We start from the raw sequence: 71,897 nt of genomic DNA on the forward strand, positions 1-71,897 counted from the left end.
GAAAATGAGTCAGCCCGTTCTGGAGAAGTCCTGAGCATAGGAATCACTGAAGGTGGGGAAGTCAGCTGGGGCAGGTGCTGCCAGTGTTCAACCCAAATCCCTTCTCTCATCCTTCTTACCAAGGGATCTTGGTTTAATCCAGGGCCCCATGCATCCAGCTAAAATTAAAACTCTGCCCCATACACACACACACCCTCTTGCCACTAGGTACAGCCATGTAACCTGGTTCTGGCTATGGTAGGATTTCCAGGAAGCTGGAGAGCTCTCCTGAGCTACAGGGGGAAAACTGAGCCAGTGTGAGCCTTTTTCTTTTGTCCTTTTCTTGCCCCAAAAGTGACCAGAGTGTCCTGACCATGAAAGCCACCTGCCAAGAGTGACAGACGAGAAAAATAGAAAGAGATGGGGCTTAGTTCACCGTGCAGCCACAGAACCCGCCTGAGTGGCTCCCACCAGGTCTCTGTTGTCTCTGGTGCTTTTTTAAAAAATCAACAGTTGGCCAGTGCTGAAACGAACTTGCTCAGTCCTGGGGGGCAAATCTGGCACTGAGTCCATTTGGAACCGGGATCCTCAGAAAGATGGACAAGGGCTTAGGTTGCAGTTCTGCAGCCACTTATCTACAGCGATTTTTTTCCCTTTTATGAAATAAACTCCTTTAAGTTCCTGTTCACGGCACTAAAAGTGGAGATTTCTCTCTGGGAAAAAAAATCTGAAATAATTATTGACATGGACAACTGCCTTCTGTGAAATTGACAAAGTTTTAATTTCCATCACCAGTATTTATACCCTATACCCCGTGTAAGCACCAAAGGACAATAGTGAGGCATTAAGTGTAAACAAGATAAGATTCATCTGGGGCTAGGTGATTGAAGTCAGCCCCTTTGGCCTTTGTCATTGGAATCAAGTTTCTGGCCTCACAGGTGAGCCCTAGGGGGCAAGGTCCTGGAAAGGCATCCGGGACAGGCAGGTGTCAGTAAAGGCGGGGGTCACACCCAAAGTCCGTTTTGGGGAAATTCAGTCTTCTAGGATCTCCTTTGATCCTTCCAGAGTCTTTTTGTCTCTAGGGCTTAGTCCAGGCCCTCCTTTATCAAGATCCATGGGCTGCGTTGCAGATTTGTCCGGTCCTGTCTGCTCCGCCATCCCCTATGAGGCAATACTTATATCACAGTTATTAAAACAGGGCAAAAACATTACAACACAGGTGATTGGATTTCTATAATTGTTCTTTTGTCGCGTCCCTAAGGCTCTGTCCTGCAGAGCCCCAGGAAAGAACACACAAACGCCGAGTCTGTTGATGATGCTTCCTCTTTAATGCTTCCTCCTCAATGCACACAGCAGGCAAATATATATCAGTCTCATAACCCCTCCCTCATCACTCCACAAACCCCAAGCTTCCCACAGCTAGGGCATGCGCATTTCTAACCCTCTCATAGGCGGGCTGGTGGTAGCACGAGGCACTGCATCACTGATCATCCGTAGGGCGCCTGATAGGGCTCACTGCGCAGGCTCAGGGCGCCGCCAGCCTCGTGAGCCTCGTGACTTGGCAACATGCCTAGGCGCCATCTTGAGCCACCGCCCCATCACGGTCTAGCCGAGCAGGCCCCGACATTCTTTAATGCATGATTTTGGGGCAGACTTTTGAATTTTTTACTGTCCTGCTGCTGAGTCCTAAAGATAGGCTTGTTAGGTCCAGATAAGAGCTTATTAGCATCTCTTAAGAGGAAAAACAAATGGCCCAGGTTCCAGAGACAGTTTTACATCTCTTTGGGAAATGGGGCAAGAGGTGGGTTTGCAGCTTCCCCTGCTGGCAGAGAGGTACTGGGAGATCAAAGGATTTGCCTGCCAGGGAAAAAAACGAAAGGAATTTTGCCGCCCCTGAATTCTGGCTGCCCTTTACTAGAAAATTTATCTTTCATGGACTCAATTTCTTCCACAGTTCTAATTCTTGGGATCCTGTTTTAGATCATCGGAGCTTATTAGTGTAGAAATCTAAGAGCAGGGAGTATTTCTGCCAGAGATGACACCTCCTTCCTCGGGGCGTGGCCTCCTTGGACCTTGCCGATTGATACAAGCGTTTGTCATGGTCATATGTGCCGAGGGGGGCCGTGACAGGTCAGGCAGGGCAGTGCACACCTGTAACCTCAGTTACTTGGGAGGCTGAGACAGGAGGGTTGCAGTTTTGAGGCTGGCCTCAGCAACTTACCAAAAGCCTGTTTAAAAAAAACAAACAAACAGGGCTGAGAGTGTAGCTCAAAGGTAGAATATTCTTGGGTTCAATCCCCGATACCCCCCAAAAAATATATATCAACAGTTTTTGAAAGAGACTCCCTTTAAAACTAAGGGCAACTTCCTGATAACAGTTTTCTTTCTTTCTTTCTTTCTTTTTTTTTTTTTTTTTTTTTGTGGTACTAGGGGTGGAACCCATGGGCTTTTCTACCTCTGGACTATACTCCCAGACCTATTTTATACTTTATTTGGAAACAGGGTCTCGCTAAATTGCTGAGAGCCTCGCTAAGTAGCTGAGGCTGGTTTTTGAACCTGTGTGATCCTCCTGTCTCCTCCTGTCTGTCTTCCAAGCGCTGGGATTACAAGCGTGTGCCACCACACCTGCTGGTAACAGTTTTCTACATACTGTATTTCCTTACTCCAAGAGCAAAAGCTGAAGGGTTTAGTTTAGGTTTAGAAAAAAGGATTAGAGCATAGCATATGTATCTAAAATTGCACTCTGATTTAATCAAGTGTGTGTGTGTGTGTGTGTGTGTGTGTGTGTGTGTGTGTTTAAGTGTTATTAGGGATTGAGTCCAGGGCATTCTACCACCAAGCTGCACTCCCAGCTCTATTTTATTTTTATTTTAAAACAGGGTCTTGCTAGGTTGATGAGGGTCTCACTAGTTGCTGAGGCTGTCCTTGAACCCGCGATCTTCCTGTCTCAGCCTCCCAAGTACTGGGATTACAAGCGTGCGCTACCACATCCTGCTATAAATCGATTTTTTTTTTTTTGGTGGTACTGAGGTTTCTGGAAGCCCTTCTACCTCCAGGCTACACTCCCAGACCTATTTTATATATATATATATATATATATATATATATATATATATATATATATATATATTTTTTTTTTTTTTTTTTTTTTTTGAAACAGGGTCTCTTAAGCCAGCGCTGCTGGCTTCAAACCAGTGTGATCCTCCTGTCTCCATCTCCCAAGCATGGGGATTAGAAGCGTGCGCCACCACACCCGGCCTATAAATCAATTATTTTAAATAACAGTCTTATTAAAAGTTTTTGGTCTTGTCTGTCTTGTAATCAATTGATTATCCAAAATTTGCTGGTCTAAATATTTGAGATATAAAATTCCTACCTGGCCTCAAACTTGGAAATGCAAATTTAAGACTTAAAAACTGCTTACAGTTATATCAGTAACAGTCCAATTTATAAAATTGGAAAATGATAAATCTAAGCTTTGCAATTTTCCTATGTGATCCTATATGGTGATATATTGTTTACATAGTATGCATTGGTTTATAAATAAGTAAACATATAACTTAAAATGTATTGTTAACCCAGGTGTCTTTTGATTCACCTGATTTTCAAAAATTTATGACAAATTAATTTGAACCTATTGATAATAAAGATGTCTTTGAATTTTTTTCTTTTGTGGTACTGAGGATGGAACCCAGGGGCATTCTACTTCCAATCTATACCTCCAGCCCTATTTTTTATTCTTTGTTTTGAAACAAGGTCTCACTAAATTTCAGAGGGTTTTACTAAGTAGCTGAGGCTGTCCACGAACTGCGATCTTCCTATCTCAGCCTCCCAAGTACTGGGATCACAAGTGTGAACCACCATGCCCAACTGAGATATCTTTGGAATTTGTTCACATTTTTTTTCTGGCCTGCTAACCAATTGGGATATTTTTCTCTAAATGCTTAAATATGATTGTACCAGTGTTGGGAATGGCTTAGGAAAATTTAAGAAAGCTCTGATTATTAATAGATATATTTCAGAAATAATTGTGTCAAAATGGCAGACCTGGAGAGAGAAAGGCATGGCTTCGGTCAGGAAGCAAACAGCTATTGGAACTTAGATTGACTTAGCTAAAAGTAATTAGCAAGTCAACAGGAGAGGGGAACTAGGACTTTCTCTGTCTAAAGACAGATCTACATGATTAGATAAGCTAGCTAGGATAGGAAGAGGGGGTCGACCTGACCTTTGATCATGACCTTCATGAAAAGAGACCTAGGTGGAAAGGACCCCTGGGCTCCACCTTAGCAGGGAAATAAGAGGACTACGTCAGAATTACGTGAACAAGATGGAGGTCATGTGTATAAAAAAAGGCCGGGTCCACGTGTGGTCTCTTTGGTGAATTTGCTTGAATCCTCCCCCACCCCCCCCGTTCCATTTATGAATGGCATGGGGCTTTAACTGTCTTCTATGTTTCTGTCTTTTTAATAAACTTCTTTAAATCTTCAGCAAGAGTCCGGGCTAATGTGTATTGACCCTTAGCTCAGGACAAGAACCCGTGGTTTTTCTGTTTTGGGTTTTTTTGTGTGTTCTGAGGGGAATTGTGTCCAGAACCCTAACAGGAGTCCTCAGGGACAGTTTCACCAAAACCATATCATCTCATACCGTAACAATGATGTTAAATACTTTCTATGTATGACAATACCATTTAGGGTTTTGGCAAAGAAAATTATGAAAATGTTAACTTGATCTCCATGAGTAATCTAAAGATAGTTATTAAAATGAGTAAGTCAGCTGGGCATGGTAACACATACTTGTAATCCCAGTTTTTGGGAGGCCAAGACAGGAGGATCACAGGTTCAAGGACAGCCTCAGCAAGTAGTGAGACTCTTATCAATCTAACAAGACCCTGTCTCAAAATATGTTTTTTTTTAAATAGGGCTGGAGTGTAGGTCAGAGGTAGAATGTCTATGGGTTCAATACCCAGTACCAAAGTTAATAAATAGGTAAGTAAGTTAGCCATGCATGGTGACACACAACTGTAATCCTAGAATTTGGGAGGCTGAGACAAGAGGAATGCAAGTTAAAAGCCAACCTCAGAGACTTAAGGAGGTCACTCAGGAATATAGCGAGACTCTGTTCTAAAATAGAAAATAAGCCGGGCGTGGTGGCACACGCTTGTATCCCTGTGCTTGGGAGGCAGAGACAGGAGGATCACGCAGGTTTGAAGCCAGCCATGTGCACTGGCTTAGGAGACCCTGTTTCCAAATAAAAATGTAAAAATAGGTCTGGGAGTGTAGCCCGGAGGTAGAAGGGCTTCCAGGAACCCCAGTACCACCAAAAAAAAAAAAAAAAAAAAGAAAATAAAATAGGGCTGGGTGTGTAGCTTGGAGTTAGAATGCCTCTGGGTTCAACCTTCAGTACAAAAAAAAAAAACAGTTAAGTTTAAAAAAAAGACAGGAGCTTATAAATGTTCAATCCGTTTTTAGAAAAATATTCTTTGGTCTACTAAAAAAGCCCATTAATAAAGGCTTTTCCAAGTAGAATTTATGGCTACCAAATATGTTTATTTATGTGGCCTAATACCAACATTTTGTAATAAAAACTGGAAAAGCTTACCTACTGTTTTATAACAGATGAGCTACTGCTATCTAATCTTTGCTTAGATTGGATTCCTGGAAATGAAACTTTTTCAATCTTTTTATTTACATAGAAACTTTTTTTTTTTTTGGTGGAAACCCTTCTACCTTCGGGCTACACTCCCAGACCTATTTTATATTTTTATTTGGAAACAGGGTCTCTTAAACCAGTGCAGCTGGCTTCAAACCTGCATGATCCTCCTGTCTCCGCCTCCCAAGCGCGGGGATTACAAGCGTGTGCCACCACGCCCGGCTATTTACATAGAAACTTTGATTGAGAGCTAGAAATGTTGGGCTTTTCACACCTCAAATACATTGCATGTGAGTGTTTCTATCTATGCTTATATCTACATATGACATTCAAGGTTATCTAAAATATTATTCATTCAATAAACTTGAAAATTTTACAAGTTAGCCAATGTCTCAACTGGGTTTGGACTGCATCCTAAAAGGCTTTATAATTAAATGTTATCTAAAACATATTGGTAAAATTCTTTTTTGTGTGTGTGGAACTGGGGAGTTGAGCCCAGGGGCACTTTATCTCTGAGCCACACCTCCAGCCCTATTTTTTATTCTTAATTTTGAAACAGGGTCTCACCAAATTGCAGAGGGCCTCACTAAGTAACTGAGACTGGCTGGCCACAAACCTGCGATCATCCCGTCTCAGCCTCCCGAGTACTAAGGTTACAAGTGTGCAACACCACGCCCGGCTAGAATTCTTAAACTCAAGGAATTTTATTTTAAGTGGTATTTTTTGTTTCAAGCCTGAGATAAGCCATAGGAAATAACAAGTGTTTTTAAATACTAATAGCCTATTATGGTTTCTGTGTCCGATTTTTTGTGCTTTCATTAGTGCTTTATAGTTTCACAGGTAAATCACGTTGATAATGATATACATGCGCACACTCTTGGCACCTCCCCATTTCCCTCCCTCCCAATACAGAGTGCCCAGGTTGACGTTGGTATATATTCACATTTATACACATGGCCTACTGTAGTATTTTTATTAATGAACCTAAGTCTTCCTCCACCCCTACCCTTTCATCTCCTCCCTGGCTCCCCTGAGGTTTCTCCTCATCATTTGGAATTTCTCTTGTATCCCAATTACTCCCTATCCTGCATATATATGCAGTACTAGGGATGAAACCCACAGTCATTCTACCTCCGAGCTACACCCCCAGCCCTATTTTTTACCTATTTTTTTATTCTTTATTTTGAAACAGGGTCTCACTGTGTTGCAAGGGGCCTCACTAAGTAGCTGAAGCTGTCCGTGAACCATGATCCTTCTGTTTCAGCCTCCCAAATGCTGGGGATTACAAGCGTGTGCCACCACGCCTAGCTCTATCCTACCTATATCAAAGAAGACATATGACCTTTCACTCCCTATGATTGGCTAATTTCACCTAATATAGTATTCTCCAGGTCCTTCTATTTTCTTGCAAATGATGTACTTTTAGTTTTCTTTATTGCTGAGTAGAATTCCATCGTGTGTAATTTCCATAATTTTGTAATTCATTCATCTATTGGTGGACAGCTAGGTTGGTTCCACAATTTGGCTATTGTGACATGGACATGGTTATGTCATGTCACAATATGTGCTGCTATGAACATGGGTATGCATATTTTACTGTACTTCTTTGGTTTTAATCCCTTTGGAAGATACCCAGTAGTGGTATGGCCTGATCATATGGTAGATCCATTTCCAGTTTTCTAAGGCTTCTCCACACTGGTCTCCAAAGGGGCTGGACTAGTTTGCAATCCCATCAACAGTATAGAGAGTACCTATTTCCCCACAGCCTCTCTAACATTTATTGTTATTTGACTTCTTTATTATTGCCATTCTGATTGGGGCTAGATGGAATCTAAGTGTAGTTTTGCTGTACCAAGGGAACTGTCAAGGTTCTTGTTCAGAGAATATTCATGGCTGAGCATATAAGACAGATGAGCCCACCAACAGCTGTGACTGAAAAGAGAAATTTTCTTGGGAAAGATTTAAGTCATGCTATGGCCAGAAAGAAGCTTTGTTGGGGTATATGGTGGCAAAGAAAACACAGCTCAGCAGCAGGGAACAGGCTTTATTTAGTTAAAAATAAAAAAAGTGTTAGGTTTTTAGGCACAATAAAAAGGCGAGAGAGACCGGTGCACCGAAAAGAATTTTAATGCAGTCTTCTCTCAGGGATAGGGGCTAGACAGCTCCTGGAGACCTCCGAGCTCCTCCCTCGCTGGAAAGAAAATGCCCTTCCTTTTAAGGTGGGGCTATACGTGGAAACGCCACCCCTCTCGTGATATCGCCTGTGTTGCGATATCGCCCGTCTTGCGATATCACCCAGCAGAGTCTCCTCCTTTTCTAAGGTCCCGCCCCTGCAGGGAGGGACCCAACCTGTCATCCTGGCCTTTTGGTGATAATAGGCAGAGATTTGAATCTTAAACTACTTCCTGCTGTCAAGGGGCATTGTAAGGGGGCCCCTCAGCTGAGAGAGGTCGGGTCCTCCAGAAGTGGGCAGGTGGGAGTATGGCTGCGGCGTGAGTCAGAGGTTTCCCTGGACAGCTTGGTGATGTGTGCTCAAGGAGACTTTAACAGACGAGGAGTTATGACAGTATGGCATCCGAAGAGGGAGAGCACCATAGTATGTGAACAAGTGGACCTGCTAAAATAAAACATCAAAGAGAATTATGCCGAGAAAAATGAAGCTTAGTAGGCCCCAACACTGTGCAAGAGAATTTGTCATGGGACTGTTGTAACGGAGCCCTTTTTAGCCGGGTAAGATGACGCCAGTTGGGGTCCCCCAGAAGTTTGGCTGTGGTAGGTGTGGTGAGGATCACTGTGAAGGGCCCAGTCCACCATGGTTGGATTTGTTTTGGTTGAAGTGACTTGAGGAGGACTTGATCCCCTGGCTTAAGGGCCTTGACTGCAGGGAGTGGTGCTGCTTTTTCAGTCCCGGGTTGGGGAAGATACCAGTCAGCATGTTCCCTAAGAAGGTGCCTGAGAAACGACAAGTAGGGAAGATAGGAAGCCAAAGGAGGGGGGTCCAAAGGGAGAGCGTGATTAAGCAGGAAAGGGCGACCATATAGCAATTCAAAGGGGCTCATAAAGGTGGGGCTTCGAGGTGTGGCCCTTACACAGGCCAGAGCTAGTGGCAGGAGTGCAGGCCATGATACTCGCAGCTCTTGGATCTGGTCAGCAGAGGTGGGTGGCTTCGAGCCTCGTAAGGCCTTGACCTGGTTAACAGTCCTCAGATGTTTGAGGTGAGATGTAGGCCTAGATACAGCACCTCAGGCACTGATAACTGTGCTTTATGTGGGGCCACCGTAGGTAGAAGGGCTTCTAGGAACCCCAATACCACCAAAAATAAAAAATAAAAAAATTAAGTAATTATCCCAGGTTTTGGCACCAAATGTTAGGTTTTTAGGCACAATAAAAAGGCAAGAGAGACTGGTGCACCTAAAAGAATTTTAATGCGGTCTTCTCTCGGGGATAGGGGCTGGACCGCTCCTGGAGACCTCCGAGCTCCTCTCTCGATGGAAAGGAAATGCCCTTCCTTTTAAGGTTTACGTCTTGTGGGTGGGGCTATGCAGAGAAACGCCATCCCTCTTGTGATATCGCCTGTCTCACAATATCGCCCATCTTGTGATATCGCCCAGCAGAGTCTCCTCCTTTTCTAAGGTCCCACCCCTGCGGGGAGGGACCCAACCTGTCAAGATGGAAGGAGGCTTCTGACCAAGGAGAGAGCCCATGAGAGTCATAAAGCCCACCTCCTCACAGGGCTTTTTATGGGATAAGAAAGGGGGTGGTACAAGAATAAGCCAATTGTTGGGTGCTAGTGGCCAGGTCACCTCGGGACAGAACGATGATCAGAAGGCGGTTCTCTTTCTTTGTTCCTTTGTTCTAAGTCCTCCTCTGCATCACCTCCTGGCCAGACCTTACAGTCAGACCTCCCGGTGCCCTAGTTGGTAGATACCTTTAGGAACAGCTGCCTCTTCCTTAAGAACTTCCACTGATGCTTCAAAATTACTTCTGGGGTTAAGTTATAATCATTCGTAACCTACTTCAACTCCTCCCAGCCTGCCCAAGCGCTCTGACAGCACTTAAGAAACAAAAGAAGCTATTCATCATTCATTAGGCATGTGAATGAAAAGAGAAAAACTGAAAACGGCCAAATTTCCCGACCTCCTATTGGCCTACTCTGAATTCCATGAAGAGGACTGTTGTCAACCTCAGACTGAGTGCATTCACAAAGACCTGCTGAATAAAAAATGCTCAGAGTAGGACCTAGCACTCTGTATTTTCCCTCCAGGAGGTTTTGATACTAAAGTCTGCGACATGATAACTCGGACCATATCTTCATTGCAGGGGTCTCTCCTTTCTCCGAGGAAACATAGGGGTCTGGGAATTAGAGGCACCATCCTCCAAGCCCAATCTAATATTGACTATGGTTAAATTTTTGAGACCAACAAGTCTCTGAAATAAAAGGGTTGATTTGGCTGTTACAGATGTTAGCCAAAAATAAAAGGACTGGTCCTGGGACAAATTCCCTAAGTCATCAGCAGCATGACCAGAGAGCACAGAGAAAATGTCCAATAAGTTCAGCATGGTGGCTCAAGCTTGTAATCCCAGTATTTAGAAGGCTGAGACAGGTTCAAAGCCAGACTCAGCTACTTAATTGCTCTCAGCTACTAAGCCTCAGCTACTAAGTTGCTCTCAGCAACTTAGTGAGACCCTGTTTCCAAATAAAAATATAAAATGGGTCTAGTAATGTACCCCAGAGAGTACCACACACAAAAAAAAAAAAGAAAGAAAGAAAGAAAAATGTCTGGTGGATCTGAGAACTCGGGATATTTTATAATGAAAATTTGAGGAAAAGAAGGTATAAAACTGTTGACAAAAATTCACTATAAAATAATTTGAAACCAAAAAAAGGAGGCTTTATTCCAACAAGCAATTTGCAAGCCAGGGAGATGCAGTGCCCTAGAAGAGGAAATTGGGCTCAAAGGAACAAAGAGAAGGGCCGGCTTGTGGTGCAGAGGAAGTTGTTTCTGGCCTTCTATGCAAATGAGGAGTGCAGTGCTAGTGTTTGGGAAGAACTGGGACTTGATTTGTTGGTATTTAAATTTGACTAAAGATCACAGCTCATTGGTCAGGCCCAGGTGGTGAAATGGGACTTCCCAGAGGCTGTTTATTCTGGCAATTGAAACAAGAACAGATCTGGAAAGAACCTCCAAGTTCAGTTTGTTCTTCCAGGAACACAGAGTACAAATGTAACCTCTAGTCGGCAAATGGCTTCCAGATGTTGTTTTGAGTTCAGGTCCTCAACCCAGGCCCACAGAGAGAGTGCCTAAGCCATACCTGTCAGCCATTGGTCAAGAGGCCTAAGCCACACCTGCCAGCTATTGGTTCAAGAGGTATAAAAGCAGCGTACTGTGGTCAGTTTTTCAGACTTCACCCTCTCATGAACAACCCCACGCCTGTGTAAATTGAGTAAAGACTATATGCCTGTCTCTTGTTCATCAGCACTTATATGAATTGGATTCCTAGACCCTACCAAAACACCCACATGAGAACTACGGGAGGTAGAAAACAGGTGCAGTGACTCACCCTTGTAATCCCAGTTCTTGGGAGGCTGAGACAGGAGGATTGCAGGTTCAAGTCTAGACTCAGCAACTTAGCGAGACCCTGTTTCATGGCAGCAGGAGGCAGCGGGAGGGAGAGCGCAGAGACTGTGATCCTCGCATCATGGAGGCCGGAAGCCAGAGAGCACACAGGGGAGAAGGAACCAAACATAATCCCCAAGGTGACACCCCAGGGATCCCCCAGCCACACCCTGCTAGCCCAGGCCACCACCCAGGTAAATCCATCCCAGTGGATTTATCCATTGCTGGGATTACAAACCTCAAAGCTCAGTTACGTCAACTCCAAACCTCAATAAATGAGCTCTTTAGGGGACATTTTATATGTAACCATAAGAGGGGGAAAGAAAGGCTTTACTCAGTGGCCAAAGGATGAAGAGGGGCCTCTGCTCACAAATCAGCTTCTCGGCCGGCCCGAGAGGTTACGGGTACAGGATGAGAACAGTAAGGAGGGAGAGCGGCCACGGAAGGGGAGGGATAGCCCCGTGCTTTCTGGGACTCAGCGGAGATCTTCCAGGAACTCGGTTTTGCCACCTTTTTTACTTCTTTCATGACCTGGTGTTTCCAGTCACTGAGCTGGTAAATGTCTTTAGCCTTAAAAGGGGGTCGGGGGACAGCTGACTTGGCAAGTTGAGATCAAGTTAACTCTATCGTATAGTTTGGGACAAAATATTTCTCAAGTGTTCAACGTATCTACAGGCAGCTCTGCACAGAATCTGATCCAAAAATTAAGGCCAAAAAGGAGGCAGACACAATATGAATATGGAGGTACCAAGCCTTGCCATCCCATTTCAGTCTCTCATGGAATATCTCTAAGCCCAAGTGAAGAAGAGTCAGTGTTTTCAGAAAAAGCAGTTGAAGCAGTCCTATCCCTGAAGATATCTAGGCCCTGCACAGTAGCCTGCACCTGTAATCCCAGTACCTGGGAGGCTAAGACAGGAGGACTGCTGGTTCAAGTGCAGCCCCAGCAACCTAATGAGACCCTGTTTCAAGGTATAATAATAATAATATTTAATATATAATTATATAATAATAAAAATATATAATATATATTTATTATTATTATTAAAATCATTATTATTATTATTATTATTATTATTAAAAAATAAGGGCTGAGGGTGGAGGAGGTCTGAGGTAGAATGCTCCTGGGTTCACTCCCCAGTACTACAAAATAATAGTAAATATATAAAAATTTTAAAAGGCTGCAGGTAGAGGTAGAATGGCCCTGGGTTCAAAAACAAAAGTGGGGAGGAGAGCTATCTAAGTAATGATGTAACCACATCATCACCTGTTGGTCAGAGGTCAGAGGTGTTAACGGGGGTTTCTTTTGATCCCCCAAGATGAAAAACGGGGGTGTTCTTGAGAAGAAACCCAGTGTTTCATCAAAGATGAAACGGAGTTTCTTGAGAAGAAACTCAGTGTTTCCTTACCGGATTCTTGTCTGCGGTGAGCGAAGAATGATACCCGCAGACTGCAGAACGGGGAGTAAAAAGGTTTATTGGAAGCAGCAGGGAATAGGGAAAAGTGGCCGAACACCCTGAAGGGGCTGTTGGAACTCTGGAGTCCAGCAGCTGCCTTCAGGCAGGACAATACTTGAGAGTAGCCCAAGCCGAATGCCTTCAGTTGCAAACTGCTTTCTCCCAGAGTCCACATGATCTGCCAAAAATGGTCGGCCCTGGTCAACCTTGATGTCCAGCAGAGGCCTTCAGGTCACTACCCAAGTGTAGCCCAGGCCACATGTCTTTAATTGCACTTCGCCTTCTCTCAAGGCTAATGCAACCTGCGAGAGAGGGGAAAGCTCCCCAAAGGGGAGGGGTTCCTCGAGAGGGTAAAAACCGTCTTGGTGACTGTGCTAGGGGTTTTATAGATGTCTGCATGTCCTCTGTTGGTTGTGGTGAGTTTGGGATTCTGGGAATTCTGGGAAGCAGCTCTCAGAATTTGCATGTCCTTTGAAGAGTCTCCTTTCAGTAGGAGTGTCAGACTTGCTCCAATGATGTCTCCTGGGTTTATTGATTAGTAACCAGATGGTTTTGTGAAGCTTTGGTCCTTCTTATCTCTGAACCTTGGAAGAGCTGATATTCCTCGCCCCTCAGGAAATTAAATTTTTTCTACCGAGGCCTCTTCCCTATCTGCCTATTTCCTTTCTACCTCCTCAATCCCCCCTTCCGAATAGGGAACCCTAAATGCCGTTAGGGAAATAAGGCGAGGACCGTTCTTAGCGACTTCCTGCTGTAAGGGGGCGTCGTGGGGCAGCGGCAGTTAGGACCCCATCGGAGGTGGGCAATCTAGATGGCCATGGTAGACTGGGGCTTGGAAATTCATGCGAGGCTCCATTTGAAGGACCATTTGTAGCTTAAATTTTTCTAAACAAGAAGAGATGAACTTGGTTAGCATGTTAAGAAGACATGGACAAAAGATGAGAATGACGATTAACATGATTAAAGGGCTCAGAAGGGGCAGCAGCCATGAGGTAATGGATGGAAACATATTTGGATTTGTTCCCATATTTGTGGTGACAGAGATTTCGCAGCTCGTTCTTGTAGCTACTTATCTTGTCTTAGAATGTCTTCAGCTCTAGTTTTTACTGAGGAGAGCTATCTAAGTAATGATGTAACCGCATCATCACCTGTTGGTCAGAGGTCAGAGGTGTTATTTACAATAAAATTAGTGGGAGATTAATCATGTATTGCCGTGCTTTCAATTATTAATTATTAATTAGATTAATAATGTATTGCAGTGTAGACTCCAAAATTAGTGATTTTTAAGACAGTTAAGAGCAAGTAAAACTAGAGGGCTTATGGTTTATTTGAATACTTCCTCCCTACCGCAAGGAGGGTATAAACTGCAGATTTTCAGACTGAGCACACACCATGAACAGAACCAGACCATTTATTAATTACTGACGTTTTTGCCGTTTTCTCTCTCTGTTCTTTACAACAGACTTAGGGGCCAGACCAGGAAAGGGAAGAGATTTTAATTTAAAACAATAACCAACAGCCAGGCGTGGTGGCGCACACTCCAAATCCCAGCATTTGGGAGGCTGAGACAGGAGGATCACGCAGGTTCGAAGCCAGCCTCAGCTACTTAGTAGGGCTCTCAGCAATTTAGTGAGACCCTGTTTTCAAATAAAAAATAGAAAATGGGTCTGGGAGTATAGCCCGGAGGTAGAAAGCCTCTGGGTTCCACCCCCAGTACCACCAAAATAAATAAATAAATAAATAAATAAATATTTTTAAAAGGGCTGGGGCAGCCGGGCGTGGTGGCGCACGCGTGTAATCCCCGTGCTTGGGAGGCAGAGACAGGAGGATCGCGCAGGTTCGAAGCCAGCCCCGCGCGCTGGTTTAGGAGACCCTGTTTCCAAATAAAAATGTAAAAATAGGTCCGGGAGTGTAGCCCGGAGGTAGAAGGGCTTCCAGGAACCCCAGTACCACACACACACAAAAAGGGGGGGCTGGGGCATAGCTCAGAGGTAGAATTCCCCTGGGTTCCAACCCCAGTACTGCCCAAAAAAAATTTAATTATAAAAATAAAACAATAACCCGCACGCCTTGGTGCTCACCGTGCTGCTTTTCCAGAAGCAATTAACAAACCTTGGCACCCCCCACCCTGCCCTTCTGGTCACCACCCCGCCCGCAGCCTGTCAGAAGTCACTAGAGGGTGGAGGGCCAGCTCCGCCGGGGAGCTGGGAAGCGCTGACCAGGAGACAGCCACGCTGCGGCCCCGCAGGTGCAGCGCCGTCCCTGGGGCGCGTGTCGTCGGAGCTTTACGGTACCGGCGGGCGGGCGCGGCCCCGCCCTCGTGCGCAGGCGCGGAGCCGTTGCGGGCCGGGCGGTTTGCAGCCGAGCGGTTTGCAGAGCGGCTGGAGGTCCAGCTGCCCGCGACCTCGGGCTGCTGCTCAGCCCGGCCAGCGCCACAGCCCCGCGTCCGCCTCGCCGGCGCCCTCTGCAGGTGCCGCGGATCGAGGTGCGGGGTGGAGAACGAGGTGGGCAAAAATGCACCTTTTACCCTAGGGAGAAAGCATCCTGCTGAGGCAGGGGTCCAAGCGGGATCCCGGCACGCACCCGGGGAAACTGAGGCCGGGCCTGGAGCGCGGACGGAGGACTCGAGCTCCGGCTCAGGGCGCCTTCCCCCCAGCACGGAATCGGGCCTGGGGCTCTCCGGGGAAACTGAGGCAGCCCGCGCGGAGGAAGTGTGGGCTCTGGGTCCCGGGTGCCCCCTCCAGGCCTTCCGAGGGGCGGGGAGCACTGCCCGGGGGCCAGGGATGGCCTGGGGCTGTTCGTGCAAAGTTCAAACCGAGCCACCCTTTCCTGCCTCTCTCCAAAAATGTGAAGTTGTGAAGACCGCCTTCCGAAGTAGGAACTGGATGGTGTCTCTCGGGTTTCACCTGAGATTATAATACCTGTGCGGTTTTGGTTTTTTGTTTTTACTGGATCATGTCTCTCTGGATTCACCTGAGATTATAATACCCATGCAATTGTTTTTTAACCTGTGTAGAATGACGTTTGTTCCTCCCTGATGCCTCCCTAGGCTCGGTCGACATGAATCCCGTCGTCGTGGTCCACGGTGGCGGAGCCAGCAGCATCTCCAAGGACCGGAAAGAGCGGATGCGCCAGGGCATCGTGAGAGCCGCCACCGTGGGCTACTGCATCCTCAAGGGCGGAGGGAGCGCCGTGGACGCCGTGGAAGGGGCCGTGGCCGAGCTGGAGAACGACCCCGAGTTCAACGCGGGTGAGTTGCCGTCAGCTGGTGAAGAGTGCCAGATCAAGTCAAGCTCCCACCCCAAAAGAAGTAGTCGTGACTCTAGTCTCCCACCTGTCGATCGAGTTGTTTTGTGGTTTTTTGTTTGTTTTCTTGGGTTTTTTGTTTGGTTTGGTTTGGTTTGGTGGTACTGGGGTTCCTGGAAACCCTTCTACCTCCGGGCTACACTCCCAGACCTATTTTTATATTTTTATTTGGAAACAGGGTCTCTTAAGCCACAGAGACTGGCTTCAAACCTGTGCTATCCTCCCAAGCGCGGGGATGATCAAGTTGTTTTAAGAATACTTTGGAGCTGGGCGTGGTGACCTACCTTGTAGTCTCAGTACTTGGGAGGCTGAGACAGGAGGATTACAGGTTCCAAGCCACCCTCCGCAACATAGCAAAACTCAGCAACCTAGAGAGTCTTCTGTTGTTTTGTAGTTGTTGGGGGATATTTTTTTTTTACCCTATTTAAAAAAAAAAAAATACAAAAAAATACAAAGATGTGGCTCAGAGGTAGAATGCCCCAGAATTCAATCCCTATTGTCAAAAAAAAAAAAAAAAAAAAAAAAGTCCCTGAACTGCAGGGTTGGGAGGAGGACTTCCAAGTTGATAAACACACCCATGTGCCAGAAGGGCGGTGAACTCCACCCCTACAGTGACAGAATCCCCTGGGCCCAGGCCCCTTCCAGACTTTATAATTTCTGCTACTGGAATTTTAGAATGGGGTCTCCAGCTCCAAGGGTCCCAGTAGGTTCTTCCACCTGACCCAAAATATGCCAGTCTAAGAGATGAACAATGGTATGGGCAGAAAAGGAACTTTAATCAGCTGTACTGGGAAGACAAGACCAGTGGCTTTAACCCTGCCTTCAGGGATGCTGACATGACCTTTAGGTTTATATAAAGGAAGAGCTGGGGCAGGGGGCACAGGTGTATGCCTAAGTAAGCAGTCTTGGTCAAACTGCAGTCTGGTTGATCATTACTTCAGTTCTGGTTCTTGGTGGCTCCAGAGAAGTTATCCCCTGAAGGGACGATCCAGTTCCCATGAGATGATCACCCCTGCTTAGAGGGGCAGCCTCTTATTCTCAATGTGGGGTCATCTGTCTGCGCATCTCCATTGTTTTGGGATTCGAGGTGACTCCAGGGAGAGGGTACTGACTGGAGATGTCTGGGTGCCACTCCAGGGAGTCTGGAACAGGACCTAAAGGCCCAGGGGCATTCTAACTCTAAGCTACACGAGCCCTATTTTTTATTCTTTATTTTGAAGTAGGGTCTCACTAAGTTCTGGAGGGCCTCACTAAGTATCTGTGCCCAGACACAAACCTGCGATCCTCCTGTCTCAGCCTCCCAAGTACTGAGATTTTAAGCGTGCACCGCCACGCCCGGCTCCTGCAAATCTTGAAAATACCTTAGTTGCTCTGATCTTGAATCTCAGGTTTGAAGGGGAATAAGAGAGGTTGGGTAAATTTAAGAGAAGCCAGACTTTGATTACCAGTTTTAGACAGTATTCCTGCAATGATTAACATGCCTACATGCAGAGTTGAGCAAGAATCTTACCCAAGTTCACAGTAATAAAGGAGACTGTTATAAAACGAAGGCAGTGGTGACAGGGTTTATCCTGCTCTGAGTTAACCAGTAGCCATCTAGGGGCCCAAACAAAAAGTCAGTGCTTTTGGCAAAAGCAGCCTCTCAAGCTCCTTTACAGTCCTTCACCTGGCTGTTCATCTGTACCCTTTTTCCTATAGTTATCCTATGCCAGTATATAATAAACTGATCAACATAGGTGTTTCCCTGAACCCTGCAACCTGTCTAGGAAGTTAATCAAACTAGAGAAGGGGATTGTGGGAACCTATCAAACCCTTTGATTTAGAGCCAGGTTGGGCAGAAGTCATGGGTAACCTCTGCTTGCAGTTGGCATCTGAAGTGGAGGACAATCTCGTGGGCCTGAGCCCTTAACCTGTGGGATCAGACCCAAGCCCAAGGTGGGTAATGGCCGGAGAGACTTGAGGTATCAGTTGTGGGAGGATATGTGGGGCGGGGGCACACACCTGGTGTCAGTGAAGCATTGACACTTAAGGAGCCCCCAAAAGAAGCTCCTTCGTGCCACTTTACAGCTTCTCCCCCCTTCACCCCCAACACAAGGCATCCACCCGTCTACGTCTGTCACTGAAGATTAGCTTGTGTTCTCCAGAATTTCATATAGAGTATATTCTTTTGTGTGTTCGACTTTTAGTGTGTGTGTGTGTGTGTGTGTGTGTGTGTGTGTGTGTGTGTGTGTTACTCAGGGGCATTCTACCTCCAGGCTACACCCACAACCCTGTTTGTTTGTTTGTGTGTTTGTGTGTTTTTAAATAGGGTCTCCCTAGGTCACTGTGAATCTCACTACATTGCACTCCTCTTGTCTCAGCCTCCCAAACACGGGGATTGCATGGACACAGGCATGGGCCACCCCACGTGGCTCGATCTGCCCATATTTTTAGACTAATAATCATCATAGCTAATGCAAATGCCCACTATCTACCAAGGAAAGGTCTAAGACACTTGCACTATTTAACTCAGTCTACACTGTTGACCTGTGAATTACATATAATGGTTATGCTCATTTCTCAGATGAAAACAACCTAAGACACAAAGAAAGACCAACTTCCTGGAAGATATTTATTTCCTCTTTATTTTCAAGTAGAACACTTAAAAAGATCTCAAAATTAAGATGCTTCTTGGAATTACACCACCCACCCAACATCTGTCGGAAAAGAATTTCAAGATATCTTAACCACACTTGTTCTGTTTCCTTGACTCCGCTGAGCATTATACCCCCTTCCCTAACCCCGCCCGACCACGGTAGGAGACTGAACAGTGCCCTGTCATAGCTGTTTATTCAACCAGAATTTACCAGATGGGTACCAACGTTGCCAGCAGAGGGCGCCTCGAGCCATGTCTGGGGGCATTTGCTAAACTTAAGCCTCTGCCGCCAGAACCCCTGGGCTGACAAGACCCCACTTGTCTACACGAGATCTTCATTTAAAGGAGGTCCTTTTGGTCTCCCTCCATCTATTAAGCAAGAGGATCCCTCAACCCCATGGATTGGGGGGAGGACAGATTAGGAACCTGGGGCTGCTGGTCCTCCTGTCTTCCCCAGCCCAGCCTTCTGGCTGTCTTCCCCTGATTTCCATAGGTCTGCTGTTCATTCAGCCTTCAGAGAGGAGAGGAGAGCTGAAAGGAAGGAAACTAAAGATTTAGTAGGGGAAGAGGTGGGGCTTGCGCAGCGGGCTGTCTTCTCAGCTCTGGTTTTTCTGTTGCTCTTCCCAGCTCAGGTCAGTACAAGCAAACAGTATTCCCGGCAGCCTCTACTATTATCCTCTAGAATAACAATTTGGGGGCTTGGAGTCAAAAATCTGATTCCTTGTAGTCACCGAGGTCGAGGTCCATGGCAATAATTAGCATTCACGACAACTTCTCTGAGTGTTTGTGAAAACATTGTCAATGTTATTTCTGTTTCAATACAGACTATTTTTAAAGCTTGTTCCATAATCCTTAGTTTGTTAAAAAGTAGTTTATTTGTATAAACCAATATTATATATTTAGCTTTTAGATTTGAGTGCTGGTTTGTTGTTGTTGTTGTTGTTGTTGTTGTTGTTGTTGTTGTTGTTTTAGATAAAATCTCACTATGCTGCCAGCTGGTTTCAAACCCCTGGGCTCCATTGATCCTCTCTCCTGCCTCAAGCCTCCTGAGTAGCTGGGATCGTAGACTTGTGTCACCACACCCAGCTTAGAAAGATTCTTTAAAGACTTACTTAGCCGGGCATGGTGGCGCACACTTGTAATCCCCGCGCTTGGGAGGCTGAGACAGGAGGATCGCGCAGGTTCGAAGCCAGCCGCGCGCGCTGGCTCAGGAGACCCTGTTTCCAAATAAAAATGTAAAAAAAAAAAAAAATAGGTCTGGGAGTGTAGCCCGGAGGTAGAAGGGCTTCCAGGAACCCCAGTACCACCAAAAAAAAAAAAAAAAAATTGTCTCAAGGAAGCTGGAAATGGTGGCACAGGCTCGTAATCCCAGTACTTGGGAGGCTGAGACAGAAGGATCATGGATTCACCAACAGCCTCAGCTACTTAGTGAAGTCCTATGCAACTCAGTGAGACCCTGTTTCAAAATAAAAATAAAAATAGGGCTGGAGCCGGGCGTGGTGGCGCACGCTTGTAATCCCCGCGCTTGGGAGGCAGAGACAGGAGGATCGCGCAGGTTCGAAGCCAGCCGCGCGCGCTGGCTTAGGAGACCCTGTTTCCAAATAAAAATGTAAAAATAGGTCTGGGAGTGTAGCCCAGAGGTAGAAGGGCTTCCAGGAACCCCAGTACCACCAAAAAAAAAAAAAAAAAGAATTGCTCACAGACAAGGGTATCGGTAGTTTACTCCTTCTTACAGCTGAGCAATATTCCCCTGTATGGATATATCACAGCTTGGCTAGCCATTTACCAGCTGCAGGACTTGTTCTACTTGGAGCCATTATAAATAAAATCACCATAAACATTTATGCACAGGTTTGTGTGTGAACACAGTTTTTATTTCTCTTGGGTGAATACTTAGGAGTGTGATTGCTGAGTCATAGGGCAAGTGTGTATTTAACATTATTAGAAACCGTCAAGCCGGGCGTGGTGGCGCACACTTGTAATCCCAGCATTCCAGAGGCTGAGACCGGAGGATCGGAGGATCGCGGTTCGCGGACAGCCTCAGCTACTTAGTGAGGCCCTCTGCAACTCAGTGAGACCCGGTTTCAAAATAAAGAATAAAGCCGGGCGTGGTGGCGCACGCCTGTAATCCCTGCGCTTGGGAGGCAGAGACAGGAGGATCGCGCAGGTTGGAAGCCAGCCGCGCGCGCTGGCTTAGGAGACCCTGTTTCCAAATAAAAATGTAAAAATAGGTCTGGGAGTGTAGCCTGGAGGTAGAAGGGCTTCCAGGAACCCCAGTACCACCAAAAAAATAATAATAATAAAAATAAATAAAGAAAGAATAAAAAATAGGGCAGGGGGTGTAGCTTGGAGATCAAATGCCCCTAGGTTCCAGCCCCAGGCCCACATACACAAAAAAAGAAAACGTCCAGCTTTTTCAGTGTGCTTATGTTTCTCAGTCCCGCCATCTATAAATAAAAGCTGCCCTTGTTCAGAATCTTCTCCTGCACTGGGTATTGTCAGTATTTCCTAATTTTAGCCATCTTAGTACGTATATAGTAGAATCTCATTGTGGTGCTAATTTGCATTTCCAGAAATGGCAAATGATGTGGAAAATCGTTTTTTGTTTTTTGTTTTGGTACTGGAGATTGAAGTCAAGGGCATCCTACCTCTAACTACACCCCCAGCCCTTTTTACTTTTTATTGTAAAATAAGATCTCACCAAGTTGCTGAGGACCTCCCTAACTTGCTGAGGCCGACCTCAGTCCTGTGATCCTCCTATCTGAGTCTCCCAAGTACTGGGATGACAGGTGTGCACCACAGCCCCCTTCTCACGGTTGAGCAGTATCTTTTCGTGTGATTTTTTTTTTTTTTGCCATCCACATTTCTTCTTTGATGAAGTAGCTGTTCAAATCTTTTGTCAATTGTTTACTGAGGTTTTTACCTTATTATTGAGAAATGTCTGTATATGGCACAAACCTGAAAGCTCAGTTGTTCTGCGGAAGTGTTCCAGCACCAGCTATGGGATAGACATATAGAAAAAGCAAAGCAAGATTTTTTTCTTCTTCACGTTCATAAAACACTTCTGGTCTTCCTGATACATGAGGGCTTTCTTTTGTTTTATTTTGTTCTGTTTTTTTATACCAATCAATTCTCCAATTTTCTGGACTCTAACTGGTCTCTTAAAATTATGACTCTTAACTACCTTGTTAAGTTAGTGGGACCCCATAGATCAAAGATTCATTTCATAAGATTCCCTCCCCCACAGATTTCTTTTTTTTTTTTTTTTTTTTTTTTTTGCGGGTCTGGGGGTGGAACCCAGGGGCATTCGACCTCCGAGCTACACCTCCCGCCCTATTTTTTATCCTTTATTCTGAAAGCAGGTCTCACTGAGTTGCGGAGGGCCTCACTAAGTAGCTGAGGCTGGATGCAAACCACGATCCTCCGGTCTCAGCCTCCCAAATGCTGGGATGACAAGCGTGCGCCGCCACGCCCGGCAGAATCCCCCACAGATTTCAATTATAAATAGTGGGTTCCCATCTGGGTATGGTGACACAGGCCTAAAATCTCTGCAGCATAGCTCACAAAACTCAGAAAAATATTTACCAGTTTATTGTAGTGGTGAGGCACGTGCTGAAAGATGAACGTGGACAGCCGGATGAAGAGCTGCCCTCGGAGGGCCAGGTCCGTGGGAAGGGCTGCGGAGCTTCCCGGTCCTCCCAGCACCTCCATGAATCTAGCAATCCAAACGCTCTCCAAACCCCACCGTGTGTGTGTGCACGTGTGTGTGTGTGTGTGTGTGTGTGTGTGTGTGTGTCACTGAGGATAGAACCCAGGGGCATTCGACCTCCGAGCTACACCCCCTGCCCTAGTTTTTATTCTTTATTTTGAAACCGGGTCTCACTGAGTTGCAGAGGGCCTCACTGAGTAGCTGAGGCTGTCCGCGAACCACGATCCTCCAGGTTTCAGCCTCCCGAATGCTGGGATTACAAGCGTGCGCCACTACGCCCGGCCAGCCTTATTTTTTATTCTTTATCTTGAAACAGGGTCTCACTGAGTTGCAGAGGGCCTCACTAAGTAGCTGAGGCTGGCTGCGAACCGCGATCCTCCTGTCTCCACTTCCCAAGTGCTGGGATTATAAGCATGTGCCACCACGCCTGGCTTATCCTTTTATTTTGAAATAGGGTCTCACCAAGTTGTGGTGAGGCTGGCCTCAAGCCTGTGATCCTCCTGTTCTCAGCCTCCCAAGTACTAAGATTACAAGTGTGTGCCACCATACCCGGCTCCAAACCCCATCCTTAGGGGTTTTAATGGAGGCTTCATTACAGAGGCATGGTTGTTGACATTTGTAGCCACAATTTAGTTATTGGCTTTCAGCTTCTCTCCCTCTCCATAGGGGTGGGGGAGGGGACGCTGAATGGTCCAGCCTCTGGCCACATGGTTAGCTCCTCTGGCACCCACCCACCCATCCTGGTACTTTCCAGGAGCCCCCAGCCATCCGCCGTCTCCTCCGTATACAAAAAAAATGTCACCACCCTGTATACTCTTAAGCATTTCCCCAGAAACAGGGATAGATGCCACGTCTGCATTTCCTAGTATAACCCACTGTACTATACCCTCCCTAACCTGTTTCCCTCTGTGTCATTTTATGATGTTGAGAATGTACAGTAAGTGGAGTCATACACGATGTGACTTTTGGGCAATGGCCTTTTTCATTCAGAACGATGCTCTGGATCCTGGAAGTCATAAGCTGCTGCTGGTGTCAAGTTTATTCCTTTACATTGCTGTGTAATACTCTCTGGTACGGAGGTACCACCGTTTATTTACACATTTACCTGGTAAAGGATATTTTGGTTGTTTCCAGTTGGGGGTATGACACATTAAGCTGCTCTGAACATGCATGAACAGATATCAGTGTGAACATAATTCCTATACTTCTGGGATACTTCTGGGATAAAGGCCCAGGAATTCAGTTGCTAAGTCCTATGGTTGAGTCAGATTTTTTTTTTTTTTTAGTAAAGATTGAATCCAGGGACACTCTTTTTGTTTTTTATTTTGAAACAAGGTCTTACTAAGTTGTTGGGAGCCTCACTAAATCACTGAACCTGGCCTCAAACCTGCAATCCTCCTGTCTCAGCCTCCCAAGTACTGGGATTACAGGTATATGCCACCACACCTAACATAGGTCAGACTTCCTTTTTATCCACTCTGCCTATAATGTTTTTTTAACTAGTCTATTTAGAGTATTTAAATTTCATACAGTTGCTGACGTGTTAGGGTTTAAGTCTATCATGTTTTTAGGCTCCTTGTATTTTTCTTGAATCCTTTTTCTTCTCCCTTTTTGGGGGCCTTGGTGAATTGAATATTAGGTCTTTTGCTGTGATATCTTTCTATTACTGTTTTTTAGTTTAATTCTGTTACGATCACAGAACATACTTTGTATGATTTGCATCGTTTTAAAATTTTGAGATTTGTTTTGGTCCAGAATATGGTCTATCTTGGTAAATATTCTTCTGTCGTAGTGGGAATTGAGCCAGGGGCATTCTACCTTCAAACCAAACCCCTAGCCCTTTTTTTTAAATTGTGGTCCTGGAGATGGAACCCAGGGGCATCCTACCTCCAAGATACACCCCCAGCTGCCGCCTCTAATTCCTTTTCCTCGGCATTTGCATGCGTGAAAGATTCGCTTGCAAAAAATTGGCTAAGCTTAAAGAAAGCAATGCCCCTAGGGGAAGTGTTGTCTCTGGCCAAAGCACTCCCCCACTCTTAGATATTCTTTCATAACTATTATTCTTTTGGTAACGATTCTTTTAACTTTCCACACGAATTGCTCCGGTGATGTAAGATCAGGACTGTGGGAGAAACTGAGTCCATGGAAAATAAAATTTCTAGTAATTTGTCTAAGCCTCTAAACGCCCTCGGCTTTGCTCAGAGATGTAAATCTAATCAGAATTCAGATGCTGTGGAAGCATTCCAGCTACAGCAATTACAAACGCAGAATTCCTCTCTATCTCTGACCTTCATTCTAATCATTAACCTATAGTAAAAGCCTTAAGAGTCAGCTGAAGTCATTAGCCCTAAAAACTTGCAAGGGAGGCAACCGGTGCCTCTGTTTACCCCCTCTCCTTGTGATCCGGCCTAGATACAGAGAAGATAAACTTTTTGTGTGACATCAAAGCAGCCTAGTTGATGAGCAGCCAATACTGCCCGATACAATAGAGCCGAAGGCCAGGAAGATTCTTGACCTTTACACCCAGTATGTGCGCTGCCCGAGACAGGGAGGCAGGTGCCACGTGGTTAAGAAATGAATATGTCAGAACAAAGGACAGATATAATAAATGTGTAAGTGTGAAAGAAAGGAAATATGGTGAGAATAAGAAAGCATTTTTGTATGAAGAAGAGCTTATCCTAAGATTGCCCCAAATGGGAAAGAGAATCAGGGTAATCAGAAAAGAAAAGGAAGTTGCAGAGGGTTTGTGATAGGAAAATGGATTATTAAAAGAGGAATAGGCTTCTAATAAGCCTATCATTTGAGGAAAAGTGCTCAGCAGCTAGAGAAGTACATCTGACAACTAAATCTAAAAACTTCATGTTACTTTTTGGTGTTTATCTGCTAAACTGTGTTGTGAGCTTGTTTAAGCTTTCAGACTTTAGATGGCAATGCGGACGAAACCTGGGAGACCTCCATCGCATCCCCTTGGATTGCCGTATCTCCCCATGCCTGCCATATGGACTAAGCCCTAGGAACGGAAAGTTCCGAAAAGAGTTAAAGGAGATTCCTGAGAGGCCGTCTTCTCCAAGCCCTGGGCGTGCCTGTGCCTTCTGGAATTTGCCCTTTGGAGCCGTCTGTCTGCAAGGGCAGTGGGGCTGGATTTGGTCACAGGATCCGGAGCTAATCTTGAATGCCGGACTAGTGTCCTTTTACTTTGTTTACATGTCCTTCACTATTGTTTTGTGGTGATTACACTTCTTTTTGTTTTTTTACTATTAATCTCACTGGTGAAGGATATAAATTTTCTGGGTTCTTGTAATAAAGTGTCAATTGCACAAGAGGCATTTGTCCATGTTAGATTTTTTCCCGGAGAGGAATCTCCACTTTTAGCGCCGTGAACAGGAACTTAAAGGAGTTTATTTCATAAAAAGGAAAAAAATCGCTGCAGATAAGTGGCTGCAGAACTGCAACCGAAACCTTTGCCCACCTTTCTGATAAACTCGGTCCCGAACGGACTCAGTGCCCATATTCAGTGCCCGGTTGAGCCAGTCTGCTGCACCCAGCCCTATTTTTTATTCTTTATTTGGAAACAGGGTCTCACTGAGTTGCAGAGGGCCTCACTAAGTAGCTGAGGCTTGGCTGCAAACCTGCCATCCTCCTGTCTCAGCCTCCCAAGTGCTGAGATTACAAGCGTGCGCCACCCTCCATGGCTTCATTGTGGACTTTAAAAGAATGTACATGCTTCTTGTGTTGGATGGAGAGTTCTCTAATCTCATTTAGGTTAATTTGTTGATAATGTTGTTCAAGTCTTTTATATCCTGATTTTCTGTGTATTTATATTAATTACTAAGAGAGGAGTGTTAAAGTCTTTAATGAGAATTGTGAATTTGTCCGTTTCTCCTTTCAGTGTTCAATTTCTGCTTCATGTATTTTAAAACTCTGTAATTAGAGGTATGGATTATTTGGCCTTCATGAATTGACCCCTTTATCATTATTTAATGTTCTTCTTATAAGTAAATGTTTCTTGTTCTGAAGCATACAGTGATATGAATACAGCTCCCCAAGCTTTCATTTGACTCTAACCAGCATGGGGCATGGGTTTAATATGCTAATGTTTATATATATATATATATATATATATATATATATATATATATATAGTTTTTGTTTGGAGGGTATTCACTTTTGGGGGATTTTGGTACTAGGGTTTGAACCTAGGCTCGTTCTACCTCTGAGCTACACCCCTAAGTCCTATTTTTTTTACTTTTATTTTGAAACAGTGTCTCGCTAGGTTGATGAAAGTCTCACTACTTGCTGAGGCTGGCATTGAACCTGAGATCCTCCTGTCTCAGCCTCCTACAGACTGGGATTACAGGCACACGCCCTTTTTCCGAGTGCTTTCTTGAGAATTTTACATCTTTGTTATGAGACCAACTGGTCTGTAGTTTGATGTTTTATAATATTGGGTAAAATATTCTTCAAATTGTCATCCTTCCAACCTATTTGTTTCTATTTTATATTTAAAGTGGATTTCTTATGGCAGCAAATAAAACAGTGCCCCCCTCTCCTTTTTTTTTTTTTTTTTTTTGTGATCCTGAAGGTGAAACCCAGAGGCTTTCTACCTCCTGGCTATACTCCCAGACCTATTTTATACTTTATTTGGAAACAGGGTCTCACTAAGTTGCTGTGAGAGCCTCACTAAGTAGCTGAGGCTGGCTCTGAACCTGTGCGATCCTCCTGTCTCAGCCTCCCAAGCGCGGGGATTACAGGCGTGCGCCACCACGCCCAGAAGTCTTATCTCTTTATACAACTTGACAAGCTCTGTTTTTCAGGTTGGGGTGTTTAGACCATTTATATTTAATGTGATTATTGACATGGCTAGATATATATCTATCATCTCGCTATTTTTCTATTTGTTCCCTTTATTCTTTGTTTCTCTTCTTCTTTCTGTCTTTTTTACCTTCTTTGGAATAATTGAACACTACGTATGACAATATCCCCTTTGTTGGTCTAGTAGCTAGATTTTTATAATTTGTGGTAGACATGTTCGGCTTGTCATAGTCCACCTTCAAATAATATCACTACCACCTGATGTATATATAAGCACCTATCACAGCACACTTCTGTTTCCCCTTTCCTAGGCCTTAGCTATTGTATAATTTCTTTCTCTGTATGTTGTACATTGTACCACATTTTATTGCTATTCTGTTTTCAACAGTTATGTTTTAAAGATACTAAAAAAAAAAGAAAAGTATGTCTTCTATAGCAATCTTTCTTTAAATAGATCTTGCTTGCCAGGCGTGGTGTCGCACACTTATAATCCCCGGGCATGATGGTGCATGCTTGTAATCCCCGCGCTTGGGAGGCTGAGACAGGAGGATCGCGCAGGTTCAGAGCCAGCCTCAGCTACTTAGTGAGGCTCTCAGCAACTTAGCGAGACCCTGTTTCCAAATAAAGTATAAAATAGGTCTGGGAGTATAGCCTAGAGGTAGAAAGTCTCTGGGTTCCACCCCAAGTACCACCAAAAACAAAAACAAAAACAAAGGTCCTGCTTATTATCTGCTATTATTTTCCTTCTGCCTGAAGGACTTCCTTTAGCGTGTCTTATATTGCACAATTACACATCTGCTGTAGATTAATTCTTCAGCTTTTTTTTTTTTTTTTTGCAGTATTAGGGATAGAACCCAGGTGCATTTTACCCCTGAGCTATACCCTCAGCCCCTATTCTTTTTTTTTTTTTTTTTTTTTTTTTTTGGTGGTAGTGGCACTGGGGTTCCTGGAAACCCTTCTACCTCCGGGCTACACTCCCAGACCTATTTTTTATATTTTTTTATTTTGTAAACAGGGTCTCTTTAAGCCAGTGAGGCTGGCTTTGAACCTGCACAATCCTCCTGTCTCTGCCTCCCAAGCGCGGGGATTACAAGCATGCACCACCATGCCCGGCTATAATCTACTCTTCTGTGACCCAACCTTCTCCATGAAACCAGCCTTAATCCATTCATGAGGGTGTAACTCACTCCCATGACCCAACCACCTTTTTTTAGGCCCTGCCTCTTAAAATTTCCACCACCTCACCACCACCATGTTGGGAACAAAGCTTCCAATACATAAACCCTGCAGAGATAGACCATAACAGGTACCAAGTCAGATTTGTGGTATTTATTTTTTTGTTGCTGTTGTTTTGTTTTGTTTTGTTTTGTTTTGTTTTGTTTTGTTTTGTTTGCAGATCTGGGGATGGAACCCAGGGACATTCAACTGACCTCCAAACTATGCCCCCTGCCCTATTTTTTATTCTTTATTTTGAAACAGGGTCTCACTAAGTTGCAGAGGGCCTCACTAAGTAGCTAAGCCTGTCTGAACTGCAATCCTCCAGTCTCAGCCTCCTGAATGCTAGGATTACAAGCGTGCACCGCCATGCCTGGCGTGGTATTTATTTTTTAACTGTTCTCCTTTTCCCAGACATGGTAGAGTATGCCTGTAATTCCAGCAGTTTAGTAGGCTGTTTCAATCAGCATTCTCAATGCTGTAATCCAAAACACCTGACCTCACAACTTAGAGGAAGGAGGATTTATTTGCTCACAGTTCTGGAGATTTTAGAGGTTTAGTCCATGTTAGGCTGGGTAAAGTCTGCTGAGCTCAAGGCATGGCCACAGGAGTCAGAGAGAAAAGTGAGGTGGGGGAAGAAAACACAAGAACAAGTGCTCTGCTCTAGGACGGAGGCCAGAAACAAGAGAAAGCTAGTGAAGGGGGTTTATGGACATACCTATAATCCCCAAGGCCTCACCCCCTCCAATCACACTCCACCTGCCTAAGTTACTTCTCAGTAAATCCATCACAGTGGATTCATCCACCGATGAGATTAGAACGCTCATGATTCAATTATATCACCTTTAAACATCAATACATGAGCTCTTCAGGGAACATTCTAGAGCCAAACCATAACAACCTGAGGCAGGAGCATCACAAGTTCAAGGCCAACCTGGGCAACTTAGGTAGACCCTGTCTGAAAATAAAAACTGAAAAGGGCTGGGGGTGCAGCTCAGTGGTAAAATGCCCCTGGGTTTAATCCCTAGTATCAAAAATAAGAAATGCCTCTGGCAGTGTTATAGAGATGGGTTAAAGGATTAGCGGGAAACCTGGAGTACTCTAAATTCTTAATTCTTGCTTTTCAACTTTTTGGCATTAGGTTGTGGTTCTGTCCTGAACGTAAATGGTGACATTGAAATGGATGCTAGTATCATGGATGGGAAGGACCTGTCGACAGGAGCGGTGTCCGCAGTGCGCTGCATCGCAAATCCCGTTAAACTTGCACGACTTGTGATGGACAAGGTGTGTGTGTGGTCAAAGCATCGTTTCCCTGAGGAGTTGTCACTGCTGTGCTTCAGTGATAAAAAGAGGCCAGACTCCTGAGAGACACTTGAGATCACTGTTCTAAAAATACGTCCCGGAGCAGAAGCAGCGTTATTTGAGTTTCTCGAAATCAGCCAGGATTCCGACTCTGTTGGAATGTGTAACCTGGCAAATAATCACTTGACAGGAGGTGACTCGGTCCTCTTCCTGCATTTCAGCCTTCTTTCAACACCAGTAACGCAGCACATACACACCGAGCAGGCCAACCATTTAAGAGCATATTTAAGAAAAAACAGATTGAGTTTTCTAAATTTAAGATGATGGTAATACTCCATCAGTTCCAGGGTTTTTTGAATGTGTAAAATTGAGAGAGCTAGAAGATAAAGAGATAGAGAGATAGAGAGATAGAGAAATAGATAGATGATAGATAGATAGATAGATAGATAGATAGACAGACAGACAGACAGACAGACAGACAGGCAGGCAGGCAGGCGGACAGAAGAATGTACGGGGAGATGTGTGTGTGTAAGATTCAGAAAAGCCAGCCAGTGAAATATGCATTTTTAAGACTTTGCATCCAAGGAGAAATGGTTATTTCCCCATAGCTAAGACAGGCAGAAAGATTAAAATTTTTCAGAAAATTAACCAATTTTTTCCTTTCTTTTTGGCTCAGACACCCCATTGTTTTCTGACCAATCAAGGTGCAGCAAAATTTGCAGCAGACATGGGGATTCCAGAGGTTCCTGTAGAGCAGCTGATAACGGAGAGAAACAGAAAGCACCTGGAAAAAGAAAAGGCTGAGAAGGGCGCCCAGAAGTCAGGCTGTCCAGAGTGAGTCTCAAGCTGCTAAGATGGAACAGGGTGGTAAATAGCCGATCGTCACATTTCTTAAGTAATTCAACCAAATAATGGGAATGCTAACCTTTTTATTCTTAAATTTAACCTCACTTATTCCTCCTAGGAATAGTAACTAAAATGAGACAACAGTTTCCTTCTCTGAACTGTGTTAGTAAAGAGTGCCTGGCAGTGATGTGTCACTGTTTTGGGATCCATTTGTTATCTTAATGTAGACTAATCAGGTTATAACTGATCGGGTTATGAATTTAACTCTTTCATGGTGTAAAGAAATCAGTACATTAGCCGGGCGTGGTGGCACACACTTGTAATCCCAGTGCCTGGGAGGCCAAGACAGGAGGATCGCACAGGTTCAAAGCCAGCCTCAGCTACTGAGTGAGGCTCTCAGCAACTTAGTGAGACCCTGTTTCCAAATAAAGTATAAAATAGGTCTGGGAATATAGCCCGGAGGTAGAAAGCCTCTGGGTTCTACCCTCAGTACCACAAAAAGAAAGAAAGAAGAAAGAAAGAAAGAAAGAAAGAAAGAAAGAAAGAAAGAAAGAAAGAAAGAAAGAAAGAAAGGAAGGAAGGAAGGAGGGAGGGAATCAGTACACTAGCTGGGTGTGGTGGTGCATACTTGTAATCCCAGTACTTGGGAAGCCGAGACATGAGGATCGCAGGTTCTCCACCAGCCTCAGCTACTCAGTGAGGCCCTCTGCAACTTAGTGAGACCCTGTTTCAAAAATAAAGTATAAAATAGGGCTGGGGGGATAGCTTGGAGGTAGCCCCTCGGCTCAGTCTCATGTGCCTCACACACAAAAAGAAAATCAGTGCAACTCTTTAAGATCCGAATTAGCCAGGTGCAGTGGCACACTCTAAACCCAGCTACTTGGGAGGCTGATGCGAGAGAATCGCAAGGTCAAGGCCAGCCTGTGCACCTTCGCCAGACCCTGTCTCGAAATTAAAAATAAGAGCCAGGTGTGGTGTCACACGCTTGTAATCCCAGCATTTGGGAGGCTGATACAGGAGAACCATGGTTCACGGCCAGCCTCAGCTACTTAGTGAGGCCCTTTGCAACTCAGTGAGACCCTGTTTCAAACTTAAGAATAAAAAATATAAAAAAGAATAAAAAAAAATAGAACTGGAGATGTAGCTCGGAGGTAGAATGTCCCTGGGTTCCAACCTTAGTACTGCAAAAAATAAATAAACAATAAATAAAAACAATAAAGACTGGTGATGTATCTCAGCAGTAAAATACCCCAGGGCTCAATCCCTAGTACCACCTCCCAAAATCCAAATTAATGTTTTGTATGGGGTTTTTTTTTTTTTTTTTTTGAACTAGGAATTGAATCCAGGGGCATCCTACCTCCAAGCTACACCCCCCCAGCCCCTACTTTTTATTTTTTATTTTGAAACAGTATCTCAAGTTGTGGAGGGCCTCACTAAGTCCTGAGGCTGGCCATGAGTCTGTGATCCTCCTGTCTCATCCTCCCAAGTACTGGGATTACAAGCATGCACCACCTTGGCTGGTTTAATGTGTTTTTAAGTTGTGGTGTTTATGCTGCAGATTTAAAAATCCCAAGTAATATCTCTCTCACTTAAAGTAAAATTTGAAAATGAAATGCAAATATGGCCCGGGAGATGATAATAGAATTCAGTCTCGTGTCTCTGCCTAGTCTTCAGAGTAGCCATATCTAACCAAAGGTACGACGTAGAATGACCAGGGGAGCTTTTCAGATTATATGTGTCTGGGCTTTTCCCCTAAAATATCTGACTCAGTAGATGGGAAGCACAGAGGCCAGACAGGCATAATATGAAAAGGCTTCCATGTGATTACAGTTAAGAATCTAGCCTGGCGTGGTGGCGCACGCTTGTAATCCCAGCATTCGGGAGGCTGAGACCAGAGGATCACGGTTCGCGGACAGCCTCGGCTACGTAGTGAGGCCCTCTGCAACTCAGTGAGACCTGGTTTCAGAATAAAGAATAAAAATAGGGCAGGGGGTGTAGCTTGGAGGTCGAATGCCCCTGGGTTCCATCCCCAGACCCGCAAATAAAAAAAGAAAAAAGAATCTGTTCTAAGCCGGATGAGGTGGCACACGCTTGTTATTCCAGTATTTGGGAGGCTGAGACAAAAGGATCACACAGGTTCGAAGCCAGCCTCAGTAGCTTAGTGAGGTTCTCAGCAACTTAGACCCTGTTTCTAAGTAAAATATAAAAATAGGTCTGGGGGTATAGCCCGGAGGTAGAAGGCCCCTGGGTTCCACCCCCAGTACCACAAAAAAATCTCTACAGGCTGGTCCTGTGCTGGTCGCCACTGGTAACCTTATGAGTGTGCTGTTGTGTCTGTGGGCTGCAGGCACGGGGATGGGTTGATAAATAGTTTTATAACACTATTTTAAAAGATGTTGGCACATTGCTTTCCGAGTGTGGTTACGCCCATGTGTGTGTGTGGCACTAGTGATTGAACTCAGAGGCATTCTACCCCTGAGCTATACACCCAGCCCTTTTATTTTTATTTCTTGTTATAGCCTAGATCTTGCTAGGCTGCTGAGGCTGGACTCAAACCTGCTGTCCTCCTGTCTTAGCCTCCCAAGTACTGGAATTACATGCATGTGCCACCGTGTCTCCTGGCTAACCAAAAAATCTAAGACATAAGCAAGAGGGGCTTCAGCCCTGGACCCTACACTTTAGAGGGGCTTCAGATCACAGAAACAGTCAACTTAGTATAGGATACGTGGGTACCTCGGTCACACAGCATTGGCACACTGACCATAGTCCTCCTCATCCACTCCTGTGACTAAACCATCCAGCCCCCAGGGGAAGCTTCCCCACCTCTCTGGCTCTGCATCTTAAAAGCAGAGGCCACCTGAGCCCAGAGAGTGTGGGTTGGGCCACCATTGACATCAGAAGTGGACTCTATTGCTTCCTCATGGGAGAATATTGGAACAACAGGACCAGGTAAGAGAAAAGGGCAAATTAATCAAAAACTTAATTAAGGAAACTATTAAGAACCTCAACCGAGAGCCAACAGAATAGGAGATTTTTGCCAACTATTCCTCCAATAGAGGACTAATACCTAGAATATACAGAGAATTCAAGAAACTCAACACTAAGAAAACAAATAACCCAATCAAAAATGGGTAAGTGAACTAAGTAGACACTTCACAAAAGAAGAAATTCAAATGGCCAATAAATGCATGAAAAAACGCTCAATATCATTAGCAATCAGAGAGATGCAAATCAAAACTACCCTGAGATTTCACCTGACTCCAACTAGAATGGCAATCATTCAAAACACAAACAACAACAAATGCTGGAGAGTATGTGGAGAAGTGGGAACTCTAAAACATTATTGGTGGGGATTGCAAATTAGTGCAACCACTTTGAAAACCTGTATGGAAGATCCTCAGAAGAATGAGAACAAATTTACCACCATATGATCCAGCAATACACTTCTGGGTATCTACCCAAAAGAAAAGAAACCAAACTACCAAACTAATGCATGTGTATCTATGTTCATAGCTGCACAATTCACCATAGCCAAACTGTGGAACCAGCCAAGGTGTCCATCAACAGATGAATGGATTACAAAACTGTGGGATATGTACACAATGGAATTTTACTCAGCCATAAAGAAGAACAAAATTACATTATTTACAGAGAAATGGATGGAACTAGAGAACATTATGCTAAGTGAGATTAGTCACCCGCAAAAAGTAAGAAAACAGATGCTCTCCCTAATATGTGAAAGCTAGGGAGAAAATGGGTCATAGGAAGGACTCCAGATAAAGGAGAAACTATAGATGAGCAAATAAGGCGACCTAACTTAGAGGGATAGGAGAGAAGAGGAAAATTCCATGATGTCCATGATGTCTATTCACAAACATCTCAATCACTAAGCCAAACATGAGAAGGACAGAAGGGGAAGAAAATGGGGAGGGAATCGAGGAAGAGAAAGGTGAGTGATGTGTTCATGTCATGCCTTTTACCCCCATTAAGATGTATAGACTAAATGCACCAATAAAAAGTTTTAAAAATAAATAAATATGAATAAAAACTAATCAACCTGCCCTACAGACTCACATCACAAAGTACTATTCGCTGTAGTGCCAGATGTCCATGGCTTCTACGTGTTTCACGTGGAGATTCCAAAGATGTTCACGAGCTAGTACCCCGTCTACAAGAGTTAGAGCCGGGCGTGGTGGCGCACGCTTGTAATCCCCACACTTGGGAGGCTGAGACCCAAGGATCACACAGGTTCGAAGCCAGCCTCAGCTACTCAGTGAGGCTCTCAGCAACTTAGTAAGACCCTTTTTCAAAATAAAATGTAAAATAGGTCGGGGACATAGGCTGGAGGTAGAGGCCCCTGGGTTCCATCCCCAGGAACACACACACACACACACACATACCAAAAAAAAAAAAAAAAATTCTTCAGTAGCCACATAAAAAAGTAAGAAGAAACAGATGAAGCTAATAATATATTGTATTTAATTCATCATACCCAAATATTGTTTCATTATGTATTCAATATAAGGGTGTAGCTTGGAGGTAGAATGCCCCTGGGTTCAACCCCTAGTTCAAAAAAAAAAAAAAAAGAACCTGGTGCATATTTTATTCCAATAGTACTCTGAATACACAATAGCTACATTAAGCTGTAGTGGGCAGCACCACTCCAGATAGAACCTACATAAAGAACCAACTACTTATGTTGGCAACGACCCTTGAATATTAGAATTTTGAATGGTTTTATTTAGATGAGATATTTAAAGGATTTAATTTCAAAACATTTTTAAAATCTGAGCTTGTAATTTTGACTTAAAATATTATATTCATTCATTATAATCCATGTTTTGACTGTCATATTGATAGACAATTTTGTATATCTTATAAAACCGACTTTCTGGAAATGGTGCCTGTAAATTAATTTCAGATTTTCAGTTTTTCTAGACTCGCTTTTTGTTTTTTCTGAAAATATATTCTACTTGGCACACTTTGGATATAATTATACTTTACTTTTTAATCCCTAGATTATTGAAAATGAGTGTAAGTCAAGATTCTGATTTAAAAAGAGAATACTGAAGTGGAGCTCATACAGGAAAAAAAACTGAAAGGGAAAAGGAGTAAAAATATCTTCAAAGAAGAAGTCTGCTCACCTCTTTAAAAACAGGGAGCAGTATAAGCAAGCAGTTTTCCAGGACGACCCCACATAAAGAACCAACCGAAAATTCACAAACAGGGAATTACAAATGTTTCACTAAAAGGAGATTTAGTTATCAAAACAGCAGAAAATAGTAAGAAAACTATTCTCACCAAACCCACAACTTGAATAGGTCAAATGAAATACCTGAAACTTTAGATTTTTCACTCAAGATTTATTGCTAGTCACAAGGAATCACACACACACACACACACACACACACACACACACAGCACAGGAATTAGGAGGAAGAAGCTGAATAAACAGCAGACAGTCGGTACTACCAGAAAAGATGAAAAGACGTTGGCCATGGGGAACCCAGATGTGATGCTCTGGAACAGCGCGTCCGGTGCTCACCAGGCCCAGTGAGGCTTTTCATGGCGCCATCAATACAGCGCTCAGCAAACACGGCAGCTTTCTAGGTTTAGTCAAACTGACCAAAATGTGGTCAAATGCCAAACATGTAAACAGGGACAAAAAATAATGAAGCCAATGATCACCATCTAGAATGGAGAATTCAAACAAATGATTCAGGAGCAATAAAGTGGGAGATTAAAGTGTGTGTGTGTGTGTGTGTGTGTGTGTGTTGCCCACGCCGACCTCAAACTTGACATCTTCTTGCTTGCAGCTGGGATTACAGGCAGGCTAACTGGCAAGGTTTGTTTTGCTTTAGGGGGTGTGTTGTTTTGTTTGCAGTGCTGAGGGTAGAACCCAGGGGCCTCGTATGTGCACAGCAAACACCCTACCACCGACCTGCATCCCCAGCCCAACTAGAATTTGTTAAGTACTCAGTTCAGTTAGCACGGACCAGGATCAAATGGCCTACTGAACAACTAACATTTATAGGCCCATTGTGCTACTTGAAGAAAAACAAGCGTAAATTTACCAGTGTTTCATTGGCTTTACATCTGCTTCTGCTTCTTAAAGTACAGTTTTCAAATTAAATGAAGAATTGGAAAGAAAACATCTAGGGCGTTAATTTAAAAGACTGTCAAAGGCAAGCCTGCGATACTGGCGCTGACATGGTCGGTAAATGAAAGCCATCCGAGCAAGAAGTCCAGCCAGGAGACCAAAAGTACTCTGTGTATGTGCACAGCTCACGAGTTGAATTTGTTTCTGGGACCCATGACCTCAACTGTGCCGGTAACGATGAGGCTGCAGAACAATACAAGGATTCGTTATCAAATTTTCTAGATATGCCCAAGGATGGACCATCTTTATTACACTCGTGTTTGACCTTAGAACAGAGACACGTGGCGGGAATGCCAACTAAATGTCTCTGAAGTAACTAAATTGAATTCAGATGGCAAGACTTAAGCAAAACCACAGGACATAATCAAAGAGTAAGTAGTGGACTCTAGCAGGAAGCAAAATTGATCAAATTTGTGCTGTCTATAATCATTTAGTATAAACTTTTGACTTCTTTCAATAAGCTTAAGGAAAAAAATCTAAGCTGGGCTCTTTCACCTTTAAAAGGATTTAAAATGTTCTTTTTAAAGTTTAGAGAAACAAAACCCAAGCCACACGTGAAGTTCCCAACAAAGGTGGCATTCCAGAAAAATAGAGGGAAATTGAAATGAAGGAACAAAATACTTGCCTAACTTGAGGAAGGCTTACGTATAAAGCGTCCCAAAACCATTTTCTGTAGAGATTATTTTTCTGTTCATTATAAATCAGTATAGACTCGTTTGAAGAAAGATTTGGCCGGGCGTGGTGGCGCACGCTTGTAATCCCCGCGCTTGGGAGGCAGAGACAGGAGGATCGCGCAGGTTCGAAGCCAGCCGGGCGCCCTGGCTTAGGAGACCCTGTTTCCAAATAAAAAATATAAAAATAGGTCTGGGAGTGTAGCCCGGAAGTAGAAGGGCTTCCTGGAACCCCAGTACCACCAAAAAAATAAAAATAAAAAAAATAAGATTTGTACAACGTGCTGCTATGTCCAGTTTTCTTTATAAAATACAAGCTTTGGAATTTAAAAGAAGAACTTATTTGCATGGAACTAGGTGCAGCCTAAGCGAGGATGAGAAGGAGCTGGGTACCGGCGCTGCCTTGGGAGGCCGCGGCAGGTGGAGCACAGGGTTGCCATAGCAACCTAGCAATGCCCTGTTCCTAAGGCTGGGGGTGTAGCTCAGATGCCCCTGAGTTCTATCCCCAAAGAGAGATGATGAAAATGACTATAATAAGTGGTTGTCATTTATATGACCAAATTGAAATATTTAACATCTTCCATGAGAAGAATTTGTCATATATAAATTCATACCGTATCTTTGCATGATGATATAAAAACCAGGATTCATTTCCAAACCTAAGTCTTGCTCTAAGAATCATACAGGCAGCCAGGTGTGGTGGAACATGCATGTAATTCCAGCATTTGAGAGGCTGAGACAGGAGGATCGCCGTTCGAGGACAGCCTCCGCTACTTAGTGAGGCCTTTTGCAACTCATTGAGACCCGGTTTCAAAATAAAAAATAAAATATAGTGCTGGGGTTAAGTGCAGTTGCTACAACCTCAACAGAGTGAAGCTTCTCCAGATTAAAATTAATTAAAAACTCACTAAGAATACTTTGACTCCAGAAAGGTTGTCTTGACATTTTATCAGAATTTATGTGTGAAAATACTAGAATATAAGAACATGATGAGCCTGAGATAGGAGGAATGCAGGTTCAAGGACAGCCTTGGTAACTTAGTGACACTCTCAGCAACATAGGGAGACCCTGTTTTAAAATAAAAAATAAATCCAGGTACAGTGTAATCCCAGTACTTAGGAGGCTCAAACAGGAGGACCGCAGGTTCAAAGCCAACCTCAGCAACTTAGTGAGACCCTTGTTTCCATGTAGCTTAGAAGTAGAATGATGCCTCTGGGTTCAATCCCTAATGCCATAAAGAACAAAAGAAAAAAAGAACAAAAGGAAGGAAGGACGGACAGACGGACTGGAGTGTAGCTTGGAGGTTCAAACCCTAATGCCACAAAGGAAGGAAGGAAGGAAGGAAGGAAGGAAGGAAGGAAGGAAGGAGCTAGGAGTGTAGCTTGGAGGTAGAACGCCCCCAGGTTCAATCTCCAGTACCACAAAAAAAAAAAATTGACAAAATGAAGACAAAGAAAATTATTTTTATGGAATAAATAATGTGTGTTTTACTCATCTGCCACCACTAGCTAATTATGTGACCAAAGTGCACAATACTAAATCACTATAATAATTATAATAATAACTAAATTAAGTCATCATTGGTGGCCTTGTGAATTTTCACTCAAATGAAAGCCATAGTTTTACAATATTTTTCAAGATAAAATAGTATGGACATCCCCAGTTGGGCATGATGGCACACACCTATAATACCAGTAGTTGGGAGGCTGAGACAGGAAGATCGTGGGTTTGAGAAGAGCCTCAGCAAATAGTGAGACTCTCATCAACCTAGTGAACTCCTAGGTTCCAAAACAAAAAGGACTGAGATGTAGCTTAGAGGCAGAATGCCCCTGGATTCAATCCCTAGTACTATAAAAAGAAAAAAAAATTCAGATGAGTGGATAAAGAAATTGTGGTTTGCATGTATATTTATATGTATTATATATTTATATGAAATAGATATTTCCATATATAAGTATGTCCTAAATACAAAATTATGACATATATGTATATATATATATATTTTTTTTTTTTTTTTTTTTTTGGTGGTACTGGGGTTCCTGGAAGCCCTTCTACCTCCGGGCTACACTCCCAGACCTATTTTTGCATTTTTATTTGGAAACAGGGTCTCCTAAGCCAGCGCGTGGGGCTAGCTTCGAACCTGCGCGATCCTCCTGTCTCTGCCTCCCAAGCGCGGGGATTACAAGCGTGCGCCACCACGCCCGGCCTTATATATTTTTATTTGTATATATTTATATCATTTGCCTCTGACTACCTATGTATTCCTGTCCCACCCCTTGCAAAAGTTAGGGACCAGCCTGCCACTGACAATGACTGGGGCACCTCCATTCTTACCTAATTCTTATGGCATTTCCCATATAAAAGATTTTTATGCCGGGCGTGGTGGCGGACACTTGTAATCCCCGCACGTGGGAAGCGGAGACAAACAACGTGGGAAGCGGAGACGGGAGGATCGCGCTGGTTTGGAGCCAGCCTCGCTGGCTTAAGAGACCCTGTTTCCAAATTAAAAAATATAAAATAGGTCTGGGAGTGTAGCCCAGAGGTAGAAGGGCTTCCAAGAACCCCAATACCACCAAAAAAAAAATTATATATATTACAAGCTTGGAATTTAAAAGAATATATATATAATGTTTTTATAATTTAATACATTTCCCTTTTCAGTAAGCTGTAAAACTAAAACTCAGAAGGTGTTGCCCACCCTGAGACACACTGTCCCCCAGACTGTCTTGAAGGTGGTGGTTTTGTGCGTCAGATTCAGGTCACCAGCCATCTGGAGTGGTTTCTGTGATGATGGATGTTGGGGTCCCTTCCCTCTCCTGATAGAATGCCTTAAATTGAGGCTCTGGGGAGCTACTGTACAGCCTCTTCCGATCATCTAACCCGATCCTGTGTCCAAAACTAGTCTTTATTTCCCATCCCCACCCCACTCCCCCATACACACACCAACAGCAAAACAAAAAGCCTATTCCTAATCACCAACACCTCAATAAATGTCTTCAGTTGCCTTAAGAGTTAAGCCAGGCGTGGTGGTGAACACCTGTAATCTCAGTACTTCAGAGGCTGAGACAGGAGGATCACAGGTTCAAAGCCAGCCTCAGCAATTTAGCAAGACCCTCAACAACTTAACAAGACCCTGTTCCCAAATGAAAAATAAAATAGGGCTGAGAGTGTAGCTTAGATGTTACGGTTTGAGAGAGTATGGTTTGTGGAAACTGGTCCCAGGGACCCCTGTTTGGGTCCCGGACACACTTTCCCCCAACCCATAACAAAACCCGAAACGACCAAAAACAGAAAATTACCGCGGGTTCTTGTCCTAAGCTAAGAATAAATCTGCATAGCTTGGACAGTTGCTGAAGATATAAAAATGTTTATTAGAAAGATAGAAACACAGAAAATAGAAATACAGCCCCATGCCAAAATGGCATGGGGGGGTGACTCAAATGAGTACCCCAAAGGGATTACACGTGGACTCGGCCTTTTATACCCATGACCTCCATCTTGTTTGCGTGACTCTGATGTAGTGAATGTCCCTGTAAGGTACCTCCCCTTAACCCTGAAAGGTATCTCCCCCAGCAAGGTGTGGCAAGGTGTCTTCTTTCATGAAGGGCAAGGTCAAACCCTGCTCCATCCTCTCTAGATCACCATGTAGATCTGTCTTTAGATAAAAGCCTAGTTCTCCTCTCTTAAGATCTGTCTTTAGATAGAGAAAGGCCTAGTTCTCCTCTCCTATTGACTGGTTAATTACTTTGTTAATTTACATTGGAATTCTGTTTTAGGCAGAAATCAAGTCCTTTCTTTACCCATGTCTGCCACCATTATGACACAACTATTTTGAAATGTACCAATTATTTTCTTTTGAAATATATTAATAATCAGAGCTTTCCCAAATCTTCCTAGGCCCGTTCCCAATACTGGTACATTAGAGATAGACCACTCCTGGGTTTAATCATTAGTACCATGCTAACAAAAAAACAAAAAAAAAAAAAGATTTCTCTCTCTCACCTCCACGGAGCTCCATTCCCCTTGAAAACTCTATCAGGTCTACCTCCAGGCTGTCCACACCCAGCCCACCTCTCCCCCTGGCCACCAAAAAATGACCCAACACAAACCAGTGTGTCAGGCCTAACCTGCCTTTCCTCGGGTCCCCTCAGTCAACTGCACAGCATAGCCAGGATAATTCTGTCAAGGTCAACTTTTGATAGGAGTGTGGCACACGTACAAAAGTACACAGATCCTGTGTCTGCACCAGGATGTGGTTTTCCAGCGTGAACACACCCATGTAATCAGCTCTCAGATCAAGAAAGGATAGTGCAGGAGCCCCACCTCCTGCTCCTTCCCTCTCACCCTCCCCAGGTAACCACCTGCCTGACGTCTACCACTCTAGGCGGGCTGGCCTGTTGGTACCTATTTAAATAGGATCTTACAGTGTGTACTTTTGGCCTGCCCTCGGTCATTCTACATCCAAGCTACACCTTCAGCCCGATTTTGTATTTTTTATTTCGGAACAGGGTCTCACTGAGTTGCAGAGGGCCTCACTAAGTAGCTGAGGCTGTCTGAGAACCGTGATCCTCTGGTCTCAGCCTCCCAAATGCTGGGATTACAAGCGTGCGCCACCGCGTTCGGCTCATCATTGTATTTCTAAGATCATTCTTTTGTTGAAATCATTCATTCTCATTACAATGTAATATTCCATTAATATACCACAATCTACGTACTCCATGTTTGGTAAGCATTTGTGTTTCCAGTTTGGGATTGTTTCAGGGCCAGGCGTAGCGGTGCACTCCTGTAATCCCAGTACTTGGGAGACTGAGACAGGAGGATCACAGGTTTGAGGGCAGCCCCAGCAACTTAGGTGCTCCACAACTTGGTGAGGCCCTCTTTCAAAATAAAAAAAAATAAAATAAGGTGTGGGTGTAACTCAGAGGTAGACTGCCCCTGGGTTCAATCCCCAAAAGAAGAATTACAGTGGTACTCTCTGTGTACTAATTTGGGGAACATATATCCACATTTCTGATGGACAGACATACAGGCGTATGATCGTGGAATCATGGAGCACATACATGATCAGCTTTAGTAGATTTTACCAGGTGGGTTTCCTGAGGACTGCCAGTTCCCACTTCCAGTATTACTTAGAGAATTCAGCCCCTGCACATCTTTATCGGCTCTTAATATTGTACCGTTTGCATTTTTTTATTATTTTTTTGGTGATACTGGGGATGGAACCCTTCTACCTCCGGGCTATACTCCCAGACCTATTTTATATTGGAAACAGGGTCTCTTAAGCCAGCGCGTCTGGCTTCGAACCTGCGCGATCCTCCTGTCTCTGCCTCCCAAGCGCGGGGATTACAAGCCTGCGCCACCACGCCCGGCTACCATTTGCATTTTTAACCATCCTAGTGAGTGGATATAGTAATGAGAATGATCATTTTTAAAACTCAGACACCTGCCAGCTCAAACTCCCCAGTGTTTGAGCCTTTACAATGGCCTAGAAGCAGGATGATTGTACCATCTCATGCTCAAAGAAACAGAATCTTAAAATCAAAGGGGGCACTGTTAATAACTGTGACAGCAGGTTCGGTGCTGGGTAATGGGCGTAGGCGTCGGAGCCCCTGCTGAAACGGGGGTTTCTTGAGAGGAACCCCGGCGAGTTCACCCGCAGACCTCCGGAAGGGGAGTAAAAGGTTTATTGGAAGCAGCAGGGAATGGGGCAAGGGTGGCTGAACACTCCCAAAGGGGCTGGAACTCTGGGTCCAGCAGCTGCCTTCAGGACAATACTTGAGAGTAGCCCGAGCCGAATTGCCTTCAGGTGCAGGCTGCTTTCTTCCGGAGTCCACGCGATCTGCCAGAGGGGAATAGAGAAAAGTGGCCGAACACCCCATAGGGGCGGTCGGAACTCCGGAGTCCAGTAACTGCCTTCAGGGTCACTACCCGAGTGTCGCCCGAGCCAAGTGCCCATCAGTTGCAAACTACTTTCTCCCAGAGTCCACCCAATCTGCCAGAAAAGAGGTACAGGTCACCCCTAGGGGCCTGGTCAGCCATGATGTCCAGCAGAGGCCTTCAGGTCACTACTCGAGAGTCGCCCAAGCCACGTGCCCTCAGGTGCACTCTGCCTTCTCTCAGTGCCAACATGACCTGCGAGAGAGAGAGAGAACAGCTCCCCAAAAGGGGAGGGGGGCCTGAGCAGGAAAGTCCCCCTTTACTGTCTGGGTCAGGCAAGGCCTGACTGCTTGCAAGTCTGTTTTTGGTTAGGGTGACTTCCAAGGAGAATTCTGGGAAGTAGCTCTCAAAATTTGCATAGGGTATTTGCAAGTCCTTTGAAGGATCTCTTTTCGTTCAGTAGGTGTGTCTGACTTGTTCTGTGCTGGCTCCTGGGTTTGTTGATTAGTAAACAGATGGCTTTTTGAAGCTCTGGCCTTCTTATCTCTGAGCCTTTGGAATTTCAGGCATTTGTCGCCCCTCAGGAAACTCAGGAAATTAACTTTTTTCTACCGAGGCCTTTTCCCTATTTGCCTATTTCTATCTCCTCACTGCCACCCCGGCCTCCCTCGGCCTCCACACACGTCCACACTTTCCTCTATCCAGCTGCAGTGGTATCCCAGAAATTCCATGACAAGAGAAAGTGTACATTTCTGCTTCGGGAACCTTCCTCCCAGGTATCGCCCGCCCCTCCCCTCACCCGCCACTGCTTAGTTTATTTTTAATTTTATCCTATTCTTCTCTTCGTAGAGTTTTTTGTTTTTTTGTTTTTTATTTTGTTTTTTTCTTTTTTGCGCCACTGGGGATGGAATCCAGGGGCATTTTACCTCCGAGCTACACCTCCAGCCCAATTTTTTGTTTTGTTTTGTTTTGTTTTGTGTGTGTGTGTGTGAGTCTGGGGATGGAACCCAGAGGCATTTGACCTCCGACCTACATACACCCCCTGCCCTATTTTTTATTCTTTATTTTGAAACCGGGTCTCACTAAGTTGCAAAGGGCCTCACTAAATAGCTGAGGCTGTCTGCGAACCGCGATCCTCCAGTCTCAGCCTCCCGAATGCTGGGATTACAAGCGTGTGCCACCACGCCGGGCTTGGTTTTTTTATTTTTGAAACCAGGTCTCACTGAGTTGCGAAGGGCCTCCATAAGTAGCTGAGGCTGTCTCCGAACTGCGATCCTCCAGTCACAGCCTCCCAAATGCTGGGATTACAGGCGTGTATCACCACGCCTGGCCTCTTCTTCCTTTTTATTGCCACGTGAAATCATTAGGGCTCTTTTTACTACAGCTCTCTGCCCCAGATGGCAGGCTCGCTGGAAGAAGGGACTGTGTCCACTAGTACACTGCTGTGCCCGGCAGCTCCAGGACAGTTCACTGTGGGGTTGGACAGTGTGCCTGGGGGTTAATGTACACTGTCTTCAACTTTTTTATCTGAAAATTCATAATAAAGTGGCAGAGGGACAGTTAACTTACTTGATCTTTACAACACCCCATGAAACAGATACTCAGAGTAGCTGGCAGCTCAGCCACACCCAGCTGTCAGGATCCCAGAGCCTGCGCCACCCCACAGCTGCCAACTTATTGATAAGTAAAATAAAAAATTAAATGCGAGTAAAATAAAAATAAGTGAGTACGGCGGAGTGTGAAAAACACGAGAGAGGTCCAGTACACGTGGCATGTAAAGTTTTAATGGCACGGCTCTCCCGGGGATCAGGGCAAGGCACCATGGGGCCCGCGCGCCTGTCCGAAGCTTGAGGACGCGGGCTCTCCTTTTCAAGGTATGCATCTCGCGAGATGAGGGTTTACTCGCAAGAACGCCCAATTCTCGCGGGGGTTTCAGCCCCTCCCTTGCCCTGCAGAGGTCATGTGACACAAAGTCACATGAGTGCAGGACCCAACTTATCATCCCGGCCTTTTGATGGTAGGGATAATGGGTGAGGATTGGACCCTCTAGCTTCTTCCTGCTGTCAAGGGGCGTCGTCAGGGGCCCCAGGCCGGGAGGAGTCGGGAGTCCAGTCCCCCAGAAGGGGGTGCAGGTGGGTGCATAGCTGCAGTGCGAATTGGAGGTTACCCTGGACAGCTTAGTGATGTGCGCTTGAGGCTTGAACAGGCAAGGGCTAGTAAAGAAAAAAACAAATCATGAGATTGAGCAGGCAACCAAAAAGGAGACTGGCTTACTCAGTACCTGGAGAGCTACCCTGAGCTGGCAAAGAGGATGGAGGTTGAGGGATCCAGGAGCCATCAGTCTTCAGCCAGGCTGAGTAGGGCCAGCGGCGGGGCCTGGTCTGGAAAGGTGCTCCCCCTGTGTTGAGGCACCTGGGGCTCATCCTTTTCCAAGGGCACTGTTCCAGTGGCCCTCCTGGCCACACGCCGGGCACAGTCTGATTGGTGGGCGTGGCTTCGCCCCACTTCAGGCAGGCTCCTGGAGGTAGTCGTCGTTGCTGTCCTCCACACCTAGGTGGCGCTCCAGAGGGCTGAGCCGCCACCACCAGCCGAAGGGCAGCTACCAGGGATCGGCTTTTTGGCAAAGTCGGAGTGTACGCTCCATTTCCACCTCTTTCTCTCTGGAATTAAAACTTTAGATGCCATGTTAAGGTTCTGTCAGCTGCGACGGAACTACACTCACACACAAAGAGTGCGTCCCAGGGCGGGTGTCCGGCAAGAATGGCAACGCAGACTCCCCACGGGCAGAGGGTGTCGCCCCAGCCCCGGCCCGGCGTTTCCCGCAGCACCTAGGGCGCGCCCGAGCAGGCCACCCAGCAAAATTGCAGTCTGGCGCAGGCCAAGATGGTGACTGTGACATCACCAGGCAGTGACTACGCGCCATCACAAAATGGCAGCTGGCGGGAAAATAAATGGAAGCTGATGGGGGAGAGCATTTGGAGGGATACCAGACCGCTTATAAAAGTTCCTAACTATTCCTGGGCCACCGCAACCTATTTCCCAACTCGTATCAAGGCAGACAGGCTCTCAGGGCATCTGCTAGTATAAAGGTTCGACTCCCCATAATTGGTTCGCGGGCGGAAACGAAGAACAGGAAATGGGCGTCCCCGATTTCCCTGCTCAATCGTTCGGAAACAGAGGTTAAGAGATAGGGAAGAACGTCTTCATTCCTTCTCAAAACCGGAGGATGACCTGGTCATCCGCAGGGTGGTCCCAATGGACCGGGGGACAATGGGTCACCAAGCGCTTGGATTTTTGGGTCCCAGTGGACTGGAAGACCCAAGTCCGGAACCCGCTAACCAAGGGAAGGAGGCAGTTTACCGGAGTGAAGTGTTGCCAGCCAGCGCTGGCTGCGACAGAAGCGCTGAGAAGCTGCTGGGAGCGTGGTGGAGCTGGGGCGCGTGGATGCCGGTGGCTGGTGTGGACGGCACTGGCGGCTGGCGCAGGCAGGATCAGTGGGGGTGCGCAGGCGGCATGGCTTGCCGGGCCCATGGCGTGGAGACAAAATGGCTTCCAGGCACGTGGCAGTCGCTGAGGCTGGGCCCCGAGGAGCACCGCCAGTGAGCCTGGCTTGGGCAGGTGAAACGGAGCAGCAGCAGCAAGTAGAGCTACGCCTGGCGCGGGTGACTGTGGCGGACACCGAAGCCGGCTGTGCGCTGCCCAATGAGCCTGGCTCGGGGCGGGCGGGGCAAATCGGCCAGAGGTACCGGCGGTGACTGGAGCGCCGAGCTGGAACGGCGGTTTTAGGAGGTCCAAGCGGCAGGCAGAGGTCCTGGCCCGTGCAGGAGGTCGGCAAGCAGAACAGGTGCCAGCATTACCCAAGGAGCCTGGCTCCGGGAGGGTGGAACTGGCAGCCTGGCGGCCGGCGGAACCTGCACGCCCCGGCGGTGGTGGCTGCGGCCGCGGTGGCAGTGGAAGATGGCCTCCGGTGCTCCAGAAGAGAATACATGGGCGGGAAAAGATGGCCACCGGCTCTCAGCAGAGCGCGGGGCCGAAAAGATGGCTGCGGGCTCTCAGCAGAGCTCGGGGCTGGAAAGATGGCCACCGGCTCTCAGCAGAGCTCGGGGCCGAAAAGATGGCCACGAGCTCTCAGCAGAGCCCGGGGCTGGAAAGATGGCCGCCGGCTCTCCCGGAGAGCGCGGGGCTGGAAGAAGGCCGCCGGCTCTCCCGGAGAACGCGGGGCTGGAAAGACGGCCGTGAGCTCTCAGCAGAGCGCGGGGCCGAAAAGATGGCCGCAAGCTCTCAGCAGAGCTCGTGGCTGGAAAGATGGCCGCGGACTCTCAGCAGAGCCCGGGGCGGGAAGAAGGCCGCCGGCTCTCCCGGAGAGCGCGGGGCTGGGGAAGAAGGCTTACGGTCCGGGCAGGCACGGGGCGGCAGCGGCGGCAGTGGCAGGAGCAACGCCTGCAAGCGGAGCGCTGGTGTGGGACCTCACAGTCGAGCTGCTGGCGGGTCGGAGAGTCCGGGGCTCAAAAAGAGAGTAAAAATAAAAAGAGAAAAAAGAAAAGAAAAAAAAAGAAAAAAATGGGGAGGGACCCAAGAGTTCTCCCGGTTCGGCACCAAATGATAAGTAAAATAAAAAATTAAATGCGAGTAAAATAAAAATAAGTGAGTACGGCGGAGTGTGAAAAACACGAGAGAGGTCCGGTACACATGGCATGTAAAGTTTTAATGGCACGGCTCTCCCGGGGATCAGGACAAGGCACCGTGGGGCCCGCGCGCCTGTCCGAAGCTTGAGGACGCGGGCTCTCCTTTTCAAGGTATGCATCTCGCGAGATGAGGGTTTACTCGCGAGAACGCCCAATTCTCGCGGGGGTTTCAGCCCCTCCCTTGCCCTGCAGAGGTCACACAAAGTCACATGAGTGCAGGAGCCAACTTAACACTTATGTCTTCTTACTCTTTCTCAGTGGCCACTTCAGAATCTTGGGGTGGGGACAGGATCAAAATAATTCTTACGCATGCACGCCAAGGTCTGAGATGCACTCTGTTGTATTTACTGTTATTTTGTTCGTGGGGACGGCGAGACACAGAGAATAAAACTTGGCAAGTTACACAACTAGAAAACGCGGCTCGGAATTATAAGTACTATGTGTGGGAATAGAGATCAAACCAGACTTCGCACGAGCTAGGCCTACTCTACCATTTAGCTAGACCACCCCTCCCAGCCTTTCATTTTATTTTTATTTTCATTTCACTTTAGATAGGGTCTAAGTTGCCCAGGCTAGGCTCAAACTTGTGACCCTCCTACCTCAGCCTCCTCAGTGGCTGGGATTACCAGTGAGCTCCACCATGCCTGATGGACATGCTCTTAGAGTGTAGATCTAAAGAAACGTCTGGAACTCTACCCATAGGTGACATGCTGAGTGAGCACAGGTTTCCACTCCTGCAGAAGTTCCCCTTGTGCTGCCACCAGATAATGTGGGGATTCGGGTGGTTTTAAGCCGCACTTGATACTTGTGGGAGTATCTCTCATCCTCAGCCTGTCCTTTCTGTTTATTTTTTTGGGGGCAGAAACTTGGGAACCGTGGGCGCTGTCGCCTTGGACTGCAAAGGAAACTTGGCTTATGCAACATCTACAGGAGGCATCGTTAATAAGATGATTGGCAGAGTCGGGGACTCACCGTGCGTCGGTAGGCCTGAGGGGCAGCTCCCGTCCCCTCCCCTTTCTCAGATTCTCTTCTGTCCTTATGTGGCCGCTTCAAACGTTAAGGCTGGAATGCTTTGAGAGGGTGTTTACATCTGGTAGGCACTCGGTTTTTCCTGGATTACTTACTTTTTTTTCTGAGACTTAGAGAAAGAACTGGAGATGGGAGATGCTGAAAATGCCCCCTGTGCTGCCCTGCAGCAGATGTGCCTTCTCCTTAGCCCCAGTTTCAGGGTGGCAGACTTCACCCACAGAGGGTTGGTACCTGAAACCTCTTCCCAGGGTGGGCTGGCCTCAATGATGTCAGAGAGCTGGGAGTTAGTATGGTTTAGAGGCACCAAGTGACACCCTTGTGCAGAGATGTCACAGATCAAGACATTTTTGACGTTAACACCAAGGTGCACCCAGCCATCCTGTCAACCCCAGGAGGGAGTGAGAGGCAGGCCAGGTGGCTGTGTAGGTTTCGTCCTATGCAGACTTCCAGAGTTTTCTTATGAGGATTCCCGTAACCTCTGCAGATGATTGAAGTCTCAAGAAACAGCTAGACTATTCCATCTGCCCCAAAGAGCAGCTTAGACTTTCAGTGGAAAACTAGCCCTTCCCTCCCTTTCTAGTCTGTCGGTCTAATCTTCCATAATAATCTACGCTCTTGGCAACTCCTGATACCCTTTGTTTTTTTGGTGACCTTGGAAGAAACACACAGATATGAAGGAGTCTACCTTTTTCCTCCTTACCAAAAAATCCTACCACAGAATGCCTGGCCCGTTTCGCAACTTACGTGGAGCTGGGCTCAGACCAGGCTCCAGAGCCACCCCAGGTCAGATCCGAGAAACTAATTTTGAACTTGTTGAGTCATGGTGGTAAAGTCTTGAGAAAGAACAGGCATGACTCAAATTCCCAGCGGTCCTTGTCCCCAGTTCTGAGTGCCGAGTGTGCTCAGCTGGGCCTGCTCAGGAGCGGTCCCTTCGGAGGGCTCCACATGCCCCCCCAGGACCCTGCGTGGACACTGAAGGGGGCTGGGAGGGCGGCATTCACCTCCAGCAGTGCGGCTGTCATCTTGAGAAGGGGGGGCTGCACAGTCCCACTCCCTCGCCAGGACCACTCCTGGAGTCACCCAGGGCACGCACGCGTGCGCACACACACACACACACACACACACCATACACACCCAGGCACACACACACACCCAGGCCATACACACACAGGCACACACACACACACACACACACACACACACACACACACACACACAGGCCCCCCACACACACACACAGCTGCTTCCAGACAGGACAGCCTCCCTGACATCATGGAGGAATCTGTCTAGTTCAACCCACAGCAGAAGCTATGAGAAAAAAAGAAACCGCCTTCTCTGTTGCAAGCTCCCCAGCTTTAGCTTCCTCCAGCTCCACAGCCAGGGGGTGGCTGCCTTGAACACCCCGAGGACCTGTGCCCTTCAGCACAGATCTCCATGCCTGAATCCTCAGCCTGCATCCTGCATCGGTACCTAAGGCGAAGTCAACGTAATGCTTCCTATCAACCAGGGGAGAGGAGAAGCCAACCCTGCCGGGGCGCAGGCCCCCCGGCTGATGGCCGTGTGTCAACAGACCCAGGAATGATGGCGAGAAGGCCGTAAAGTTGCTTAATCCCAGCCCACCATAAAGGAGAAAATCCCAATAGCGTTAGCTCCAGACCCCCACTTAAATGGGTAGCCCTGAACAGGTCCCGCAAGTCCAGTTAAGCTACTTTCAGCAAACAGAACTGCTCTCCACGTCTCCGCGGCGTGCGCGGATGCTAGGTTGGGGTGTCAGTTCTCCCAGTCGTTTGAAAGTGGTGGCCTTCCTAGTGAGTCACACGTGATACAGCCAGGGCGTCTTCGTTCAGAGTGGGGGGGGGGGAAGAGATGGGAGCAGGACGGCCTCCCTGAGCAGGATGGTTGGATGCACTTTGGGGCCAAGGAGGTGCTGGTCACACCTGCGTTATACAGAGCAGAAACATGCCAGGGCCCCCCTGATCGTGGTGCTGCCAGCCCGCCTTTGCCCGGCTCCTGGCCACGAAGCTGACCTTTGTCCACACTTGAGCATGCAGGGATTTTGCAGGAGGCAGCACGGGACTGGGAAGCTGTGCTGGAACTTCCTGGCTGTTGCTGCTCCGTTAGAGCCAGACCCCTTCTTTGAGCAGGATCTGGAGGTTATGCTGACAATAACATCGGAGCTGTTTCAACCACGGGTCACGGAGAAAGCATCCTGAAGGTGAATCTGGCCAGACTCACTCTCTTCCACATAGAACAAGGTATGCAGAGGTGGGGCGAGCGGCGGGCCTGGAAGATGAGTGCGTGGGAGCTATTTGATCAGTAGATGGAGAAGCATATGGAACCCTTTCTTGTGGCCACAGATGCTTCTTACTTTCACGTTGTGGACACTATTTTGACTCCTCCCCACCTTCTGGTAGGTTGTGGTCTAGGAGAGCATTTGGGTCTCCTGCCAGTCGGGTCGGGGGGGGGGGCAGTAGAGAGGCACTGAGGTGGGGCGTGGGGAAGGCAGCTCTGCTTAGGGCACGCACCCAGCTCTGTCTCAGCTGGGGGTGGTAGCACAAGCCTGTAATCTCGTCCTTGGGAGGCTGAAACGGGAGGATCGCAGGTGTGAAGCCAGCCTCAGCAACTTAGCAAGACCTCGTTTCAAAATTAATAAGGGACATCGTTTGGCAGAATGTCCCTGGGTTCAGTCACCAGTACCAGAAAAGGGGACGGGGGAATCTGTCTCAGCAAGAAGGTGAGGCTCTTCCTTTTAAGCATCAAGGAGAACTCATTTACCGAAACCTTGGTTAACCCACTTTTTTGTCTGTTTTTTTGATTTTTGCAGTGTTTTGGTTTTTTGTTTTCTTATGGTACCGGGGATGGAACCCAGGGTCATTCTACCTCCAAGCTACACCCCCAGCCCTATTTTTTAGTCCTTTTGTTTTTGAAACAGGGTCTCCGTGAGTTGTGAAGGGCCTCGCTAAGTAGCTGAGGCTGTCCGCGACCTGCGATCCTCTGGCCTCAGCCTCCCGAATGCTGGGATTACAAGCGTGCACCACCACACCCGGCTTCACTTTGGTTTTCTGTACTGCCAAGGACGTCCTTCTCATGTTCTTTTCAGAAAGTAACAGATGTTATTTCTCAACCTTCCCTTGTGCTCAGGAAAGACGGCGGAAGAGGCTGCCAACCTGTCGCTGAATTACATGAAGTCCAGGGTCAAAGGTTTAGGTGGCCTCATCTTGATCAGCAAGACAGGAGACTGGGTAGCAAAGTGGACCTCTACCTCCATGCCCTGGGCAGCCGCCAAGGAGGGCAAGCTGCACGCCGGCATTGACCTTAACGACACCACCATCACAGAGCTGCCCTAAGCCCCCACGAGGGAGGGGACATCAGCGCGGCTGTGAGACGGAGCGTAACCAATTAGATACAGAAATGGAAACACCATGCAGTCTGTCCCTCATTTTGTTGCCTTGATCAATAAGTATCTTGAACATTTGCCTGAGGGTCGGTTCCGAAGCAATGAGAGAGAGGCCCATGTTGAGATCTAAATCAGATCAATGAAGAGGGAGGCCTTTAGGGCCCCTTCCTGGAGCAGTCTCTGCCACGCAGGGTTAGACACGGCTGGCAGACGCCTCGGGGTCAGCAGCGCCCTGGGGATTGGGAGACCCACGCTTGCATGCAGAAGTTGGGAAGGGACGGGCTGAGACGGTGTTGGAGGGAGAATCAGCGGTGGCAACAGGAAAGGTATTGAGAGAAGTCCAGCCTCAGAGTGTTGAAGGGCTCATTTTGAATCACAAGAATACCTGGCAAAAGAATGGAAATACTTTAAGGGAGATGTTCCTCTCTCGGAGGGACAATGGGTTGTCGTGTTTTTGTTGTTGTTGTTGTTTTTGTTTGTTTGCTTTTGTTTTTGTGGTACCCAGAGGCACTCTACCTCCGAGCTACACCCCCAGCCCAATTTTATTTCCTGTTTGGAAACAGGGTCCTACTAAATTGCGGAGGCTGGCTGCGAACCAGCGATCCTCCTGTTCCAGCCTCCCAAGTACTGGGATTACAAGTGTGTACCACCATGCCCAGCGAGAATGGGTTTTTTCTAAGAAAGATCAGATCTCTGATTGACTAATGTAGACATGTTTCCAGATACTTACAGTGAAACTTCTAGTAACCCATAGGTCCCCAACTTGGAGACAAGGGGCCATAATGGAAACTGTGGGATTTCAAGTGTTCTCCCACTTACAGAGGGAGAAAGGGGCCTCCCGGTCTCTCCAACAGCAGGGAGGGGCCGATGGATAGGTGACACTGATTTACCGAGGGCTTGGATAGTCCAGAGCTTTGGGACACCCCACACCTGGACTGGGCACTATCCCACGTGGTCAGCATGATAAAGTAATTTCCTTGGTGGAGTGTATTGCTGTCAATCTCTTATTGCAGTGAAAAATGATATTTCTGCTCTGACATCTCCATTTTTTTAGCCTGTTGGGGCTTACCTTCTCTTTGGAAAGAAATTGCCTAACTTTCAATTCCGTGTGCGACTAATAAAATGTATTTTGAAAGAATAACTGTGGTTAGGAGTCACTGTTGACCAAGATCAGAATGTACACGCTCTCCCCTTGGTCTCTCAACCCAGGCAGGTGTACTAGATAAAGAGGGTGCGGGCGAGTGTGTTAATACAGCCTGCCTGGTGGAGCATCATCGGGCGTTTTTCAGGAGTCAAACTTTTTCTGAATGGAATAGGGGGGGGGGGGGCAAACTACCATTTGCAAGTTTCCACGAGGTTCCTGGACAGTCTTCATGCGGTTTGTGAAAATTTGACCTTAGCCAGACTCGCATGCTTCCGAAGAAGAAGAGAAAACATCTAAGGCCAGATCCGAACTTGAAGCCAGCTTCTCTCTGCTACCTGGGTGACCCTGGGCAAGTTAACATTCAAGAATTTTACATCTATAAAATAAATTACCAGCCAGGCATAGTGGTGCGCACTTGTAATCCCAGGACGTGGGAGACAGAGACAGGAGGATCGCAGGTGCAAGGCCAGCCTCAGCAACTTAGCAAGATGCTGTTTCAAAAGAAAGGCTGTGGAGGTAGATTGCCCCTGGGTTCACTCCCCAGTACCAATAAATAAATCACCAGGAAGAGCAAATGAAACTTTGTAATCACGCTGGCAGCCACCAGGGGGCAGCAGAGCACAACACATGGCTGATTCCAGTAGCCCAGAGGGGAGGTGATGGACCTTATTCTGCAGAATGGCCCACCCAGGCCTTCCTTTTCATCCAGACAATATCTTGTATTATAGAGCAGAGCTGTTCCAACAAACACTGCCAAATGTCCCCCAGACTGTCTAAATCAACTGGTAAGCGCGGTAGGTCCAGGGCCTGCTGCCAGAGGCAGATTAGGACACCCAGGCCGGGCGTGGTGGCACTCCCTTATAATCCCAGCATTCGGGAGGCTGAGACGGGAGGTTCGTGGTTCATCAACAGCCTCAGCTAGTGAGGCCCTTTGCAACTGAGTGAGACCCTGTTGCAAAATAAAGAACAAAAAATAGAGCTGGGGGTGTAGCTTAGAGGTAGAATGCCCCTGGATTCCATCCCCAGTAACACAACACACACACACACACACACACACACACACACTTACACACACACACGATCAGGGCACCCAGTCTCTGCCCTCACTCAGTCTTTCCAGCCAAGAGAACATAAATTGCCACTGGGCCACTGCCTGCCAAAATGGTGGGATAATGAACCCACGAGGAACCCAGAGCCGAGGGACGTGTCCACCCAAAGCCCTGGGTAAGGAAGGGCCTCATCAACCATGTAGGCCCAGCTTAATAAACGCTTTTCTCAAATAACTTCACAACTTGTTCTTTTTTTTTATGATACTGAGGATGGAACCCAGGGGCATTCTACCTCTGAGCTACACCCCCAGCCCTATTTTTTAGTCTTTATTTAAAAACGGTCTCACTGAGTTGCAGAGGGCCTCACTAAGTAGCTGAGGCTGTCCGCAAACCACGATCCTCCGATCTCAGCCTCCCGAATGCTGGGGTTCCAAGTGTCGCCTCCTCGCCCTGCTCCCAACTCATTCCCTTTTAGCATCATGATTATAAACTGAGTGCAGAGGGCGGTGGGGATGGGGGCAAACCTGGCCAGAGACGTTCTCCTCTCCCCAGCCCCCCCCCACCCTCCTATCAGCCTTTGTTTTGCACAAAATCCTGTGAATTTAAATGTTCTGGATGTTTTGAGGGAAACGGGAGTGCCCCAGAGAGAGAGTGTCCAGCTGAGAAAAGCGCAGGTGTTTCCCTATCCTCTCTGCAGAGCTGGAGATATGACCCAGAAAGGAACAGGGCTGGGTCACAGGACGGAGGCAACGCGGGGTCAGGAATGGGGTTGGGAGGAAGTCTGGGCCTGGGACGGGGTGGGATGGGGTGGGGAGGGTGTGGTGTAGATGCCATTATCCCCTCCAGTTGCCAATAAGTGGGAAAGCAGCCTTTGACCTTACCCCACCCCGTACAGACACCAGAAGGAGCTAAGCCTAGGCTTTCAGAGGGCATCCTCTGAGGACCTAGAAATGTGCCAGGAGGCCCAGGATTATCCTGCTCCTCTGAAAGATGAGAATATCAGGCCCAGAGAGACTGGAGTTTCCCCAGTACATTCTTCTCACCGCGTTAAACTGACGTTCATACCAGACATCCCCATTTCAAGTCCCGTGGCTCCTACCCCAGTGAGACAGACCGTCCTTGCCAGTCATGGCAGCCAAAGTCTTCTTGGAAGCAGGGAAAATCCAACTTGATTCTTCAACACCTGCCCCCCCACCCCGGCTCACCATTAAAATGAAGTTGGATTATCAGGGCAAGAGGCCAGACGTCGATTAGAATGATAAATGAAACCAGCTTGGGAAACTTTTTTTTTTTATAAATCGCAGATCATAGCTGGGAACAGGGAGTGCCTGGGAACAAGTGCAAGCTTGTAATCCCAGTCCTTGGGAGGCTGAGATAGGAGGATCAGAGGTTCATGGCCAGCCTCAGTACTTAGTGAGGTCCTCTGCAATTTAGTGAGACCCTGTTTCAAAATAATAAATAAAAAATAGGGCTGTGGGTGTTACTCGGAGGTAGAATTTCCCTGGGTTCAATCCCTGGTACCACAAAAAATAAATCACAGATCATCTCAGATTAAGAGTGTGTGTGTGTGTGTGTGTGTGTGTGTGTGTGTGTGTGTGTGTGTATTTTACTGGGGATTAAACCCAGGGTACCCTACCCCTGAGCAACACCCCAGCCCAATTTTTTTTTTTTTTTTTTTTTTTTTTGGTACTGAGGATGAAACCCAGGGGCCTTCTACCTCTGGGCTACATTCCCAGACCTATTTTATATTTTGTTTTGGAAACAGGGTCTCATTAAGTTGCTGAGAGCCTCACTCAGTAAATGAGGCTGGCTTCGAACCTGCACGATCCTCCTGTCTCAGCCTCACAAGTACTGGGATTACAAGCGTGTGCCACCACGCCCGGCTTAAGATCTCACTTGTTGCCAAGGGTGCCCTTCAGCCTGCGATCCTTCTGTCTCAGCCTCCCAAGTACTGGGATTATAGATCTGTAGCACCAAGCCTGGCAAAATTAACTTTTTTTTTTTTTTTTTTTTTTTTTGCTGTACAATTATCAGTACTTTCTGGATCCTGTTGTAGATTTGGGTTTCGATGGGGGCTTGGGTCTGGCTAGGAGCCAAGGAAAAGAGTTTGGGTCTTTCCCACCTGTCGGTCTGGTGCAGATAGTCGTGGTCCACCATCCTGCAAGGTAAAAATATTGACTCAACATATTTAAGTAAGAAATAACCTTTGGATCTGGGCGCAGCGGTAATTGTGGTCTCAGCTGCTTGGGAGGCTGAGGCAGGAGGCTCACAGGAGCCCAGGAATTCAGAACCTGCCTGGGCCACAGAGCCAGACCCCATCTGGACAAAATAGTAATAGTGACCTTTAATGCAATAAAAGTAGTATATGTGAAATGTAGGAGTTAGAAAAAATAAAATTTAAAATAACAAGAATGAAAATATTTAATTAAACAGAAAATTCTGTTTTCTGTGAGAAAACAGATCAACAGAAAAGAAAACCACTGACCCAGTGTTAATAACTATTAATAACTTCCTATTTATTCTTCCAGATTTTTTCTCATATGTTTGTACATAACTGTTTTCCAAAATGAGGCCGCACCACATGTGCGCTGTGTAACTTTCACTCCGTTAACATCCTCTGACTTTTCACGTCAACAGACTGCCATCCTATGTAAAATAAATATCGCAGCAGAAATATCAAAGTCCCGTGTGGCCCAGAAGCCAAGCAGCGCTGGGCTACGGGATGGGCCTTGGGAGGGGGCTCCAAGAGGGAAATGAAGATCGTGCCCCCAAGTGTGGCAAAGGGTGAGCTGGAGTGAGAGTCGGTGCGATCAAGTCCACCCTGCAGGAAAGGCCTCGCCCACCCCGCCCGGTCACAGCTGCCCTCATCATCAAGATGTCCGGGGCCTGCGCCCCAACACAGTACCAAGAGCCACCCCAGTGCTTTCAAAAGTGCTTACAAGCTGGGTGTGATGAGACATGTCTATAATCCCAGTACTCAGGAGGCTGAGACAGGAAGAGTGTAGGTTCGAGGCCAGCCCCGGCAACTTAGTAAGACCTTGTTTCAAAAAAATATATATGTAGCTGGGCATGGTGGTGCATGCTTATAATCCCAGCATTTGAGAGGCTGAGATAGGAGGGTTGCGGTTCGCAGCCAGCCCTATCTAAATAGGCCCTTTGCAGTTTAGTGAAGCCCTGTTTCAAACTTAAGAATTAAAAATAGGGCTGAGTGTGTAGCTCAGAGGTAGAATTCCCCTGGGTTCCATCCCCAGTACCACAACAAAAATGATAGATAGATAGATAGATAGATAGATAGATAGATAGATAGATAATATATATATATATATATATTATATATATATATATATATATATATATATATATATATAGTGCATGGTTATAATACCAGTACTTGGGAGGCTGAGACAGAAGGATCGCAGGTTCATGGCCAGCCTCAACAGCTTAGTGAGGCTCTCAGCAATTTAGCAAGACTCTGTTTCCCAATAAAAATTAAATTAAATAGGTATGGGGATGTATTTCAGAGTTAGAAAGCCCCTGGGTTCTATACCCGGTACCACACAAAAAAAAAAATTTTTTAAAAGAGCTTGCAGTATAGCTCAGAAGTACAGTGCCCCTAGGTTCAATCCCCAATACCAAAAAGAAAAGAAAAAGTGTTTACAAATCAGCCCAGGGGGACGCCACTCACACCAACTTCAGGAATATTTCTGATGGGCTAAGGATCCTGTGATTCTCTTACTTCACGAACAGCCCAACCCTGTCTACCCTGCGCGGATCCCTGGGGACTTGAACTCCTGAACTCCCAACATTCCATTCAGACACCAAATATTTAATCCTAAAAGTGAGAAAGACCAAGGCCAGCTTTTCCTACCTCGCTCTGTCTGGCCCACCCCTCCCCAGGGCCCCTCAGCCTGGGTGCGGCTCGCTGTGGGCCCTGCGTGCCTCCCCGCTGACCTCACCCCAGCCTTTCTGTTTCGGGCTCCCCAGTCCTCCCCACCTCCCCATCTCCACCTTTCTTATCTCTGACACAGATCACAGGGCTGTCAGCGCTGGATGCCTCCTCACTAAAAACTGCCAGTTTCTCCAGCTTTTCCCATCCCATCCCTGTCCTAGTCAAAAATTCTTTTTCTTTTTCTTTTTTTCTTTTTTTTTCTTTTTTTTTTTTTTTTTGAGATACTGGGGACTGTACCCCAGGGGCGTTCTATCTCCAAGTTCCACCCTCAGCCGGACTTTTTATCCTTTATTTTGAAACAGAGTCTCACTAAGTTGTTGAGGACCTCACTAAGTTGCTGAGGCTGGCCGGGCACCTGGGATCCTCCTGTCTCAGCTCAGAAGCATGCGACACCACGCCCAGCTTCTTAGTTAGAAATTCTAACCCGTTTGTCAACTAGTCAGGAAGTCTCAGGACCCAGGGTGGAGCACCCAGGACTCAGAGAATCTGGGGATTCCCAGCCCAAGTCCTTGCTCTGATGTGCTTCAGACTTAGGCAGCCAGGGCCTCTGGTCTCCATGTTACCAGGGTGCCCCGCGCCACCCCCACCCGGCTCGCAGACTGGAAAACCAACATCCCGGCCAACCCCATGGTGGCCTCCCTGGCAAGGGGCTTCACTGCATGTGAGTGAAAAGGTGCCAACCCAGCCTCCTTTCTCCAACCACCACAGCTTAACTGTCGTCCCTCCCTGGCCCCAGCCAGCCCTGACCAGGCCCTGCAGGGAGCTCCGACTGGGAAGGCACTGGTGTCCTGCCACTGTGGGAAGAATGCTCCTGGCTCCTCTAAAACCGGCAGGCAATGCCCTTCCCCAGGACAGGGACTCGCAGCCCCGTGGAACTGCCTGTCAGACCCGACACTTGCAGGACCGCGCCCCAAGCCATTTGGCTGCCACCAGTGGCCCTGCTGGACTCTGAGGCCAAACCACACACAGCTCTGCTTCTGAGACCTCCCGGGGGGACCACTTGGGTGGCAGCTGGGCCTGCGCTCAAGTATGAAGATGGAGGGATGAGGAAGCCCCACCTCTTTTCTTGGAATCCGCACCCCACAGCCAGTCTGTCGCCCAGCCTCAAGGAATCGGCACTCAAAGCCCCGGATGTCTGTAATCCCAGCACTTGGGAAGCCAAGATAGGAGGATCCCAGGTTTAAGGTCAGACTCTGAAACCTAGGGAGACCTTATCTCAAAATTTAAAAAAAAAAAAAATTGAAAAGGCCCAGGGGGATGATAGCCTATGGGTTGGAATCCCAGAAGCAAAATATAAAAATAAAAGGGATAGGTCACACAAGAGCCTCCTGGGTTCCCACTGCAGATTGAATCCAATCTAAACCCCTCGCTGTCATTTGAGGACTCCCAGGCCAGCCACTCCTGCGTGGAGGCAGGGGGCCTTGGCTGCCCTCTCCAGAAATCCTTTTCACCTCAAAGGTATTTAAAGGAGAGATAATAGTAACCTCTCTCGGAAATGTTATTGAGAATCAGCTGATACCTGGAAAATGCTTAGACATGTGCCTCAGTACCACAAAAAAAAAAAAAAACAACAACATTAAAACAAAATAAAAATAAAGAGGGCCTCTGTTCCATGGACCCAAAAGTTGGTTTGACTCTTTTGACAGGTGGGGCCAAGTGCTCAAGCAGTAGAGACCCAGACATTCCCTTCATGAAAACCCCAGTTTTCTCTTTTATGATTTACAAAACACCCACACATCAGTTTGTACACGGTGGAGCAGACTGGACAGAACGGGGTCCTGAAGGCTCAGAGCCCCGGTCACAGGGCTGGAAGTGCTTGATTCTAAGCTCAGCCCCTTTCTCTCCACACTGAGCTGGGCCACAATCAGTTAAGCGCATCCTCCTCCTGCTACAAGAGGCTCAGATGCCAAAGGAATTAGAGACAGCAGTGCAATGAAAACCAGATGCCCTGCCCCTCGCCTCTGGATCGGCTCCCAGGAAACGGAGGACTGATATGTGGCCCCGCAGCCGCCCGGCCCATGAGCTCAGCTCCTGGCAGAAAGCTCTTCTCTCCGAGGAAGGCCCAGTGGGCCCCTGAGCCCAGGAAAGCCTGTGTCACTCAGGGGGCTGGGACAAGGAAGGTCCCTGGCAAACCACATTGCCGTTAACCCTCTCTAACCTCCATCATCCTGCAAGCTAGGCGCTGGGCTTGCTGCACCAAAGCTTAGCAAACGTGGCTTTCAGGGCTGGAGAGAGGGTATGCCAGCCTGCAGGTGTGATCCCTGCAGGGGGAGCTTGTCCTCCGGGGCTCTGGTCACACCAAGATGGAGTTGCCCTGAAGACAGGGACCGGTCTGCACTGCCTACAGCTGTTCCCCCAGGCTGGGGGTGAAGGGACAGCACACTCCACTCTCCATTCACAAGGTCAGGGGTCCCCTTGTCTTTAGGCCCCACTCCTGGCCCTTGGGGGAGAGGCATCAGTGCTCCGTGGCTGTAAAGGCTCTCCTGGTGGTCTCCAGCAGGGCAGGGCCTAGGAGAGGAGGAGAGAGCAGGGCCCCATGACGGAAGGTGGGAGGCAGGAGGGAGTGGGGTGGGTGGTGGGGAACTGAAAACATAATCCAGGAACAGGAGTACACACTAAGGGGGTCCCAGGTCACCAGCCCAGCTGCACAAGACCCCCCCCCCCAAAGGGCCGTTCCACTAGCTGACACTGCCGCCCACATGGTACGGAAGGCCTGCAGGGCCGGGGACAGAGCCAGGCCCGGGCCCGGCCAGGGGAGGCCAGGGTTGGACCCAGGCCCGCGTGGGGGCGTGCGGGGCGGGATCCAAGTTCCTGAGCCCCAGCAGAGGGAATGTTCACATTCATTTAGCAAACAGAACAGCAAGCCCTGACCACAAAGCCGAAATAACAATGAAACTACTCTACCCCAATCCCAGCCCGCCCTCCCGCAGTGCTGACCCAGGAAAGCTCAGGGCAGGCAGAGCGTCCAGGTCCAAAACTCTCGCTCAGCTGAACCGCGTAGCGGAGCCTGGCTTTGCCCGCCTGCCCCCAAAGCCCCACAAATCCGACCCACCAACCATCGGCTGCGCCTCCTCCCACCCAGGACCTCGCAGCCTCTGGACCCCGCTCTATCCCCCTCAGAGTCCCATTGTCACGGTGTGAGATGGAGCTGTGGGTTCTTGTACTTAGGTACTTTAGAAAAGAATAGCCAGAACTATGCTGCAAGCTTAAGCAATTTTAGTATTACAAAGGTAGGAAAAAAGGACAGAAATTATTAAAGCACTACATCAGAGAGATAGACGTAGTGAAGTGCCTTGAGGGTAAGACACAGTATTTTTTTTTTTTTGGTAGTGAAACCCAGAGGCTTTCTACCTCCAGACTATACTCCCAGACCTATTTTATATTTCATTTGGAAACAGAGTCTCACTAAGTTGCTGAGAGCCTCAATAAGTAGCTGAGGCTGGCTTCGAACCCTCGCGATCCTCCTGTCTCAGCCTCCCAAGCGCGGGGATTACAAGCGTGCGCCACCTCGCCCAGCTTTGAAATTTTTGAATATAGAATAGTTTTTATAAAGATTTTATTATCTCCCATCTTTGCTTAACCAATAGTCTTCCTGACCTGACAGAGGTGTGGCTCTGCCCATTAACTCCAGGGCAAGCCTTTTGATATGATTATGAGGATTCACTATCTTATATCATGTTTAGTCTTTCCATTTGCTCCCGGCCTAATACAGGTGTAGGCCCGCCCCTATCTCCCGTGCAAGCCCCTCTTTGTTAAGACCAATATGTGTTTACTTGATTATCAAAGTCAGGGGTCACATGTTATCTGCCTCCTTGGAGGAAGGCCTGTACCATCCTACCCTGTTCTTGGGGAATTTTAGCTTATCTGCTATAAGTTATTATATAAACTTGTCTTTAAAATATGAAGGCCCTGGGCTACAACTCCTTTGTGTTCTTGTGAATCACTTTTGGTGCAGGAAGCTCTGCAGGGTAACAGGTGTCTCCCTTCCCCGCCTGAGTCCCTACGCAGCACCCAAGCTCCGGCTACTTTTTATCAATACATTTTGAAATTAGTACCAAAGCCCTTTCCCAGTACTGCACACCATGACCTGCCACGTTAAACCCAAACTCCCCGTTGACACTCGGGGCTTTGTGTGGACTGGCGCCCCCCCTAAGGTCCTGAGCCGTGTCCAGCACGTGGCACCCTGCACCTGTCAGCAACAGCCACGGCGGGCCTTCCTGTGTGCCCTGGCTCCCCCTGCTCCGACCTTGCATCCTCACACAAGGTCTATACCAGCCCCCCATGCAAAGACACCTCTTCCAGGAAGCCTTCTTCTGTGTTCACTCAGAAGCCATATCTTCCTGCTCTGAGTAATTCTTAGAGGCATAATGTGTGGTCACATATGTCCATCTGTCATCCCATAGGATTGTGGGACCCTTGAGGCAGCTCCACGCCCCTCAGCCCAACCAACAAACTCCAGCCTAGGTCTTCTGGGAACCTCTGACTTCCCCCCATCACTCAACAACTCTGAAAGCCCCTCTAATATGGAGAGCCGATGCCCCGAACATAGCCCCAACTTGCAGAGTAGACCTCTGAGGCTAAGAGGAAAAAAAAATCCCAAAGTTCTTACAACTCTAAATATCCACATGCAGTATTCCGACATCCATGGAGGATTAGGACTCCCTGCCCAAAACCCAAACCCTCATGCCCAAGTACCTTTCAGAAAAGGGCAGAGTATTTGGATGTAACCTGGGCACATCTTCCTATACACTTTGTCCTCTCTGGATCACTTATAACTCCTCAGCTCCCGGGACAGAGAAACACAACGCTAACACTAACTGCCGTGTAAATAGTTGTAACCCTGGATCATTTCGGAAAGCAATGACAAGAAATAAAGTTTGTACATGTTTAGTGAACCAGTATTGGGAATGGCCTAGGAGGATCTGAGAAAGCTGTAGTTATTAATCTATTCCAAAAACTGGACGAGGGGCAAATCTGTGCAAGGACTTGGTTTCTGCCTAGAAGCAGGCAATTATTCCAATGTAAATTAACCTAGCTAAAGGTAATTAGCAAGTCTATAGGAGAGGGGAACTAGGACTTTCTCATTCTAAAGACAGGTTTACATAATAATTGGTTAATCTAGCCAGGATGGGAGGAGGGGTCGACCTTCCTGAAAGGAGACACTTTGCCACATCTTGCTGGGGGAGGAGCCTTACTACTTCAGAATTACGTAAACAAGATGGAGGTCATGGGTATAAAAAGTTCAGTCCACGTGCTGTATCTTTGGTGGGGCATTCATTTGAACCACTCCCCCATGAAATTCTGGCATGGGGCTGTAACTATCGTCTGTATTTCTATCTTTTTAATAAACTTCTTTAAGTCTCCAGCAAGAGTCCGGGCTAATGTGTATTTACCCTCGGCTCAGGACAAGAACCCGCGCTTTTTCTCTTTTTTTCTGTTTTTCTGGTTTTTGGTTTTTGGGGGGAGTTTTCGGGAAATTATTCCCAGGGGTCTAAGGAAGATCCCTGGGGACAGTTTCTCAAACCATAACATTTAGTACAGATGTAGTTTTTCTTTTTAAGTAGTTTCACTCCTCTGGGGGTCGAATCCACAGTTGTGGAACTTGACCAAGGGTCAAGAGTGCCTGGCACTGTGTAGACTAAGGAGGAGACAGAGTCCCCTCTAAGTGCCCAGCTCTAAGCCATAGCCCTTCTCACAGAAAGGACCCACCCTCCCAAGGAAAGAAAAAGGATGTAACTACCTGCATCACGATGGCATTGTAAAAGGTACACTTCCGCAGCTCGGACCACAGCGGGGGAGGATGCAAGAGGAGATTGTCAAGGCAATATTTGCAGTAATCGCTTTCTGTTTGCCAAAGCTCTAACAGTTCCTTCTGGGACACGTGCTTCTCTTCCTTCAAAATCCTCATATCTTGTTCTTCAGAGACAATAGTTTTTTTAAGCAAAGAAGGATGAAGGAAAAACATTGGATCCTCCATCATCCCCCCCCCCCACAGAAAGGGGATCAAGAAGGTAGTTGGGAAAGCCAGGAGTGGTGGCACGCGTTTGTAATCCCAGCATTCGGGAGGCTGAGACCGGAGGATCACGGTTCGCGGACAGCCTCAGCTACTTAGTGAGGCCCTCTGCAACTCAGTGAGACCCTGTTTCAAAATAAAGAATAAGGGCCAGGCGTGGTGGCGCACGCTTGTAATCCCCGCTCTTGGGAGGCAGAGACAGGAGGATCGTGTAGTTTCAAAGTCAGCCACGCTGGCTTACGAGACCCTGTTTCCAAATAAAAATATAAAAATGGGTCTGGGAGTGTAACCCAGAGGTAGAAGGGTTTCCAGGAACCCCAGTACCACAAAATAAATAAATAAATAAATAAATAAATAAATAAATAAATAGTAGGGCTGGGGGTGTAGCTCAGAGGCAGAATGCCCCTGGGTTCCAGCCCCAGTACCACAAATAATAATAATAATAATAATAATAATAATAATAATAATAATAATAATAGATTTAAAAATTTAAAAAGGGCTGAGGGATGTATCCCAGAGGTTGAATGCCTCTAGGTTCAATCCCCAATAGCACAAAATAAATGAATAAAATAAAATGAGGCTGGAAATAGTAGCTCCCTGGGAAGATTATGGCAAAGGCTAAGTAGAAACCACCATCAATAACCACCTGGTTATTGATGCTGCTGTCACAGCTAGTGGGCTTCTCCCTGAAGGGGTGAGGGGAGGCTTTGCAGGGGGCTGCCTTTGGGCTGGGTCTTCAAGGTAAAAAGAATCTCTCTTGATGGTCACAGGGATGAGAGTGGAGGTCTAGACACAAGACAGCTGAGATGGAGTCACTCCTGAGGCCAGTCCCCAGGAGGGACACTGAGCACCAGAGGGAGTGGCTCAGAACCATTTGTTCAGTTAATATTTAATAAGCACCTGTTGTACAGCTGGGCCCTGCAGCATCCCAGGTGAGCATGGAAGATCTCTAGGTAGATAATACATAGGTGAGCACAGAAACAAGACCCTTAAAGATGGAACTGAGGGAACTGAGGGAAAGAGCCAAGCTGAGCTGTACACCTGTCCTATTTTATTTATTTATATATTTATTTATGTATTTATTCAGAATTGGGGATTGGACCCAGGGCATTCTACCTCCAAGCTACACCCCCAGCCCTATTTTTTATTCTTTATTTTTATTCTTTTTTTTTTTTTTTTTTTTTTTTTTTGGTGGTACTAGGGGTGGAACCCAGAGGCTTTCTACCTCCGGGCTATACTCCCAGACCTATTTTATATTTTATTTGGAAACAGGGTCTCACTAAGTAGCCGAGGCTGTCTTCGAACCTGTGCAATCCTCCTGTCTCAGCCTCCCAAGCGCAGATATTACATGCGTGCGCCACCACGCCCGGTTTATCTGATTACTTTTTTAAAAGCTCAATTTGGCCGCTGTGAGAAGCCTAGACTTCGGGGTGACACTGACCTTGGACGTGAACCCCATATGGAGCCAGAGGGCCAAGGAGGCAGCCTCCACACTTCCTGTCCTCAGGGACGGGGACCGGGAGAGCACCCAGGCCAGGCCATAGGTTTAACACAAGACTTTCCTTGGCTGCTGTGGCACGGGCTGCTTCCCATCATCCCTTGCCTGGCCAAAACCTGTGGGTGTCCAGCCCCCGGGACTGAGGAATGCTATCGTATTTCCTGTCTCCATCCTCCGGGAAGGACCCACCAGTGACTTGAGGGGAAAGTAAATTACAGCCAGCACTGGTTCTTTTTCAGCATTTTTACAAGCCCCAGGGTTCCATTAAGTTCAGAGCGTAAGTGCATAAGCTCTGCTTGCTCATAATATGCATTTAATGCTGAGCGATGATCAGGGACCCTGGTTTAGCACAAGAGGGAGAGGAGAGTCTTGGGTTGAGCACCCAGGACCTAAGTTCAAGTCTCAGCCTCTAACTCTCTGATAAATCTCAGCTCCTCTCTAGGCTCTTCAGAAAAGACAGGGTGGAGCTGGTGTTTCCTCCAGCTTTTCCGGCCTTTCCAGATCAAAGACACCAGCGTAAGGTTCTTGGGAGTTCAGATCTGGGGCAGGCAGGAGGCAGCTGCTGAGAACCGCCTGAGCGTTCCTCTGGCCCTGAGACTTTTTTTGAAAACGTTCACCCCTATTATTTTTCCTCTTATTTTCCTTTCTTCTTTTAGCTCTTCCCCTGATTCAGGCGGCTAAGGGGGCCCCAGGGAAGGGCTGCCACAGAGAAAGGCAGAGAAAAGGGAAGGCCCTCCCTGGCTTTTACAGTTCAAAGCTTAAGCCTTTGGAGTTGTGGGAAAACCTCCAGGCACCTCTGGCTGTGTGTAAGCACCACGGCCTCTGCTGCAAACCAGACAAGAAGAGGTTCCCCAGGGCAGCCAGCGAGGAAAAGGGCAAGTGCTACTGAGAGCTGGTGGCCCCTGCAGAGACCAGGGGCCTGCTGGCCCCAGGTACATGCAGTGAGAGGACTGGGAAACCCTGATAAGACACACATCTGCAATTCTAAGCCATGTCAGTGACAATTTGCTCCTTTCTGAGTACTTTCTGCAGTTACTGTTGAGGGTGTGTGTGTGTGTGTGTGTGTGTGTGTGTGTGTGTGTGTGTGTGTTATAGGGGGCTGAACCCAGGGGCGTTCTACCACCGATCTATACACCCTCTGTTTTTGTGTGGTACTGGGGTTCCTGGAAGCCCTTCTACCTCTGGGCTACACTCCTAGACCTATTTTTATATTTTTATTTGGAAAGAGGGTCTCTTAAGCCAGCAGGGCTGGCTTCGAACCTGTGCGATCCTCCTGTCTCTGCCTCCCAAGCACAGGGACTACAAGCGTGCGCCACCACACCCGGCTGTACACCCCTTTTTAATTTTTGTTTTGAAACAGGGTCATGATACATTGCAAAAAGTCTCCAGTGAGTTACTGAGATTGTCCTCAAAACTGTGATCCTCCTGTATCAGCCTCCCAAGTAGTGGGATTACAGGCATGCACCACTGTGTCAGCTGGACTTAAGGTTTTATTTTCTTTTTTGCAGTAAGGGGATGGAACCCAGGGGCATTCTACCTCTGAGCTACACCCCCCAGCCCTATTTTTTATTCTTTATTTTGAAACAGGGATTCACTAATTGCAGAGAACCTCACTAAGTAGCTGGGGCTGGCTGAGAACCGTGATCCTCCTGTCTCAGACTCCCAAATGCTGAGATTACAAGCATGCACCGCCACACCGGGCTGGATTTAAGACTTTAAATGATGAAAAAAGTGTAAGATGTAATATTTTTGTTTGGTTCAGTGAATATTGTAGCTCAATAAGGGAATATTATGCTGAATTTTGATATCTTCCAAGTTGAATGTATTCTTTTTTTCTAACTATCACTTGTTTCCAAACTAGAGAAATGCATCAAAAATAATACTACACGCCGGGCATGGGGGCGCATGCTTGTAATCCCCGCGCTTGGGAGGCAGAGACAGGAGGATCTTGCAGGTTCGAAGCCAGCTGCTCTGGCTTAAGAGACCCTGTTTCCAAATAAAAATATAAAAACATGGGGTTAGGCCGGTGCTGGGGCCAGTGAGGCCAGCATTGGAGCCTGCCATGAGGCATGACTAGTGCTGGGGCCTCCAAGGCCGGGATCGGAGCCTGCCAAGGGGTTAGGCCGGTGTTGGGGCCAGCGAGGCCAGCATCAGAGCCTGCCTTGAGGCAAGGCTGGTACTGGGGCCTCCGAGACCAGGATAAGAGCCTGCCGAGGGGTTAGGCCGGTGTTGGGGCCAGCGAGGCCGGCATCGGAGCCTGCCTTGAGGCAAGGCCGGTACTGGGGCCTCCGAGGCCAGCATCAGCCTGCCTTGAGGCAAAGCCGGTACTGGGGCATCCGAGGCCGGGATAAGAGCCTGCCGAGGGGTTAGGCCGGTGCTGGGGCCAGCGAGGCCGGCATTGGAGCCTGCCGTGAGGCATGACCAGTGCTGGGGCCTCCAAGGCCGGGATCGGAGCCTGCCGAGGGGTTAGGCCGGTGCTGGGGCCAGTGAGGCCGGCTCGCAGCCTGCCGTGAGGCATGGCCAGTGCTGGGACCTCCGAGGCCAGTATCGGAGCCTGCCGAGGGGTTAGGCCGGTGCTGGGGCACCAGAGCCTGCCATGAGGCAAGGCCGGTACTGAGGCCTCCGAGGCCAGGATTGGAGCCTGCCGAGGGGTGAGGCCGATGCTGGGGCCAGCGAGGCTGGCATTGGAGCCTGCCGTGAGGCAAGGCCGGTACTGGGGCCTCCGAGCCTGGGATTGGAGCCTGCCGAGGGGTGAGGCCGATGCTGGGGCCAGCGAGGCCGGCATTGGAGCCTGCCGTGAGGCAAGGCCGGTACTGGGACCTCCGAGGCCGGGATAAGAGCCTGTCGAGGGGTTAGGCCGGTGCTGGGGCCAGCGAGGCCGGCATCGGAGCCTGCCGTGAGGCAAGGCCGGTACTGGGGCCTCCGAGGTCAGGATAACAACCTGCCGAAGGGCTAGACCGGTGCTGGGGCCAGCAAGGCCGGCATCGGAGCTTGCCGTGAGGCGAGGCCAGCATCGGAGCCTGCCGTGAGACATGGCCAGTGCTGGGGCCTCCTAACCCGGGAACGGAACCTGCCGAGGGGTTAGGCCGGTGTTGGAGCCTGCCGTGAGGCTAGGCCGGTGCTGGGGCCTCCGAGGCCGGGATTGGAATCCTGCCAAGGGGTTAGGCTGGTGCAGGGGCCAATGGCCAGCATCGGAGCCTGGCGTGAGGCAAGTTCACTCCTGCGGCCTCCAAGGCTGGAACCAAAGCCAGCTTAGGGGTTAGACCGGTGCAGGGGCCAGTGAGACCAGAACTGGGGCCTCCCATGAGGCAAGGCCGCTGCTTGAGCCAGCAAGGTCTGGATCAGTCCACTGAGTAGCCAGGCCACTACTGGGACCATCAAGAGTGGGATCGGTACTTGCAACGCAGCATGCACAGAGAAATATCGCAGAAAATATAAATCAGACGCTTCTCTTAATCAGCAATAACTAGGAGGAAAAGGGCAACAGGAAGAAGTTGAGCTATAGAAAGGGCCCTATAGTGAAGCAACTAATGTGACCAATCAGAGGGTATGTAATACTGGAGGACGGAGCCTCTTTAAAACACAGGAGGTACATAAACAAATGTATCAAAGTAAATCACCAAAGAAGCGTGGGATGGAGGGAGGGGGAGGGAATGGGATGGGGGCTGGAGGAAGGCTAATTGGATGATGTGTGCTTGTATATCCTCTCAAGTCTTGTACTCCAATGTGATTGATATATGACTACAATGCACCAATTTAAAAAATAAATTAATAAAAAAATATATATAAAAACATAGTTCTGGGAGTGTAGCCCGGAGGTAGAGGCTTCCAGGAACCCCAGTACCACCAGAATAAAGAATAAAAAATAGGGCTGTGGGATATAGCTTGGAGTTAGAATGACCCTGAGTTCCATCTCCAGTACCGCAAAAAATAATAATAATAATAATAGTACACAATATAGTAATTACTAAAACTTTTACCTTTTACAGATATATTGGTTTTGTGAAAATTTGCTTTTCTGTGACTGGGTCATTATTTACATATAATTTAACATATCAGATTATAACCAAAAGATCAAAGTACTATTAGGTAAATTTACAGACTATTGACTAAACAGTTGTGTTTGATGAGTATTTGTGCCCTAATATTTGTTTACTTTTATTGGCATGATTTTAATGCACGCTTTCTTGCCAGTCCTGGGCATGAGACAGATGCAAGTTTAAGTAGAAGGAAATGTTAAACTGGTTTCAACCGACCAGGCAGAGAGCTCAGACTTCTCTGGCCCCAGGAATGGTCCCAAGTTGCAGAGGGAGCCAGGGAGGCAATGACCAGGGACCGGCTGGGGACAAGGGAAGGCAAGCCCAGGTGCCCTCGCCCATGGACAGTTAGAAAGCTGGGCACAACCACAGGGGGGAGGGGATCCCCAAGACGACAGAGAAGTTTCCATCCTTTAAGCCGAAGGAAAGCCGGGCGTGGTGGTGCAGGGGGTGTAGCTTGGAGGTATAAGGCCCCTGGGTTCCATCCCCAGACCCGGAAAAAAAAAATAAACCGAAGGAAGGCTTATATTTTATTTTAGTTATATTAGCTATAAGTAGTATATATTATGCATAATAGATGTGTATCTTTGTCCTATTATATATATATATATATATATATATATATATATATATATATATACACATGTGTCATATGTTAAATAAATACAAAAACAAGCCGGGCATGGTGGTGCACGCTTGTAATCCCAGCATTCGGGAGGCTGAGACCGGAGGATCGCAGTTCGCGGACAGCCTCAGCTACTTAGTGAGGCCCTCTTCAATTTAGTGAGACCCAGTTTCAAATTAAAGAATTAAAAAACTAGGGCAGGGGGTATAGCTCAGAGGTCAAATGCTCCCGGGTTCCATCCCCAGACCCGCCAAAAATAAATAAATAAATAAGTAAATAAATAAATAAAAAATATAGCTATAGTAGTTATAAATATTTTTAAAAGATGATAGATGAGTTAGGTAGATAAAGGAAAGCTCTTACTCATTTTGTGAATGTCCCCACTTAAGGAAGGACCCTTAGTCACCCTGTACATGTTGGTCAATTAAAAGTGACAAGGTGCCGGGCATGGTGGCACACACTTGTAATCCCAGCATTTGGGAGGCTGAGACCAGAGGATCACGATTCGCAGACAGCCTCAGCTACTTAGTGAGACCCTTTGCAATTCAATGAGACCCTGTTTCAAAAATAAAAGGACTAAAAAAAACAAAAAACAAAAAAAAAGCTACGGCTGGGAGTGTAGCTCGGAGGTACAATGTCCCTGGGTTCCATCCCTAGTACCACAAAAAAAAAAAAAAAAAGTGACAAGGTGCCCAGACAGGATACCAGCAGGCCACTGGGCCTCACCACGCTCCTCTGGATGAAAGACACCACTGGTCCTCAGACTCTTAGGGTCAGAAGGAGCACACGGTCATCTTTTCTAACCCTCCCTGCACGTGAGCCAGCTCAAACCCCATCAGGACGGCCGAGAGCAGAACCTTGCAACCCACTTTGAGGGCACCCGCCATCGGTGGCAGGGGCAGAGGGGCCTCAGCTGTGACCAGCCAAGCCTAGGAGTGGGAACATTCTCCAGGCTCCAGAAGGTGGGAGGGGCAGACAGTCACGGAGGGCGGGGCAGGGATGAGTCACCCCAGACCGAAGAACCTGCAGGAGTCAGCAATAAAAACCAGCGAGCATCTCGGGGAAGGTCAACAAGTGAATCTTGTCATTCTGCTGTCAACCCCCAAATCTATGGCCCAAATCCCCAGAGTAAGCCTGTAAAACAGAAGGGAACCAGTTTCCTCCCTGCAGAACAGGGGTTTCCATCAGCTCCATCATCCCCGCCCCTCAAAGGGAGCTTAGCCCCAAACGGAGAACCT

The 71,897-nt window shown here is 47.1% G+C and overlaps 1 protein-coding gene across 1 annotated transcript; it reads left to right on the plus strand.

Moving 5' to 3' along the window:
• Positions 1-15,754: 15,754 nt before the first annotated feature.
• On the plus strand, positions 15,755-52,294 carry ASRGL1 (asparaginase and isoaspartyl peptidase 1; the record flags this gene model as incomplete). Its single annotated transcript, XM_080719713.1, has 6 exons — positions 15,755-15,950; positions 29,519-29,661; positions 30,356-30,513; positions 48,781-48,899; positions 51,092-51,202; positions 52,089-52,294. Exons 1-6 carry the CDS (start codon positions 15,761-15,763, stop codon positions 52,292-52,294), a joined length of 927 nt encoding a protein of 308 aa, XP_080575839.1. The 5' UTR covers positions 15,755-15,760.
• Positions 52,295-71,897: the final 19,603 nt, after the last annotated feature.

The sequence above is a fragment of the Muscardinus avellanarius genome (assembly GCF_963383645.1).
Source record: "Muscardinus avellanarius genome assembly, chromosome: 1".
NCBI lineage: Eukaryota > Metazoa > Chordata > Mammalia > Rodentia > Gliridae > Muscardinus > Muscardinus avellanarius.